The 66,437-nt window shown below is 47.8% G+C and overlaps 1 protein-coding gene and 2 long non-coding RNA genes across 15 annotated transcripts; 2 read left to right on the top strand and 1 right to left on the bottom strand.

The window, feature by feature from the left end:
- Positions 1–6,112: 6,112 nt before the first annotated feature.
- Positions 6,113–15,081, top strand: LOC123044772 (uncharacterized). 8 transcript variants are annotated; one of them, XR_006420404.1, is made up of 6 exons: positions 6,113–6,550; positions 7,223–7,522; positions 7,614–7,723; positions 8,579–9,521; positions 9,624–11,395; positions 11,578–15,081. It is a non-coding gene; the product is annotated as an uncharacterized lncRNA (long non-coding RNA). The 8 variants fall into 8 exon arrangements; XR_006420402.1 differs by having other exon boundaries at positions 7,614–9,521; positions 11,578–12,339; positions 14,093–15,081; XR_006420382.1 differs by having other exon boundaries at positions 7,614–9,521; positions 11,578–13,136; positions 14,093–15,081.
- A 4,698-nt stretch (positions 15,082–19,779) lies between these two features.
- Positions 19,780–29,828, top strand: LOC123044756 (uncharacterized). Of its 5 annotated transcripts, XM_044467624.1 has the most exons (6): positions 19,780–20,267; positions 20,347–20,474; positions 21,500–21,670; positions 21,934–22,068; positions 26,613–28,592; positions 28,686–29,828. In XM_044467624.1, exon 5 carries the CDS (start codon positions 27,434–27,436, stop codon positions 28,421–28,423), a length of 990 nt encoding a protein of 329 aa, XP_044323559.1. In that variant the 5' UTR covers positions 19,780–20,267; positions 20,347–20,474; positions 21,500–21,670; positions 21,934–22,068; positions 26,613–27,433; the 3' UTR covers positions 28,424–28,592; positions 28,686–29,828. The 5 variants fall into 5 exon arrangements, with proteins under 5 accessions (XP_044323559.1, XP_044323580.1, XP_044323570.1 ...); XM_044467645.1 differs by having other exon boundaries at positions 20,377–20,474; positions 21,500–22,068; XM_044467635.1 differs by lacking the exon at positions 21,934–22,068.
- On the bottom strand, positions 24,126–26,620 carry LOC123044763 (uncharacterized). 2 transcript variants are annotated; one of them, XR_006420334.1, is made up of 3 exons: positions 25,787–26,620; positions 24,603–24,999; positions 24,126–24,526 (listed from the first exon to the last, which is right to left on the bottom strand). It is a non-coding gene; the product is annotated as an uncharacterized lncRNA (long non-coding RNA). The 2 variants fall into 2 exon arrangements; XR_006420336.1 differs by having other exon boundaries at positions 24,603–24,702.
- Positions 29,829–66,437: the final 36,609 nt, after the last annotated feature.

The raw sequence follows: 66,437 nt of genomic DNA, 5'->3' as shown, positions 1-66,437 counted from the left end.
GGGAGGAGGCATGCAGCCCACCTCTGGCTGCCCCTCTCTCTCCACTAAGGCCCATATGGCCCATTACTTCTCCCGGGGGGGGGGGGGTTCCGGTAACCCTCCGGCTCTCCGGTTTTCTCTGAAATCACCCGGAACACTTCTGGTGTCCGAATATAGCCGTCCAATATATAAATCTTTATGTCTCGACCATTTCGAGACTCCTCGTCATGTCCGTGATCACATTCGGGACTCCGAACTAACTTCGGTACATCAAAACTCATAAACTCATAATATAACTGTCATCGAAACCTTAAGCGTGCGGACCCTACGGGTTCGAGAACAATGTAGACATGACCGAGACACGTCTCCGGTCAATAACCAATAGCGGAACCTGGATGCTCATATTGGCTCCTACATATTCTACGAAGATCTTTATCGGTCAGACCGCATAACAACATACGTTGTTCCCTTTGTCATCGGTATGTTACTTGCCCGAGATTCGATCATCGGTATCTCAATACCTAGTTCAATCTCGTTACCGGCAAGTCTCTTTACTCGTTCCGTAATACATCATCTCGCAACTAACTCATTAGTTGCAATGCTTGCAAGGCTTATGTGATGTGCATTACCGAGAGGGCCCAGAGATACCTCTCCGACAATCAGAGTGACAAATCCTAATCTCGAAATACGCCAACCCAACATGTACCTTTGGAGACACCTATAGAGCACCTTTATAATCACCCATTTACATTGTGACGTTTGGTAGCACACAAAGTGTTCCTCGGGCGAACGGGAGTTGCATAATCTCATAGTCATAGGAACATGTATAAGTCATGAAGAAAGCAATAGCAACATACTAAACGATCGGGTGCTAAGCTAATGGAATGGGTCATGTCAATCAGATCATTCACCTAATGATATGATCCCGTTAATCAAATAACAACTCCTTGTTCATGGTTAGGAAACATAACCATCTTTGATTAACGAGCTAGTCAAGTAGAGGCATACTAGTGACACTCTGTTTGTCTATGTATTCACACATGTATTATGTTTCCGGTTAATACAATTCTAGCATGAATAATAAACATTTATCATGATATAAGGAAATAAATAATAAATTTATTATTGCCTCTAGGGCATATTTCTTTCAAGGCCGAACTTGGTGGCCGCTAGGCGTGGTTGTTAGTGCATGCATGCAAGAGGTAGTTAGAGCATCTCCAGCCGTTGGCCCCCGGGGGGCGCCTAAAATCGCCGCCTGGGGGTGAGCCGGTGCAAAAAATCGACCTGGGGACGAGTTGGTCCCCAGCCGCCCGCCCCCGGGCCGCCCCAGGCGCGTTCAAAAAAGGCAAAAATATAGCAAATTTCGGCAAAGTTCGGTGAAGTTCGGCATATATTACATAATAGTCGCGGATTTTTATTACATAATATATCTAATTAAAAAAGGAAATGGATGAGCGTGGAGTAGTCACCGTCGTCACCACCATCGTCGCCGCTGTCGTCGGGCTTCTCCTCCTTGACGCGGCCGTCCCTGGTGGACCCCTGACCGGTGTCGCCAACGCGGGCTGGTGGCGGCGGCGCGTCGTCGTCGTCGCTGTCCTCGATGACGATGACGCCTCCTTCGTCACTGCGCGAATCGATGCAGAGCCGTGCACTGGCGCTCCCTCGCCATCTTCAGGGAGTCCGCGCACGCCCATTCCAGGGCCGCGTCGTCGTCGTGCTCGACGTCGCCGCCGTGCTCCGTCTTCACCGTGGGGAGGAGGCCCGGCTCCGTCTTCACCGGTGCGAGCCCCGGCTCCGTCTTGGGCTTGACGAAGCGCGGAGGAGGAGCCGACGAGGAGGCGCGCCAGCCGCCCTCGTTGATGATGATGTTGGCGCTGCGAGTGCGCCGGCCGAGCGGCGTCTCCGCCGCGGGCTCGGCCTTGACGCCGAGCAGCGCCGGAGAGCCGTAGGAGTGCGAAGAAGAGCGTGATGAGGAGGAAGAAGAGGAGGCACCGAACCTCCTGGGCAACCATTGCCCGTCGCGTCGGCGGTGAGCCGTGGCCGTGGCGGCCGCCCTCGCCGGGGGGTACGCCAACGGCGGGTTGTTGTCGCCCTCGAGGTGTGTCAGCACGCCCTCGAGTGTGCGGCCGGGGACGCCCCACCACAGGTGGCGCCCCTCGCTGTTCTTCATGCCGCCGACCACCGCCGCGCCGTTGGTGGACGCCAGCCGCTGCTGCTGACGGCGTTGGAAGTACGCCGCCCAAGCCGCGTGGTTGTTGGCGGCGTACTGGGGGAGGGAGAGCTGGGCGTCGGTGAGGGAGGCGCGCATGACCTCAACCTCGTCGGCGAAGTACGAGGGTTTAGCCACGGCGTCGGGCAACGGGGGAATGGGCACTCCCCCGTTGCTGAGCTTCCAGCCCGTCGTCCCGGCGCGCATGTCCGGCGGCGCCGGGATGTTCGCCTGGAACAGGAGCCAAGACTCATGTTCCCGGAGCGAGCGGCGGCGGAAGCCGTTGTCCGCCGCCTCATCTCCGGGGAAATGCTCAGCCATCGGGAGAGGGAGGACTCGACGGCGGCGCTCGGGAGAGGGAGGGCTCGGCAGAGGCTCTTGGGAGAGGCAGAGCTCGACGGCTAGGGCTAGGGCTGGTGTGGCCAGAGGCGAGGGAGGCCGTCGGCTTTATAGCCGCGCCCCGCCCGTGTGTACGCGTGCGAGGGAAGGGAGGCGTCGGCACACCGTCCCATGACGCGCCGCCCGTGAGGAATCAATGGTAAGGCTGACCGGCGGCAGCCTTGCCATTGATTCCCCGCAGGAAACCGAGGCGTTGGGGGAAGACGACGTACGGTGTCGCTAACGCGGCGGGCCCGCGGCTCTTTGGCGCCAAAACCACTCGCCCCGGCGTCCCCGAGCGCCCCCAAGCGCGCCGGGTTCGGCCTGGGTCCGCCGGCGCTAATATCGGCCCAGGCCGGCGAAAATCAGGCTCCTGGGGGCGCGACTGGGCTGATTTTTTAGCGTCGGTGTGAAAAAATCGCCTGGGAGGCCTTTTTGGGGGGCGCGGCTGGAGATGCTCTTAGCGGGTCTGTTGCGAGCGGCCATGTTGAGCGTGTCGTGCGCATGGCCGAGCGGATCGCTCGCGAGCAGCGAAGTCTACAGGCGTTCGTGCGTACATGCACACAGGTAACGTGGGAGTTGCGCTGCCGTGGGACTACAAAAGGCCCGGCCACGAGTGTGTTTGTATATGGGAGTTGCCGAGCATGTAGCCTGTGAATACAAAGAAAAGATTGGGACGTTCATGCGCTGGGCGGGAAAATTTCTTGTGTCTTGTGTCCATCTTCTTCTTCTACCTCCTTTCGCATCATAGAGCGAGAGAGAACGAGAGGTAGGCGAGAGCTAGGGCTAGACGGCAACAACATCTCCATCCTACACGTTTTTGGCCTGTGTACTCGTTCGTGGACGAGTTGGTGGCTCGTATGTGGTTTTACCCTGTTTTCCATGACGCGTCCAGTTTCGTCTCATGCGCACCCCGTGCATGTCCGTCGTCGTGAGCCGCTCCAGCATATGGCCGAGCTAAGTTCGGCATTCGCGGAGGGGTGACAAGTGGCAGCATCAGCACCCATCAAAGTGCCGGAAATTGTCGAGCCGGTTCATCGAGCTATAGCCCGAGCCCGCCGTGCGAGCAGAAGCACGAAGACGCCCATGGGTGCGACGTCAGGCGAGGGCCTCGATGGTCGAGGGCATTCGCCGCACGCTCAAGGGCCCAAACCCTAGGCTCTCCTCCCTCCTAGCGTCCTCTCTCTTCCTCCCTCTCCCGTGACCAAAAATCAGTTTGGTTTCATGTTGGTTTCTTCCGTGATCAAAAATCAGTTTGGTTTCATTTTGGTCTCATGCTTGGGAAGTCGACCAAGGAATCCATTTTCTTCGTACAATTCATGAAGAGATACAGGGAGCAAAAGAATGACCTGCATGTGGTGTTCATTGACTTGGAGAAGGTCTACAATAAGATACCGTGGAATGTCATATATGATAACAGGGTCGTCTCAAGAAATTTGGGGGCCCGGGGCGAACTGCAAAATGTGGCCCTAAATTTGGAAATTTTCATATAACTAAGATATATGTTCATTTTGTTAATTATATTACTTCAAATGTATGTAATTTGGTATGATATTTATAAATATTTCAAAAACTAATGCTAAAAGAGTAAAGGTGATACAAGTAACTAAACACATTTTCTACCAAAAAGCAAAACAAAAGGAATGATTGAAACAGAGAGCATATCTGCATATGTATGATATTGTTTGCAGGACTGAAGGAGGTGGACCTTTATTTACAGGATCCGTAGAAGCAGATATGTTTCCGTTTTCTATACCAAAATTCAAAATTCAGAAGTTTATTATCTGAAGCAAATCGAATCCAACCTGCAGCAAATAGGCCTCGAGCACTCACGTGGGGTTAGTTTAGGTTGGGGAACCAGCCAATTACCATGCACCATTCATCCGTAGATCGCAGGAGCACTGGACGAGAGCGACGACGGGAGGGCAAGCAGTCAGATCAGCGGATGGAATCAGGTCTGGGCGATGGGGAGAGGCGGCTACAGGTGGGATACTAGGAGACGACGATTTAGGCGATCGGGCAACCTGCTTGTTTCGCTGGGCTCCTGGTTGGGCTACCAGGCCTTTTTTCAGATTATAAAGCAGCCTACCCATCACCTACTGATTTGGAGACCCCAAAATATTGGGGGCCCTAGGCGGTCGGCCAATTTGGCCTGCCCCATCGACAGGCCTGTACGATAATATTGTGACAAGTGTTCGAAAAGGTGATGATGACATTAATGACTTCCCAATTAAAATAGGACTGCATCAGGGGTGAGCTTTGAGCCCTTAGCTTTTTTACTTTGGTGATGAATGATCTCACAAAGGATATACAAGGAGATATCCCATGGTGTATGCTCTTTACGATGATGCGGTGCTAGTCGATGATAGTCGGACAGGGGTCAATAGGAAGTTAGAGCTATGGAGACAAACCTTGAAATCGAAAGGTTCTAGACTTAGTAGAACTAAAACCGAGTACATGAGGTGCGGTTTTAGTACTACTAGGCACGAGGAGGAGGAGGTTAGCCTTGATGGGCAGATGGTGCCTCACAAGGACACATTTTGATATTTGGGGTCAATGTTGTAGAAGGATGGGGATATCGATGAAGATGTGAACCATTGAATCGAAGCCGGATGGATGAAGTGGACCAAGCTTCTGGCGTTCTATGTGACAAGAGAGTGCAACAAAAGCTAGAAGGCAAGTTCTATAGGACGGCGGTTCGACTCACAATGTTGTATGGCGCTGAGTGTTAGCTGACTAAAAGGAGACATGTTCAACAGTTAGGTGTGACGGAGATGCGCATGTTGAGATGAATGTCTAGTCACACAAGGAAGGACCAAGTCCGGAATGATGGTATAAGAAATAGAGTTGGGTAGCACCAATTAAAGAGAAGCTTGTCCAACATCGTCTGAGATGATTTGGGCATATTCAATGTAGGCCTCCAGAAGTGTCGGTGCATAGAGAAACGGCTAAAGTGTGCTGCTAATGTCAAGAGAGATCAGGGTAGATCGAACTTGACATGAGAGGAGTCCGTAAAGAAGGATCTGAAGGACTGAAGTATCACCAGAGAACTAGTCATGGGCAGGGGTGTATGAAAACTTGCTATCCATGTGCCAGAATCATGAGTTGGTTGCGAGATCTTATGAGTTTCACCTCTAGTCTACCCCAACTTGTCGCTACTCCTATAAAAGACTCAGTCGGTGATGATAGTGTGTCTGTCGTCCATCATTTCTGACCATTGGATCTGCGTCTAACGACTATGATGTAAGTTGCGACCTTTTTGCAACAATATCCCACTTACCAAAAAAGGCTTTTGCACCCCTTTATTTAAAGACATTATAACTAAGCAGTTTTCCTGCCATCTCAGGGCATTAGCAAGGTCAGCCGTTGGATTAGCGCTATGTTAGCCGTGAACTGGGCCTAATGTCGCAAGGGCAGCTACTCTCGTAGCTATTTTGGAGCCCAGGGGTTAATCGGGCCAGTTTTCTACTCGGCCCAAGGCAGCGAAGCCCGCTTCAGCGAAGACAATAAAACAGCGAACCAGCACGTCCCTTCGCTCCTCACGACACCCCCTCCTCTCCCCGCCGCCGCCCACGACGGCATCTCCTCGCCTCCCTCAACTTCGGGCGTTCTTCTTCCATCCAGTCTAAGTCGAGCCTCGCGAGGGATTCCGACGCCGGTGGGGATCAATCCGAGGCGATGCTTGCCAGTGATCCGGCGCAGGAGGGGATCAACCCGAGGCGACGCGTGCGAGGATGCGATGTTCAATAGGATCCCGCCGGTAGCAGATGTGCGGCGTCTCATCTTCCCCGTCACCGTTGCTCCTAGCTGCAGCCACTCGTGCACGTCACCGCCAGGTTTAGTTCAATCGCTTCTGTATATGAGACACTGTCTGATGCTTAGATTCAGTGCGCCACTAGTCTCAAGGGAGATTTGGAGGAGGCCGAGGCTTGGAACACCGAAGACATGTGCTTGCGTCAGCTTGATGCCACTCCGCCACTGCAGGTTATTCGCATAGATTCAGCCGCTCTCCTATCATTTTGTTCATCAAAAATGATTGTCGGATATCACTTGCAGTTCTATATAATATGACAATTCTGGTATTCATTGCTCCCAGTTGCTTGAGACAAATAATTAGATTAGTACATTTGGTGGAGTTGTACGATGTGAAAGAACAATGTTTGTTTCTATCAGTTAGAAGCTGAAGAATACATCTAAACTCAATGATTTCAAGAATACAAATTAGTGATAGAGATGTACGGATTGATGATTCCATTAGATTCCAAGAACATTTCAGTGGCTCCTTTTTTTACTATGTATATGTAGTTGGCCGTACAAACAATTCTTTGTGTCTTGCAAATGTAGTGTGAGATTCCAATATAAATATCCATTTACTGTGTCCTTTCCGGCACACAATAGTGTAGTTTAAGAAAGAGGATAAATGTTCCAAAAGAGCTGGTAACTTTCTCAATTATGTAGATTATTAGGAGATATGAAGGAAGTTTGAGTGGATGAGTTATATCCTATCCAAGATACCTGGTGTACAATTATCCTGCAATTATCCGTCGCTGGCGAGTGGCGCACACCAGTCGCCATTAAAGTCCTGTTGTGATGGTTATATACGTCCTTGATTTCCGGCAATTGTCCGATGCTCAAGGTGACCCTCTACCTCTGCAGGCGGATTACCATGGTCGGCTGGATTGACCTCCCCCAGATTCACCTGCATCACGCATCTCGGCTTGATCGACTGGATACCATAAAGCGCTGGATTCCTTCGGGTGCCTTGCCGCAGCTGAATCTCCTCGAGCACGTTGTCTCCCTCCCGCACTGGATCCCCTCGGATATTTGAATATCATTCCGGTCTTAAATTATGTTCCTGGAGAGAAATACAGGAAACTGAGCTACTGGTACGCTGCCTGATCTTCTTTGTCCCCAACGGATCTCCTCTCGCATGATCTTGCGACGGTCGACGTGCAGGTATTGACTTCTGTTTCTACATTTTAGATAGATCAGTAGGCTAAATTTTCAAAATGGAGATGACTAAGCATGCTTTCTCTGTCTTGTGCAGAATTGAGAGGACTTGAATGTGGTAAGGACCTTTGCTACATCGGCTAACACAACAGCAAGGATTCGCTTACTCATTATTATCCATTGCTCCAGCCCTATATAACCTTGCAGGTTAGGTTATATCGATGAATATTATTAAAAAAAACTTCATACATTACAACAATGTGATTTATTTCTGGTTCCATAACATCTATTTGTGGTCTGCACTCTGGAATATGCTTGCAACAATCGAGTAAAAGGAATACTTACTGAAATGGCCAGCATTTCCGTCAACTATGGTATTTGATCTTTACTACCACCAGTGTTTCTCAGGTGTATTTTTTAATATTTTTCTCTTTCCCCCATTTACAAAAAAAATATATCTCTCTATCAAAAAAAACTTCAAAATAGATGAGCGCAGCAACGCGCACCAACAATGATCTAGTATATAAAGCAAAACACCAAGCCACAAGGTCTAACAAGAGTTCACGCTGACGCGCACACACAGCCGCACTCAAGGTAGCACAATATATACTCCTATAAAAGACTCGGTTGGTGATGATGGTGTGTCTGTCATCCGTCATTTTTGACCATTAGATCTGCATCTAACGATTGTGATGTAAGTTATGGCCTTTTTACAACAATATTCCACTTATCTGCTTCAATTTACAGAAAACCCCTTAGTATCTTGAAACCAAACCACATTCCTCCTTTGTTTCATCAAAACAGTCCAAGGAATATAATTTGAGTGAAACATAAGATATTATTAGTCATATATGTATATCAAAACTAGACTTTTTTCTTTGAAATTTGTGAATATGTAGTACTACTTCAGATCCGTTGCAACGCACGGACATATTGCTAGTTTGGGACTAGACTTTGTTGTTGATGTGTTTGTGTTGCTGCACATGAATTTGTTGTATGGTTGTTTTACTTTTTTATAAAAAAGATGAAAGCCTGTTTCGACAGAGAGTAAGTGTGTACCAGGATCGCGACGCCATCACCTCCATCATTGCCGACCTTCGCTCGATGGCTCTCCGCTTGGCGCCGCCGCTCCCTCCGCCACCTCCAGAGCCGGATTAGATCCTTTGTTGCTGCTTCGGATGCTGCGGTTGACCCGCCTCCTTTGTTTATTTCCAGGACTTGTTGAGTTGTCCTCTCAGCAGAACCGTTTGTACTTTGTGTTGTGGTACTCTGTGTGTGTACCTTGTTGTACTTTGTGGCTCTGGTGGTTTGCTTTATCTATAAAGCGGGGCGAAAATCTTTTTCGATAAGTGCGTACCAATTTTAAAAAGAAAATGGAAACGCGAAGAAAACGTAAATTGCTTAAAAAGAGAGACCTATGCCGTAGGGCATGAGCATGACTTGACCTGGCGTGCTACTGCTGCAGTGGGAATCTCACACTATTCACTCACGCACGCGGCAGCGAAGGAATCCAAAGGGGTTCAGGCACAACCATGCCCATCATATTAAAGCAGATTCTGTAGTTTTACGTGTCATTCTCTTCACACGTGGCTACGAGATCAGACTGAACAAGACACCGTAGTAGAAGAATACATCAGGTTTTTTCCTTCTTCTAAAATGCTGCTGCTGCTCACAGCATTGGATCAGGCTTCTATTTTCTGCGACATGTGGTGACGAGATCAGACTGCAGAAGAATACATCAGTTACTTGTAGCATACAAGACAATGGGGGTGGGTGGTTGCACTCACAGCGTCAGGTGCTGCTGCTCCACTAGACACAAACCACTCTCTGGCTTGCGCTGCTAGACTGCCACATTCCAGCATTTACTTGTGGTGACTGCCTTTAGTGGGATCTGGGAAGGATGGATGCATCAGCTGCAGCGAGAAATCAGTTCAGAGTTTAGCTGATAGCCAAGAACGCTGGTGTTCAAGCAGTTCAACGGCTATGCTGCAGAGAAGAAGGCCAGGTAGGGCAGGTGACATGATGTTGTGCTTCCTTTCCTATCTTCTTCTATGATCCACAGCCGTGTCTCTTTCATGGACTCATATCTTGCTCTTATCTTTTTCAGCCGGACAATCTCTCATTTCCAGGGCATGCATCTTCACGAGCAGGAGAACATTAGGAACAGTTGAAGGTAGTGCCTGAAGAACACATAACTCAAATTCTCTAGACTAGATGGTTGATGCAACTGACATACGGGGGACAACGAGTAGGAGAAATGGAAGTTTGGGCTTTAGAAGGATTTGGTGTTGCTCATATTTTACAAGAGATACTTACTTATAAATCTGACCATCTTATAGCTCGCCAAGAAATACTTGATGCTACGATCTGGGGAAAAAGAATACCTAATCATGAGGATCCTCCAGAATCTTTTCGAGTGCTCGTTCGAGAACTACGATCTTTGGCTCTAGAACTGAATCATTTCCTTGTATCCTGCTAGCCAAATATTTCACTTGATCAGAGCTTTGGGTTGCTTCTTCTTCTTAGTTTCCTTTTCCCCCTTGGGTTAGAGAGTTTAGATGTGTGGCCCTTCTCTACTTTGCTATTTCGTCCGTACAGTCTTGTCTCTTCTTTGCGCTCTTGTAGATAATAAGCCTAAGGGTTATTACAGATCTTTGGTCGATGGACCTGAATAGCATGTGATTCCATGCGGCCCAGATCTTTCACAGAGAGGTTAGTAGAACCAAAGGCCACATATTGGCCTGCATGTCGTGTGGCAGTGTTGTGCCCCATAGCTCATCGACGTCCTCGGATATAGGTGAAATACCCAAGCGTTGCCAAACTCTATCAGCTAGAGGGCATGAAATGAAAGAGATGCGATGTGTCTTCACATTGCTCATGGCACCGAGGGCACACATTGTTGGTGATGATGTGCTTGTGCGCGAGGTTGGCGTGGGTGTTGAGCCTGTTTCTGAAAAGTAGCCAGGCAGAGACTTTAAGTTTTCTGGGCACCTGTGCCCTCCAAATGATTGGAGTGTTCCTGTCGAGCTCAGGTTGTCTTCTATACTTCTATACTATTATTAAAAGAGCAAACATGACTTCTCTCAAAGCCACACAACAAATTGTACATAGAATAACCTGTACCGTCAGATCAGATCAACCTAAGCACATCCTACTGCCTATATTACACGAACGGTCTGTCGCCTAGATGAACGTCTGAGATGAAATGTTCTGCCGAGCAGACGCGTGGTCTGCGATTCTTCTAGCGCTCCGCGTTCCCGATCCCGGCGGCCCCGCCCACAGCCCCGTGATTTTTGGGCACGATTCCCCTTTTATCTCTCCCTAGATCGAGAAATACGGATCCGCAGCAACGTTGCGCCGCCGGCCCTCCCTTCCCTTCCTCTTCGATGCACTTCCTAATCCACCCCGAGATAGACGCTGCGGAGGTTGGCCTGGCGCGGGGCTGGTGAGCGTCGAGGGGTCGCAGCAGTAGAGGGGGAGGTCGGACATGGCGGGGAGTAGGCGGCCAGGCGCGCGGCAATGAAGGTGTTCCGCTCGGCGATCTCTTCCGGTGGAGCGGGAGGTGGTTGGAGGAGGAGGAGGGGGCGGGCGCCCCTGCAATTCGCGAGGCCGAGGAGAGCAGCGGTTGGCCCCACAGCGAGGCCAGCGAGAGGTTGAGTCGCTCGAGCGCCGGGAACCAGAAGATCGGCGGGAGCAGCGAAGTCGGGCGTCGTCGGGTCCCTGCGCAGCGCCATCACGCCCTGCGTCACCCGCTCCGCTGCCAGTAGCCTGCCGCACTCCATCGAGGCCCGGTGCCACGACCGAGGGTCGCCCAGGAAGCCCACGAGTGGACAACCAGGAGGCGACGTGACGGCGAAGGCGGCAAGAACGGCGTCGCAGGTGAGTTCCACCACTCCTGGAACCTTCTTTCTCCATGTTCAGTTGAACATCTTATCTCTGCATGTCCTAAGTTGCTACTCCATGACTATTTGTGTGTATACAGCTGTTATATCCTACGCTACTCTCACAATTTTGATCCCAAGTTATGTGCTTTGTCTGTATAACTGTACCTTATTTTGCAGTGGCTGCCGGGGCAGCAGCTTCACACTACCACACCGCCCTAGGCTTCAAAATCTGGTAATGCAACACCCCCTCCGCCTCCTTAGTTCGGAAATTGGTTGGTGGTGTACAGTGGAGACTAAAAATTCAGTGGAGGCTTCTTTCCACAATTATGTTCATCTCAGCCATAAGATAGAGAGAGATCAATAGATAACATATCTTTCAGTAAAAAGTAAATTGCAGCCTTTGTTGAACCGTAGGTTTGCAAGTTTCTAGGATCGAGACTTACAAACGTGTAAATGCAATTAATTAGACTGGCCTACTCCTCTACAACATTGCTGAGATTCAACATTCAGGAGAGTATCACATATGGAAAATCCTCTACAACTGACCAGACTGTTCGAATTGTTTTTGATGGTCTTTATTTGAATTTTGTAAGTGAATAAGCAGGAAAGCTTCGAGAGAACTCAGTGCATCATTTCTTATGCAACTGCTACTGCAATCGATTCCTTTCCAAGCGCTGGTAATATCTTTCTACAGAGCTTTTTCCTTTGTATGCAAATGTGAAAGAAAAAATATATCCTGGCTATGGTATGTGGATTATTATTCTCCTTAAACAACTGGCACAACTACTTTCTGTCGGTGAAGGTGTTTCAGATAGTAGAGCCACAAAAACACTCTAAATCTAGGAATGCAGTGAGTATGTGATGTTTTTTTTCTTGATGTGCAGGGTGGTACCATTGGATAGTTGTTCGTCAGGACAATTTTGTTTGAAGTTCAAGCTGGTATCAAATATTTGCTCTGGTGTTCGTAAGCCATAGATGTACAAATGATGTTATTTCTTGAAGTCAATTTGAAATTTATGTCCATTATGATTAACAAATAAACTACTCATCATGATCTTATTTGTATATTTTGAAATTGTTTCCTGGTTGATGTATTAGGAAAGCATGGTTAGTCCAAATTTAAATAGTATACTGCAGTTCAGTTGAACATAGTAAGTATGGTTTATAAGAAATGATCAAAATTATCTGCTGTGAAGAACACGTTAGGCTTCTGTTTTCAATCTCCCTGTACTTCCATGGTTCCATATCTTCTCTTATAGGTTTGTTATCTTGTCTGCTTGTAGAACTGTACAACAAGTTAGTTTGTTATTCAAGCAAAATCCATTTATTATACAAAGTGTGCATGGATTGCTTGATTACTGGGATTGTAGACCACTAGGTAGTTCCAAATTCATTTATTTTGTAGAATTCCGCAGTCAAAAAATTATGGTAGCCCACTAGAATTGTATAAGGTTTGCTTATTTAGCGCAGACTTTGTAATTTGTGGCCAATGGCAATTCCATATTATTTAGGCAGTTGTGAATTCTATGAAATATGGATGAAAAGTTTCATTGCAGATCATGTATTTTTCTTTCAGCATTTCAGTGTTTTGACATATTTCAGTGCAAAATAAACTAACATCTACATGTCAAAGAGCATCTTGATGCATATAAAGAATGAGTGGCGCATCAATGACTTGAGTTTTATGGGTTTATATTGTCTCGCGGAGTCCCCTTCCCTCGAAACTGGGCAAATAGGTAGGTGTGTTTACAAGATTCTTTTGGTTTCCTGAGTTCATATACGTTGATACTCGGTAGACTACTGTGATTGCTGAGCTCCCGACGAAAGAAAACTCGCCAAACTTTGAACTTGGCATGCGAGATGATTCCAGTGGTGTCTGTTTGTGTGTAACTGACAGGAACATTCGTCGCTTCATGTAAAAAAGATCCTATATGCCGCAATAGGTGCAAGCAAGCGTTTTCCTGTATGACAGGAACATTTATCGATTCATGCCAATACATTTTTTATTCAAATAATTGTCTCTTAACTATGATGAATGAGGAATTATCAAGTGTTTTATACGTGCGTTGCACGTGCAAATGCACTACAGAAAAAACATTTATGCTGATATGTACTCGGGGTAGGGTTCGGCGAGTGTAAAACTCGGTGAAGTGCACTTGGCATACACCTGGCATGGGGTTTGTGAAAATACTACTACTTAAGTAAAGCACCAACAGAAGTGGGTGTATTGATGTGTCGTATCTATGTGCTTGTGGAATGGTCGGCACTACAAGTTTATTTTACCTGACTTGATGAAATTTACACACAATGATATCATGTGTTGGTTCTATTACTTCACCATCTGCATCATCCTAATTGCTAAGTGTAACATTTCAGAAAAGTTGGAACCGCCATTCTCTGTACAATCCAATTGTTTTAAATAATTTTATCACGTGTTGTATTCTAATTATTTTATTCAGAGGTTGTATGTGCTGAGAAGTTGTCAGTTGTGTGGTCAGTGATCTAGATTTAATTTACTCCCTCCGATCCAAATTAATTGATGCTGACTTAGTACAATTTTGGACTAAAGTGCTACTAAGTCTTTGTCAATTAATTTGGATCGGAGGGAGTAGCACACTTGACATAGTAATGAGAATATTTTAGCAATGGGATAACGTTATCTGAACTTTTGTTTTACTTGCATCTTGGTTAGGGTCACTGTCACCAGTGAGCATTTGGTAACTGGGCAAAGGATTACCCACATGTGGTTGGAAGTGAGCGCTTGGCTAAAACTGAAGTAGATGAAGAGAGATCAAAGGAGGCAAAGTTCATCAAAAAGTCACTGTCTGCACTGGGTGATGTTATTGCTTCCCTTGGCTCCAAAATGCCCACGTCCCATATAGGTTGCACATTAGCATTTTCAGAAATCAACATATGTTCAAGTAAGTGCTCTTCACAAATGGTGCATGATGTTCTACTATTTATATTTCAGGGAATTTTTTCTGGACAAAGGAAAGGACAAGCTATATATTTGTGAACTTGAAGCAAGTTCCTATTTTTATAGCTATGTGAAAGAAAAACATTTATTTTATGGGAAAGGCAGTCAACAGTCTGCTTCTTCTAAACAATGTGCATGTTTTTTCACCCTTTTTTGTTTGTTTGTAATACCACTGATTGCATGCAGCAGTTTGTTAGTACTATTCCTTTCTCCGGGTGAATTATTGTATTTTTCTTCAAATGCATGTTCCAGTATAGTATTTCTTTGTATTCCAAATGCACGGTTTTATTCAAATAATTAGTTTCAATGTGCCGCCATCACAGGTCATCAGAATCATTCGTAACCTGCAGATTTTTAGATTTGAGTTGTAATCAAGTTGGAAAGCTGTTAGCTTGCACAACCTCATTGGTTGATCATTGTAGATACAAGAGCATTATACATGACACTGTCTTGTTTGTATCTTACAGCGAATAAGAGGAGGCAGAGGCACAACCAACTAAGAATCATCCCAGGTGAAAGGTGCAAAGCTTTCATCGCATGGATGTCCAGATGGTGGTTATCCCATGGCATATGGTAGTTTTCTTTATAGAAGATTAAAAATGTAGCAATGCTAGATATATGTGACTAGACTTTCTGTGTAAGCTCGTGTCTTGTACTGAATTTTTGAAAAATGCCAATTGATCAAGACTTGAGTTGTGGTCAGATTTAAGAGGGGTTTTGTTTCTTTTGCTCAATATGTGCCTCAGGTTATAACGTGTGTTGCACATGCACGCTTACTAGTAACCAGAAATGACACGCATTTTTATGTGTGTTCAAGAAAGAAAGAAAGAAAGAAAGGAGTTTGAATCCAGGATCATAGAAAAGAACTGATTTCAAACTATATTTTACAAATAGCTTGGTGCGCCTGCACTATGCTATCCGTCCACATGCAACACCAATTACAGACTGGCTGCCTATTCTGCGCCAAAGCTTTGTGCTAAAGTGGCGAATAGGCATCCTAGTTCGTTTGCTACCCTCTTGTACGTATATTCATTTGCAGCCGATCATACCAGTTCAAGGAACCTGGAATATTGAACTGCTACTGCCGCTGTCCCATACGACACAACAGCAGACCGCTTAATTGCTCAACTCCCTACACCACACCGTAATCGATGACAGTGATCCAGACGAACGAAGTATGATATGTGGTAACCAAGGACCGAACACATCCTTCTATGCCTTATTCGCTGATCATGGCAAAATGATGGCAAACCACAGCCTGGACTTAGCTGCAACCAATACCGCATCATCACAGGATCTTCCTTTCGCTTGCCTATCGAGGAAGACTCAACACAAAAGCCAATATGAGAGCAAAATCCTGAACAAATGACAGCTGGCTGTGACAAGTGCCCGGCGCTAGAATCGATACATCACATTGCTCTTCATTTGCAAGAATTATTATCTACTTGGTTGAACAGGTGAAGGAAATAAAACTCTTCCAAAGCCTCGCCAGTATGTTTTGCTGCATGCGCCCCTGGCAAGCTCACAACAACAGGGTCTTCAACGACAGAGCAACTCTGCACCGCAACCTGCTACATACGATTGCACTTGTCATGGTGGTAGAAGACAACGACCGCAGAAGGAGACGCTGGACGCGGCGTGCCGGGAGGTGAGGCGATGGAGCAGCCCTAGCTCTGCCACATGCCGAATCGGAGTATTCAGGACATCGATGACAAGTGCGAAGAGCATCAGCAATAGGAGGTCACCCTGGCGGAGTCCACAAGCATGCGAGACAGGGTAGCCTGGGACGCCATTGACGAGCACATGGGTGGAGGCCACAGCAAATAGAATAGTGATCCACTCGCGCCGGCTTGGCCCAAAATCCAGGTGATGAAGTGTCTCAAGAAGGAACGGCTAAGAGACCGAGTCGAAGGCCCTGGCAATGGCAAGCTTGACCATACAAGGGACATTGAGGTTGCGAAGTAGCCCTGCAGTTTGCTGCGCCAACAAGTTGTCATGAATGCCGGGGATAAAAGCACCTTGGTTTACCGAAACCATGAGACCAAGGTGCGGGGCAAGCCGGAGGAAGAGGGCTTTGAAAAAAAGCTTCGCGAGCAGGTGGATGAGGCTAATGGGCCAGAAGTCGAAGAGGGACTCGGCATCGGCACGCTTGGGGAGGAGGGTGATGTACGCCTCGTTGAGGCCTCCTTTGGTTCATTGGGTAGGAAAATCGTAGGAATAGGAAAGTCATAGAAAATGAGATGACATGTATCTCAAATCCTATGAGTAGGAATAGGAAAGAAGATGCCCTTTGATTCACATCATAGGATTTTTTTTCATTGAGTCTAGGCTAGTATTTATTTTTCTATGAAATGTGGAGGATAGGAAGAATTCCTCCATAGGAATAGAATTTCATTCCTACAAACCAAAGGGCTCTAAATTTTTTTTTTCTTTAGAAATCATATCCTATGAAATTCCTACAAGATTCCTCTAAACCAAAGGAGGCCTCTGAGTTTTTGCAAGGCTCGCAAATTGAGGGAGTAGAATTTGCCAAACATGTCACTAATGTCGTCCTTACAATGTCCCAGTAGCTCCGGAGGAACTTGGAGGTGAAGCCATCAGGCCTCGGCGCCTTGCCGGTAGGAGCTTCTCCATGTCTTCGGTATCATCCCTGGGATGCGCACTAACATCGCCAAGTGCTCGGCTATCTCGACCCGCTGACAGAGGAGCACGTCGACGTCATCCGCAGCGACCTCGCCTGCCCCATCTCAGCCTTTCCAGTGCAATACCTCGGCCTCCCCCTCACAGTCTGCAAGCTCCCTTCCTCGGCGCTGCTCCCCCTAGTGGTGAAGCTGGAGAATAAGCTTTCCACGTGGCGTGCCTTGATGCTCTACCTTGAAGACCAGCTTTCTCTCATCCGCCATGTGCTCTGCGCCATGCCCACTCACTTTCTCATCGCCATTGACTTCAATAAGTCGATTTTGGCGCGAGTTAATCGGGTGATCCGAGGCTTCCTTTGGGCTGGGCGTATGGATGCTCGTGGAGGACAATGTAAGGTGAGCAAACCGCGCGGTTGCCGCCCTCTCCTGCTTGGTGTGCTCGGTGTCTGGGACCTCCACCGCTCCGGCCTTGCCCTACACGCCAGATGGATCTGGCTGCAGCGCACCGACAGCTCTCGCCCCTCGAGCCATCTTCCCCTGCCGCATGATCCCAAGATGCTGACGGTTGTGCGCACTTCTACTTGGAAGCTTGGCAATGGCATGTCCTGCCGATTCTGGACCGACCATTGGATGGATGGTCGCTGCATCGCTGAGATTGCGCCGCTCGTCTACGCATTGGCGACGCCGCAAGTAGCGGACTGTTTGCGAGGGGCTGCACCTGCACACCTGGGTCTGCGACATTCAGGGCGCTCTCGGCCCTGGGGCCTTGGTACAGTATGTTAACCTCTCGCGTCTTCTAGGGCAGACACCCCTCTCCCTAACTCCGGACCGGCTGGTTTGGCGCTGGACGGACTCCGGCAATTCCTCGGCTGCCTCCTGCTATCCTGCCTTGTTCCAAGGCTCCATTGAAGATCCCAATTGGCGCCTCACCTAAAAGACCTAGGCCCACATCCGCATTAATGTCTTCATGTGGCTCGCCCTGCAGGCGATCCTGCTGAACTACCGGCCGTATCGCCAGACGTGGCCTTCCTCACGCGTCCCTCTTTCTCCTCAGCGACCAGGAGCCTGAGAGCATGCAGCACCTCCTCGCTGGCTGCTCCTTCTCCCATCAGATGTGGCACAAGGTGCTCTCCAAGTGCCGGTCCACCTCCGTGCCGCCACTCCCAGATACCCGGTTCCAGACATGGTGGCTCAGCACCTGTTCTGCCGCGTCCCCAGCCTCTTGTAAAGGGCTCTCGTCGCTGCTACTTCTGGCCGCTTGGCTCCTCTGGAAACAACGCAACAACTGCGTCTTTGGTGGCATAGTGCCGTCCATGCATCGACTGCTCAACCTCATCCGGTAAGAGGCTCACCTATGGTCTGGGGCTGGCGCTACTGGCTTGGCCAACATCATTCCTGAGTAGTACACGTGGTAGTCTCCCTTTTTTGTTGCAACCCCCTGTTTCTCCATTCCCTTCCCCGCGCATGATTCCTTCTTGGATCCTCGCTTGGGCACCCTGTAATTCTCTACCTTCTATATCAATGAAAGATATGCACTTTTCGTATTTGTGAAGAAAAAGATTTGATTGCAGAAGAGCTCCACACCTGGGCGCCACGTACCCATCAGGATGATGCAGCTATTTTTGAATTGGGAATCAAAGTTCACGTAGCTCTAGTACTAGTTTCTTTCACAAGCCTTGAGCCTGTTTGTATTAACAATGTAAAAACAGCTGCCCTCGTGCAACAATTGAAGAACAAATGACTGAAGCAGACAAGTAAGCAAAAACATGGGTTTAATTTGAATTTTTATGGGCATCTTCAACACTAAAAAGCAGACAAGTAACCAACAATTGAAGAATAAATGATGGGCCTCTTAACCCTCTTTGATTCACAGGATTTCAAAAACATAGGAATATGCAAACACAGGAATCTACAGAATTGGATGTTTGATTCGCAGGAATTGGAAAAACAAGGAATCCTGAAATACATGGTCAAATTAAGGTTAAGCCATATGCAAAAATAAAATGGAGTTGATATTATGCTACTTATGGCTTTTTGTCTCGTTCTTTGTGCACAGGAATGTAAAAAAGAGGTTGGAGCGGATTGTAAAATTTCTTTGTTTTTCCTTATGAAACTCAATAAAAGGGCAACCTGATGCATGTAGCTCCCACTTGCGCAGGGTCTAGGGAAGGGTCCGACCACTTTGGGTCTATAGTACGCAGCCTTTCCCTACATTTCTGTAAGAGGCTGTTTCCAGGACTTGAACCCATGACCTCATGGTCACAAGGCAGCAACTTTACCACTGCGCCAAGGCTCCCCTTCCCTTATGAAACTCAATCCAAAGGAAAAATACCTCAATTTTTCCTATGGTCAATTCTTTTGAATCAAATGGATGAATATTGCCACCATAGGAAAATTTCCTATTCCTATGATTTTCCTCTCCTTTTCCTATGAATCAAAGAGTCCCTGAAGCAGACAAGTAGGCAACAACATGGATTTAATTTGAATTTTTATGGCCATCTTCAACACTAATTTAAATTGTCGCCAACTTCAGCATGATTTAACTTGGTGCACTGACTTAAAAATACTTCAGCAGGATTTAACTTGGTGCACTGACTTAAAAATATGAGCTCTTTTAGGGTGGTTGGCGAGTTACGCCTCGTAATTTCACGTAACTCCACCTCAAGATTTTTCTATCCGTTAGATCTGAAAAACTCACTTAAAAGTATTATTTTTTATAATAAGGGTATAATAGTCCTATCTGTCCCGCGTTGAAGCATCGAGCGTGCCCACGCCAAGCAAGGCCCAAGACAGTCCATCCCTCATTCCGAATCCTCTCACCCTCCTTGCGGGCGATGCTAACCCTAGAGCCGCCGGCGGCCGCCGCCACTTCGCCTGCCAGCGGCTCCGACCATGACTTCCAGCTTCTCCCGCCATCAGCGCCCCTTCCCCAGAAGGTCTCCTCCTTGGCCCTCGGATTAATCTCCCGCTCCCGCTCCCGCCGGGTCCCTCATGAATCGTGAAACGGCGCGAGCGGGTCCGCGGTGAAGGCACCGAGGCTGCATCCACTGCCGTGCATGCCGCCCGGTGCAGGATCCTCAGGGACGTGGAGGAGCATGGTGGAGTACAACGGCAAGGGTGGGGTGGAAGGAGACGCCCTGAGCATTTTTTTTTGGACGCCGTGAGCATGGAATGACCTTACTGCTCCATCTCCAACATAACTCCAGCTGCTATTGCCAGTTTGGTCTTCTCTTCTACATTGATCCGTTTAGGTATTACGCTTCTATTTGTAGTAAAGAAATTATATTGTTTGCATCTGCTGTCTCTATATCATATCAGTACTATCTGCAGATCCCAACTAATCAAGAGATATGAGGACAGGGAGGATGAAGGAGCCGCAGTTGTAAGTGCTACGGCGGGCGAGCAGGGATGCAACTGGAGATTGGTCAGAGACTGCAACATATTGTTAGCTTCATGAGGTTGGGAGCAACTGGATCTAGACCTCCCCGCAACTGACTAGAAAAGCATGCACAATTTATCTTTATCTGCCTAGTTAATCCTTTAGTTTCTTCCCCTTCGTCTAGCTCCTTAGTACTAACTTTCCAAAGCTTCCACTCTAACATAAGGAATTTTCAAGAATATTTAACTACTATATTTGATCTAGCAACTATTAATACCATAAAACTAGAAAAGGATCTCATTGTTTCTGGATAGGGCTATTGCACAAATAAGAACATTGTTAGACAAAAAAGACAAGTGCACTAAATTGTTTCCCTCGTAGTCCTAACCACCTTTTTTACCATACAGGCATTGCATAATTTAGCAAGTATATTCTGCAAGATATGTCCGGTCATCCAAATTTCCTGACATATTGATTAACCATTGACTTTTGTATGTTTAATCGAGCGGTCTCTAATGCTTTTTGTTGATGCTGAAATTCCTTATTTTGCTATTTATCTGTTAGAGCATGCAAGAGTTGGCTTCTAAGCATAGATTCTATAAGATTCGTCACTGTTATTAATAACTAGTTGTTTTTCTCTTTGTGCTCGCTGCAACTAGAATAAATTGGTTACTACCTAACTTACTATAGCTGTGTGGATCACCCAGAGTTCATGCCAATTATAGTTTATTACGATATTAAATATCATGTTGTGACAAACTTACCTGCAGCTGCATCTCATTGACCATTATTTTTGGTCTGTAGGATGAGTGAAAAGCAAGAAGTGTACTATATTTCCGACATGTAGCACCTCATTGATCATTATTTCCGACCTGTAGGATGAGTGATCATTATTTTCGACCTGTCAGGATCATTACTTCCAATCAGCATAAGAATGTGACCTGTTTCGATGAAAACTTCAATGGTTGATTGCATGCTACATAGCAGGACACTGCAATAGCTAGATTGTTATTGATTTTCTTAGTGACATAATTTTCCTTGTTAGAACAAAAATGGGTAGTGGGTTGAACAAAAATGTGATTCGTTGTCCTCTGTCCTTTGCAGGTGTTGACGATGTTCTCTGAACTCTGATCTCTCTCCCATGTTTTCAGACAACAATGATCAGTAGTCCTTGGCACAATTTTACTTCTCTATTTGCAGTCTAAAAGCTTGGGGAAAAAATGGGGGCCATGAATACCCGCATTGCTCTCATATCATGTCCATGAATGAAAAAGGGTACATAGTGCCATCATTGTTCATCCTCTACCTTTGTTGCGAGCGTTGTCTGAATCAACTTAAAATTAGCTGACAAAAAGGCTTCATGTCTAGTTTTTCACCAGCCTTCACCTCTGTGCAGTTTTCTTGGCATGGGATCTGGAGGTCTAGAATAGGATGCTTATATATATTACCAACTTTTGTTTATGTTTCTGTGAGCCATGAGTGGACGCACGCGATGGGTGGTCTAGCACAGAACTGATTTGCTACTTCATGATGAGCAGGAAATGATTTGCTGCTTCGTGATGAGAAGATTGAGTGGACAGATGATCCGCAGGATGTTCAAGGTTGAGGTTACTGTGGTTTGTGATTCGGTCATGTCCCGAGACTGAGAACGGCTAGCTGCACAAAGGAATCAGGTGTGGAGTTAATGGGTGACGATCATCAGTAGAAGTTTTACTAAAATATTGTCACACTTAAAACCTATAGTTTACTAAAGCTAACACTGTCATATCAGAAAAAAAATACAGTTTAATGTAAAAGCACTGTTGGAGACACGCATGTTCCAGTTTAGTGTAAATGATATGTTTGTGCAGGCAACACTCTTTTAAGTGGAAATTTGAAGGGAAAACCAGCATTCGCAAAGTGGTTCAGTTCAAGAGAAGGTTGGAACTCGAGATATATTGGAAATTATAATATGACGATTTGAAACATAGATAAAAAAGATTCTCACATCATTTCATCCTTTGGAGAACAAAACTTGAAGTGAATGTCACTAAGGATACCTTTCATCCTGACCCGTGCGAATATGGAAGACAAAAATTCAAAGCCTACTAACAAAAACTTAAAGCCTACTAATGAACCATTCAACATCATCCTCGTTCTTAAGTTCTCTCTGCGTGCAGAATGATCATACTCGTTCGGGCTCACTAGTACCAAACTTAGAAGGACCCATAATTATCGCTCTTAGTGGTTCGGGCCCACAAGTGTTGATCTTATTAGTCCAAGCCTACAAGCACTGATCTTACTCGTTCAGGGTCACTAGTATCGATCTTTCTCGTTCGGGCTCACTAATATCGATCTTACTCACCAGGGTCCACAAGTACCGATCTTAGTCTTCTGGATCCACAAGAACAGATCTTAGTCCTTCGGATCCAAAGTATCTCTCTTAATGGTTCGGGCCCACAAGTATCCATCTTAGCAGTCCGAGCCTACAAGTACCGATGTTACTTGTTCGGGCTCACTAGTAACGATCTTACTCGTTCGGGCTCATTAGTATCGATCATCTTCTCCAAGGTCCACAAGTACCGATTTTAGTGGTTCGGGCCCACAAGTATCGCTCTTAGTCGTTTGGACCCATAAGCATCGATCTTAATCGTCCGGGCCTACAACTACCGATCTTAGTCGTTTGGACCCACAAGTACCTGTCTTAGTTGTTCAGGTGCACAAGCATCACTCTTACTCTTTCACGTCCACAAGTACTGGTCTTACGCATACATGCCCAAAAATACCGCTCTTAGTCGTTTGGGCCCACAAATACCACTCTCAGTCATTCAGAGCCACAAGCACCGAACTTACTCGTTCAAGCTCACAAGTATTGATCTTAGTTGTTCGGGCCCACAAGTACTGATCTTACTTGTTCGGTCTCACAAGTAACGATCTTACTTGTCTGGGCCCACAAGTACAGTTGTGCTAGTGTGTCGAGACTACCTGTTAAGGTAGTTGTGGTTCCGGATGACTAAGAGCGATACTTGTGGGATCCAGAGTCCTAGTAGATCGAACGACCCATAGTGCTAGTTGTGTACCCATAAGTACCACTATGGCTCGTCTGGGCCACCAATACCTCTCTACGCTATCCAGGCCACCAATACCACTACTAGTAGTCACTCTCAATAACCCTTACCAACAAATACCACTAGAAATCACTCTGGGTCGTCAGGCCCCACATGCACCACTACGAATAACCGTGAGTCGTCCTAGGTCAAAAGTACCACTCTCTGAGTCGTCTGAGCTCACAAGTACCGATCGTAGCTGTTCAAGGTTAAAAGTACTGCTCTTAGTCGTCCGGACTGGCAAGTATAGCTCTGAGGCGTTCAGGCTCAGAAGTATGGATCTCACTCGTTCGAGCTCATAGGCTTACAAGTATCAGTCGTTCATGCCTATAAGTGTCGATAATACAACTTTGAGTTGTAGTATCTATTTTAGGTGATTTCCTTTAGTGACATTATAATGTAGATTATTTATGCCCCGCGGGTTGCCACTGCATCACAAGTGTTTTCCAAGTTTTTGAAACAAGAAGCTCAGCCTCTGTCTAAGGTAGGAACTGATGTATAGTTATAAGCAAAATATATGGACTACAGATTGAAGAACAGATGGAAGAAGCAGTTGCTGGTTCCAACTTATGACAAATCATACATACCAAGTTTCCTCGTTTAGCTGCAGAATACTGATAGGGAAATGCATATGTGCAGTAACTTCTTATAGACAAAGTATAGTAATTGCAAAGTAGATGGGTCTTTTCTTTGCCAAATCATCTCTTTCCATATCAACGTGGTGCTGTGATCCTCCACTGATCCAACATAGATGAGGACGCCATGCACCATCCCGCGCTTTTCTACCGGCGGTGAGGCTGGGCCGTCTGGCTCCGGCAGCTCCATGTGCCAATTTTTTGCACGTTGGAGGGGTCCTTCATCCACACCTCCACGAGAAGATATTATATCTCACAGCTAGGAGAGAGCACTTCCGCCAAATATCTTCCCAGGTAAGGATATGTTGACTGGAGCCTCATCGTATATTTTCCTAGGGAATATAAATTATCACATATACCTTGATCTTCTCCCTCTGGCTCTAATGATGTGCTTTCGTATATGTCCAGGTCTACAAAATAAAAAACACAGAAATTATGAGATTAATTATGGTAATCAATTGCGTGAAGAACAAAAGAAAAACTTACTAGCTAGTTGTTCTGAGGCTCGACCCTGGAGCAAGAAAAACTGCTCATGTGTAGTCACTCAGGATGCGTCCTCCGGAAATAAAAGCATACTCAAAAGACTCTGTGAACACCGAAGTAAATGCATTTAGAAAACAGTAGTAGCGGTACATATATAATGTGATACTGGGTTAAACAGAAGTATATAACAAAGAATGGAGCGGCTTCCAGATAAACACGTAATATATGAGAGATTTAATATTTTCTTATGAAGCGAGAGGCACCAGAAATTTTGAGACATAAATATAAAATCATCCTAGTAGATCAACTTCAGTACTGACTGCTACTGCTACTGCTTCTGCAATTCAAGCTATTCAGATAGTTCAAGCTAGCTTGTTGTGGAATTTAGTTGGGCATGACACTGCAATGCAAAGAGTTCAGGTTAGTTGCAATCCAAGATAGGCAAACAGAGCTTTAGAAATTCATCAGAAAGTATGCAGAGACTAGAGGACATGAAGTAATGTAAGCAGAATGAAGTGAGCAAGTTAAATGTGTCTAGCAAACTGGGCATATTTAGTTTCAGAGGATTCCAATCAGTCAGTTCTACCGCTTAATTTCTATGTATGACTTGAAATGTAAATTATGACCTACATGATTTCCTTGTCTTTTAACCACTTATTTCCTTGAAGACTCAACCATTTCCTTTTGATTTAGAATATTTTCTCTTCGGATAGTTCTAGTGATAATTTATTTTACATTTTGAGTATATGAACAGAAGAAAATATTACTTCTTATACTAACCATTTTTATGCTAGATCTACAATTATGAATTTAGTGACATAAACTCTGTAGCCTACTAGTTACTGTTAATTTTCAACACTTGTAATATTCCTCTTGTATCTCCTGTTATCTAGTACACATATGTGGAGTTTCTAGTGTTCTAGAATTATGTTTGCCACGGAAGCACATCAGTATCATGATTCATGCCATTCTGGTATAAGATGAACTAAACCTTATTCATCAACTCAGCAAATGAAAATACTACATCCTATTTGTACAGATTATGTGTTCTATTATCCTAATGAAACAAGACCTCATTGATGTGTTCGTGTTCCTACTCGAACCTGCAGACCATCCAGAGAATATGCTAATTGGAGAACAAAGGGGAGAACTTGGAGCTTTTATGCTAATTGGAAGAGGGGGTTTACCTTATTGTAGATTGTTACAAATTCTTCTCTGACGCTGCAATCATCTAGTCCTCTTGGATCTTGATCTTGGGGATTCATGTCAGCCTCTTCCAGCGGACCTTGCCGGCGATGGGAATGGTCGGATAGGGGGATGGATTGGTGATGGGAAGAACTGCTGGGGGCCATGGTCGAGGTAAACAACGGCACTGGGCTGAGCACGGTGGAGGTAGGCGGGTCGGACATGGGGGAGGTGGACAGCGGCGCCATGGCAGCCACGGAGAAGGTGGACAGAGACGCTAGGCCGGTCATGGCGCACGTGGACGGCGGCGCTAGGCCGGCCATAGCGGAGGTGGACGGCGGCGACGTGGCCATGGCGGAGCCATGCGGTGGCGATCCCTAATCCCCGCGGCAGCGTGGCCGGCTAGGTAGATACGTGGGTTCAATGTGGGCACCGCAGGCTATCGTGTGACGGATTTACCCTTGAAAAAATCAACTGGTCCCACTAAAATTTTGTAACGGTGGGTAATTTCCTGTAATTTTAGTTTTGTAACTCCGTGTAACCCCTATTTCCCCACCGTCAGATCAGGGTGGATGGACGGCTCATAAAATCGCCAATCACCATAACAGTTGTATAAAAATATATATCAAGTCAGCTGCTGGATATTTATTAAAATTTTGAAGGTGTTGCGTTAACTAACTCATTTTGCTGTTTGGCTTCATATATTTATAAAAAAACTGTGAGTTATTATATCAAGCCAAGAAGACCATTCATGCACCCTACATACTTTTGCTTATCTAGCACATTATTCAGCTCCGGTTAATCTAATGAATTCTCATTTGTGTCCAGGCGAACAATGGCCAACATGGACCAAGACAATTAGAGCCAGTCAAAAGAATTATTAGAAAGTTTGTGTGGAAGAAAAGTATGACCAGAACTCAGGAAGAGCAGAAAGAGTAAGAATGCCAGTATAATTTACAATCACTACATAATCTACCGGATGAACAATATACTCACGGGCTGCAGAAGTACAAGCAAAAATAAATTGGAAGCTATGTGTTATAAGAATGGGAGAAAACATCACGGGTGAAGAGGAAATGATACATTCATCTCAAGAGGGGAACTCAAGACGGGGACAAAGCGTACTAGAACTGGTGGAAATGAAAAAGAAAGGATGCTCTACCAGGCAGTGCCCTCAGCTATACAGAATCAACAAATTCTGGACTCGATATTGCAAAAATCATGTACCCGCCGATATTGCCAAGTGATAAGGGCAAATTCAAACTATCAACCAGCACAAGTGACAGAATCATCAGCTGTAGACAGTGCAATAATGGCTGACCAGATGATGAAACGGAGACGACGGGATGAATTAACGAGAACAGCACGAATGAAGAGGAGAGCACAAATTCAGCTCAAGAAGAGCAGAAAACGTGCTAGAACCAATAACGGTGAAATAGGCAAGGATGATAACTCCAATGCCAGTAAGATATGGAACTTTGGGGGGCCAACATGCATCTGCCAACACTGCCATGCACTTATGTGGCATGAAGAAATACAATCTTATGGATGTAGAGAGCCAATCTCTGGGATATGCTGCAAACGAGGACAGGTTATCTTGCCACCATTGAAAGAACCGCCACCATACCTTACGAGTTTGTTGAGAAGAGATGGAGGAAAAAGATCAGCAAACTACCGGAAAAAACATTAGGTCTTACAACTCCATGTTTGCATTCACATCAATGGGGGTTACTTTAGATAAGAAAATAAATAAAGGGCATGGACCTTATGTTTTCCGACTGAATGGCCAGAACCGCCACCAGATAGGTACCCTGCTACCTCAAGAAGGAAATAAGCCTCGTTTCCAGCAGTTGTATATCTATGACACGAATAATGAGATCCATAACAGGGTAGAAGCATCAAGATCTGGTGGACGTGATGGCTCACTAGATGAAACAATTGTCAGTGGCCTACTAAGCATGCTCGACGAGAATAACACACTAGCACAATCATTCCGAATGGCAAGAGATAGATTTAAAGAAGACGACTACGACAACTTCACTCTACGTTTACTTGGCAACAGGGATCAAGATGGGAGGCAAGATAACATGCCATCAACATCGGAAGTTGCTGCACTTATAGTCAAAGATCCAACCCAAAAACATTATGTGCGTGACATTGTTCTCGAGTACAAAGATATGAAACCTAAAAGAATTTCAGAAATCCATCCAAAATTCATGGCCATGCAATACCCATTGCTCTTCCCATATGGAGAAGATGGTTATAGACTTGGAATCAAATACAACAAAAAGAAAGGTGCAAGTAACAAGAAATATATCACCATGCTGGAATACTATGCATATCATCTCCAACAGCGCCCAGGTCAGTCAATGTTGCTGCTAACATGTGGAAATCTATCAATGCAGTTCATAGTAGATGTCTATACATGCATCGAACAGTGTAGGCTCGATTGGTTCAGAAAAAATCAAGGAAAATTAAGAACAGAACTTTATGATGGACTACACGACGCATTCAGAAAAGGAGACACACTGACAGAGCTAGTAGGGAGGAGAATAGTACTCCCAGCAAGTTTCACAGGAAGTCCTCGAAACATAGAGCAGAACTACCAAGATGTGATTGCAATATGCTGGAAATCCTGACTTGTTCGTAACATTCACATGCAACCCTAGTTGGCCTGAGATTCAATTGATGCTAGATGAAGCCGGGAACCAGAAACCAGCAGAACGACCTGATATTGCAGTTCGAGTGTTCATGATAAAGCTAAAAGAGCTCATGTTTGATAACAACATTTTGGAAAGACTAAAGCAAGTAAGTATTAGTAAATCATCACTTATCAGTAATACATGCTTGCACTTTTTTTATGACCGGTAATTTACTAATATAATTTTTTTTTAAATGCAGTCATCTTCACAATAGAATTCCAGAAGAGAGGACTCCCACATGCCCATATACTAATATTCCTTGACGGAAAAGAGAAAGGGAAGCGTCTCAAGCCCTCACAAACAGATGAAATTATATGCGCTGAAATCCCGGACAAGGATAGGGATCCAGTAACATTTGAAGCTGTCAAGAATTTTATGATGCACGGACCATGTGGAGAGGCAAATCCAAAGTCACCCTGCATGGAAAAACATATGTGCAGTAACTACTTTCCAAAAGAATTCTGTGATGAGACGGTCATTGATGAAGACAACTACCCAAGGTACAGGAGACGAGATAATGGCCGCCAAATAGACAAGGGAGGAGTCAAGTTGAACAATGGATTTGTTGTACCATACAACAAAGATCTCCTGGTAAAATTCCAAGCACACATAAATGTGGAGTTGTGTCATCGATATATGTCAATCAAATATCTCTTTAAGGATCCGTGAAGGAGATAACCAAGCAACAGCACTGGTCGAAGAAACAGACCAATCAAAAAACTATGATGAGATTAGAATGTACCTTAGATGCAGATACATAATAGCAACTGAAGCATGCTGGCGAATATTCAAGTTTCCTCTACAGTACCAGCAACCATCTGTTCAGAGGCTATTGTTCCACGAGGAGAACAAGCAACAAGTCATTTTTCCTGACTCAACAAACCTAGAAAAAATAATACAGCGCCCAAGATCAAGTACCACTATGTTTACTGAGTGGATGGAGACAAATAAAAAACACAAAGATGCGAGAGAATTAACATATTTGGAGTTTCCTACAAGATGGACATGGAAAAAACAGAAGTGGACAAGGCGGAGAGGAGGAAGGAACATTGGCAGGATATACAATGCTCATCCTGCAAGCGGAGAAAGGTACTATCTCAGAGTTCTTCTCAACACTGCGAAGGGTTGCATGACATTTGAAGACATCAGGACTGTCAACGGAATCGTGCACTCATCATACAAATTGTTAGAATAAATCCGAGGTATACCGTCGATCATCCGAGGATCAAGCAACCATACGAGCACGACACCGAAATTTGTTAACGAGGTTCACCGATATGGCTACATCCCCGGGGCCTGACTATGGGCGCTCATCCCCATGACACCGCTACAATACCGCACCCGGTCACCCTGGACACCGGCACATGCCGCCGGCTTCCCCTGCGTTCCGGTGCTATTATGTTGGCATAGGTTACATCGTGTGTCTAGCCCCACTATATATGAGAGGTCTAGGATACAAATGTCCTACTTGGACACGACTACATATCCTATGTAAACACAATAGAATTACAAGTCCAACTGTAACCTACCTTGTACATTATATTCGACACAACTCTAACAAACTCCACCTTGGCGAATATACTCCACCACCCTGGATCTGTCAATGCGTCAAACTTCCATGTACATTGAACTTGAGTTTATCCCATGAGCACTGCTGCTACTCCAAAGACTCCATATGACTCCACCTGCAACTTGTAGTCCCTTCTTTTCTTAACCACAGTCAACACTCGAGCAAAATAAAGTTCCTTGTCACTCTAGTTTGTGATCCCAACTTTCAGAGTATCAGTCCAACGCCATCACACACTGATCACTGACCTGCGTGAAAATGAACAACTCACATATTGGATGTCACACATAAGAGTTACCTGAACTCAACATCACCGCTCCTTTCTTGACAGTCTGTCTGAAACTTGAAGGAATTTCAGCATTGCTTGTAATCATCCCGAGTCAAATTCGCAGTTGTCTCACCACATGTATGACCACCAGAGCCTTGGCCCGTCTCCATGCCCCGTGCGTACCGCACGCCTCGCCGCTATTACTGCGTCGAACCTTCGCTGTCTCGGTCGAGTCTCAAGGGTCGCGAAACCACACCACTCAACCTCACTGCAGAGTACCATCGATCATCACCGACCGATGACGAGTTTGACGCTTCCATCAGACCACTGGGCTCCAGTCCGAACTGCGTGCCACTCGCTTTTCCCCCTTGCTGAATAGGCTTTGATTCCCTGGATCATTACATTGCAGCCCCCTCAATCCAGCTCCACCTTCAACATGACTCCATGGTAGATGATCAGTCCACCTCTTGTGCCCCGTCAACTTCAAGATCTCATGTGCACCGTCTTGAATCAACCCCGCGCCATAGTCTTGTCGAAGCCGCACAAGCCATTGGGCCTGCGCCACGTGTTTCCACGCCCCAGAAGTCGGTCACCATCAACATCACGCACCTATGTCGTCATCGTCGATCTCACCACCGTCTTCTGTACCAATCGACTCGCGTCGATCCGTCAGACTGCCTAGTCCGACCCAGCCAATCTCGTTCGACTGTATGACACACTGTCCTCCACTTCACATAATCTCCAAGCCCTCCAAGCAATCTTGACAGAAAAACTTCCATGCAAACCTGACCCGAAGAATTCTTTACACAATTATTTTTCTCGCCACTATTTGCTAGTGCATCTCCATGTACCCTTATAGCAGCAAAGAGAAACATCTTCCTGCCCAAAGGACACACACACACGCTCGTCTCATGTGAAGTATGAACACTCGTGCCCTTTTTGTCCAAAACAAATCTCTCACGTCTTGGCCTTTGCACGTGTAGCACCATCCGGCCTTGTTCAGCGCTGCCAGCCCAGCCATGGGCCAGCGAGCAGCCATCCACCCAGCCGCATCCGACTGGGCCTTGGGCCGCATGGGCTGCAGCCGCCGCTGCCATGCTGCACGCGTACGCTCGCCCGATCGATGCGCCGATGCGCTGACCGATCGCCGCACGTCCCTGCTGCCGCAATGCGCACATGCAAGCCTTCCGCTGATCCAATCTCGCCGAGTCCGCTTCCGATTGCTCTTTTTCAATCTTGACTCTGGCCACCAGGCAATGCTTCCGATCAACTAGCCAGTTGCTTCCAATTGCTTTAGATGTGACGATCTCTGATTGCTGCCGCACATACGCCGTGTCTCCACAGCCGCCGGTCTTCATCGCTTTCCTCTAAATCAACTTCCGCAACCTTTTCAAACCTTGCTCTGATACCACTTGTTAGAATAAATCCGAGGTATACCGTCGATCATCCAAGGATCAAGCAACCACACGAGTACGACACCGAGATTTGTTAACGAGGTTCACTGATATGGCTACATCCCCGGGGCCTGACTATGGGCGCTCCTCCCCATGACACCGCTACAATACCGCACCCGGTCACCCTGGACACCGGCACATGCCGCCGGCTTTCCCTGCGTTCCGGTGCTATTGTTGGCATAGGTTACATCGTGTGTCTAGCCCCACTATATATGAGAGGCCTAGGATACAAATGTCCTTCTTGGACACGACTACATATCCTATGTAAACACAATAGAATTACAAGTCCAACTGTAACCTACCTTGTACACTATATTCGACACAACTCTAACACAAATCAGCATGTCATGCGCTAGGATTTCTTGAGGATGACAAGGAGTGGACTGAGTGCATCAAGGAAGCAAACGAATGGGCACCTGGGGTGCAACTACGCCAATTGTTTGCAACTATTTTGTGCTATTGTGAGGTTACAGACCCAAGGATGTTCTGGAAATCCAACTGGGAGGCACTCTCTAAAGACATACAGCACACACCAAGCTAGGTCACAAACTTTCCGCCCCCCTGCACTCCTTCACACAATAGAAAATGCACTTTAATAGAAATTGAGAAGCAAATGGGACAAGCCGGAAGATAAGTAAAGGATTACCCTGGAATAGAGCTACCAAACATGCCCGAGTTAAATGTAATTGAGAACAGACTTATAAATGAACAAATGAACTACGACAAAGACAAGTTGAAGGCTGAACATGTGCAACTAGTTAAAAAATTAAATTTGGATCAGAAGAAGGCCTTCGATGCCATAATAGAATCAGCAGATCAATCATTGGGGAAAATGATATTTGTGGATGGCTATGGTGGGACAGGTAAGACTTACCTTTGGAAAGCAATCACTACAAGACTAAGATCGGAGGGAAAAATCGTACTTGCAGTTGCATCTTGTGGCATCGCAGCGCTTCTGCTTCAAGGAGGTAGAACAGCACACTCAACATTCAATATTCCAATCAACCTGACAGGTCAATCTACATGCTACATCAAACAAGGTTCCCAGGTGGCTGATCTATTAGTGAAGACGTCACTAATACTATGGGATGAAGCTCCAATGGCGAACAAAAAAATGCTTTGAGGCACTTGACAAGAGCCTAAGAGATGTGCTCAGGTTCACCAATGAGAATAGTTGCAACAAGCCCTTTGGCGGCATGACAGTTGTTCTAGGAGGGGACTTTCGACAAATCCTCCCTGTTGTGCCAAGGGGAAGAAGGGAGCACACTATAAGTGCATCAATCAAATGCTCATACCTCTGGCAACATTTCAAGGTATTCAACCTTACCAAAAATATGCGTCTCAATTCTCTGTCCAATGATCAAGCAGAGCAGCAGAAGACTGCGGAATTTGCGGAATGGATACTACAGATCGGTAATGGAGACACATGTTTATTAGATGAAAAGGAGTATGTAAGTATCCCCAGTGATCTGCTGCTAGAAAAAGGAGATAATCCGAAAACAAAAATCATCCAAAGTACCTATCCTGACCTCCAGGACAATATCTGCACACAGAAGTTCCTGGAAGAAAGGGCGATATTGTGTCCTTTGAACGAGAGCGTTAATGAGATCAATGAGCATATTATGGGTCAAATCCAAGGCGACAGGATGACATACCTGAGCTGTGACAGGATGAGCAGATCAATGTCTTACAGCCATGAAATGGAATTGTTGTATACTACAGAGTTTCTAAACAAGTTAAAGCACCCAGGATGTCCAGATCACCTACTTGAGCTCAAAGTCGGTCTGCCAGTGATGCTTCTTCGCAACATCAATCAAAGTGCAGGGCTATGCAACGGTACAAGAATGACAATCACAAAACTTGGAAAAAGAGTCGTCGAAGCACAGATCATAACTGGAGCACACGTCGGTACTAAGGTATGCATCCCTCGGATCATCACACTGACATTCAAGCCTAAATGGCCATTCGTACTAGAAAGAAAGCAATATCCTCTATCCGTGTGCTTCGCAATGACAATCAACAAGAGCCAGGGGCAATCTTTGAACAAGGTCGGCATCTACTTGCCCAGGCAAGTTTTCACTCATGGGCAACTCTATGTGTTGGTCTCCAGAGTAACAAACAGGAATGGCCTGAAGATCCTGATCGCCGACGACGACGAAGAACACGCAAGCAAAGGGATGGCGAAGAACATAGTGTACAAGGAGATCTTCTGAAATGCCTATCTGTAGCAGTGTCGTACTGTTCTATGTAGTAAATAAAGTTAGGTATCTTCTAAAATGCCTATCTGTAGCAGTGTACAAGGAAATCTTCTAAAATGCCTAGCATTTTAATACTGTTCTATGTAGTAAGTTATGTCAAGATTGGGCGTGATGCACTTCCGGCCATCAGTAAGCTGGTGTTCTACAGCACGGTTGCAGCGCAACTGATGCCAAGACTCTAAACCGAGGATATGTGCTTTGGTTAATCTCTTGTACTAGTGTACCATCTATTTGCTCAAATTTGTGTTTTCATCTCGTCACTGAGACTGGATTACGGGCCAACAATTCGAGATTGTACCCGAACCCGTCGAACAGTACAAAATGGTGCGCTGAAGCAAAAAGGGGGAGGTGGTTCTAGTACCGGACGGAGTTGACGGCGCAGGGGGATAGTGTGAGCGATAGCGCTGATGGCGGTGGTGAGTTCCGGTGGGCTGCGTCGACGCTGATATTGAGACGGCGGCGACGACCCCGGTGGGGGGTGGGGGGAGGAGGGGCAAATTTTGGAGAGGAGAAGGCGCAGTACTTATTATTTTACGTATTTTATTTTTGAACATAAGAAGGTGCAGTACTGTTGCGTGTTGGTAGGCCTGTTCGAATAAGCGGGAGGAGGATTCAGAAGCGCGTTGATTTATTAGAAATCATCTCTTTCTTAACGAAAATGCTAGACTTACAAAAGGTTTTTACATAAACTACGTAACTAATAATCTCTCTTAGGGTTTAGGGTTTAGATATCCTCTCTTTCTTAAAAAAATGCTAGACTTACATTAAGGTTTTTACATAAGCTATGTAATCTTCCAACTAATAATCGAGAAATGATTAAAAGCATCCAGCCGATTCTTTCGCGTCCATCGCGTCGAGAGCCAATCACATATTAGTCTAGTCCCATGCACTGCAACTCAAAATTTTACAACATCGTCCATGTTTTGGAAACATGAAGAATGTTGCAGTGACAATTTGATAGTGCAGATAATTCTTTTGCAGCATAACCTTTGTTATAAAAAATTCTGCAACATAATCTCTATTGCAAAAAAAAAAATTGTAACATAACCTCTGTTGCAAAAAAAAATCTATAACACAATTTGTTACAAAAAATTTCTACAACATCATCCCTGTTGCAATTTTTTTTGCAACACAAGATATGTTGCAAAGTGAAGAACGACTCGGACACTAGGCGCTAGACTTGTGTCAAATCTGACGACTCCCAAGGCGGCGGATCTCCCCCCTAATTTAAAGGGGATGGGCCCTCTCTCACCCTACGTCCAATCATAGTCTCCCACATTGTCTTTTACATTCTTCTATAACTAATAATCTCTCAAAGGAGGCCAAAAGGCCCCCCTACTTCAGTCAAATTTATACTAAATCAATGATTCTTATTTTATCAAACAAAATATGTATATGGCAACTGTCGGGGGTTGGGAGCGACATATGCCAACGGATGGCTTATCATGGTGGGGGCGAGTAGAACGTCGCCGGTGCCTGGAAACGGGATGAGGCATAGACACGAACGCCGGCATACTTTACCCAGGTTCGGGGCTCTCCTAGGAGATAACACCCCTAATCCTGCTCTGCGGGGTCTCCGCATGATCACTAAGGCAAAGTGAGTACAATGGTGCTCCTTGAGCTGTATCTGTGGATAGGAGAAGGCAAGCCTAGCTCTCTCCCTTCTCCAAGGTCTGGTCTAGTTCTAATGAATCAGAGCCCTTTGCATGGGTGTCCTGGGGGGTTTATATAAGCCTACCCCCAGGGGTACAATGGTAAATTGTAGTGGCGTAGGGCCCAGCCGTTAGTCTCTTCGCCTGCGGGTCCTCTTGCCGACTGCTGGGGCCCGCCGATTGGTGGGCCCAGCTGACTGGTCGGGTACGGAGCCGATAGGCCGCACCCGCCACTGGCGGGTCCTGCCGGCTGCTGATTACTGTAGCCGTGCCTCTAATGACGCAGGCTTGGTTATGGGGTCGTGGCTATAGTCCGGCCGCCTAGCAGACGATTACTGTAGCCTCTCCACGTCTCGTCTGGTTAATGGCGTGTGGGACCCATGGGAGGGGCAGGTCGACTTCCGCGGACCGGCTCCCTACGGGTCCGACTGGTGGCGCCCTTGCCGTCTTCTGGACTCTCACTGACCGGTAGGGCCGGTCCTCCATGGATCATACCGTCAGACCGTCGTGGGTACAGGACTCCGCCCACTGTTGCTGGTGTCAGGGATGGCATGGCAACAGTGATGTGCCAGTCGGAGATCTCCGCTGGTACAACGCACTGTGCCCTGGCCATCCCCTGGAAAAGGGGAGGGAGTGGGCTTTACTGCCGCCATTCCTTGTCCCACCCCCTGATGAGGGCATGGGCTTTGCTGGTGTCGGGGGCCGACTTCCTGTGGTCGGCGACTTTGGAAGCCGCAAGTCGGAGTCGGCCGGTCTCGATCTCACCCGTAGGACTCGGATGCTTATGAGCAGTCGGCTGTTCCTCCGGCCGCCCTCCTGAAATCGGCTCTTCGTCTGTGTCCTGAGGGGCGCAGTCAGCCCCGATGTCTTGAAAGGTTACGGGCCTCGGGTTAGCCTACCCGTGGCTCATTACTCCGACAGTAGTCTCCGAAGCTGATGAGGCGTCGCGGACAATCAGCCGAGGAGCCTCAGTAGCTTCATTCTCTGAAAATTTGAGATGGAGACTCTGCTTGACTCTGCTGGGCCGACTGGTAGGAGTCGAAGTCGCCTGACTTTGACTCGTCCAGAAAATACTTTCGAACCCCCTGGTGGGAACTCAGTGGCGTATGAGCTAAGCTTCCTGGCCGCCACCCACTTCGTGCCCAACACGTGGCAAACGGTGGCCGGGCCAGCCTGCCTACCCATCCGCAAGATGGGACATGCCCGCAGGCAGGGCCCGCCACTACCATGCCTCAGCGCGCGAGCGGATCCGCTGCGGCCGTGGGGGACGGTTGAGGTTCCCACAGAGTTACCACGCGCAGTAACTTTGCACGATAAACGTGGGGGGTGTGGGGTAGTGGGCGCAGTAAATCCCACAACCGCCCCCTCGGCTTCGCAGCCCACTGGGCTATAAGTAGGGGGAGGAGGGGAAACAACGGAGCACGCGCGTCCTGCCTCCCCACTACTTCCTCTCCCTTTTCTCTCTCTCTCTCTACACCTCGAGCTTCGTCGAACGTTGCGGCGGTTCGCTCACGATGAGCTCTTCCTCCACCGTCAGGCCCCCGACGACGCACTCCGGTACCTGGGATGGTTCGGAGGTCCACGAGGATCACATCGACTTCCTCCGCAAGACGCGTCGATTGCCCGGCGAGGACCTCGTGAGGGTCCGCCTCGCGCGGAGGGGAGAAATTTCGCCGGCGCCGCAGAAGGGCGAGCGGGTCGTCTTCCGCTCGCACTGCCTGCGCGGCCTGGGCCTGCCGGCGAGCAACTTCTTCCGCTCTTTCCTCGAGTTCTACGGACGCTAGCCGCACCACCTCACCCCCAACACGGTGGTGCTGCTGTCCGCCTTCGTCACCCCGTGTGAGGGCTTCATCGGCGTTCTCCCCACTATGGAGCTCTGGGGGGAGTTCTTCTTCTCTAAGCTCGGCACCCAAGCTGCGGGCGTGCCGGCTCGGTGCGGCGCGTTCATTGCCGTGCGGAGGTTGGGGGCCGACAACCCGTTTCCCTCCATCAGGCTGATCAAGTCGGTGAAGATGTGGCAGCGGTCGTACTTCTACATGAAGAACGTCTTCACAGAGGGCGATTGGATCAACCTGCCGGCCTACGTAGCCAGCCCGTCGGCTGGGAGGCAGCCCAACTGGTCGCACCGGGCCCGAACGTTGACGCTTGCGGGAGCCGGTGCCGTTGCACGGCTTTGAGTACTGGCGCAGTCGGAGGGCCTGACCGGGCCGGACTTGCTGGCCGCTTTCGTGGCGCGCCGAGTGCTGCCACTCCAAAGTCGCCCCCACATGATCTGCCAGATGAGCGGGCATCGAGACCTGAGCCGAATGTGCACCAAGGAGATGCCTCATGAGGAGGTAGCCTACATAGTGAACTATCTTGCGAGCTGCGACCTCAACGAAGAGTGGCAGTTCGGCAAGGAGCCGTATTCGCGTGCTGCCCCTCCGCCTCTGGTGAGTCGTTTTCCTTCTCTCTTTTTCTTCGATTCTCCTGACATCTTTACTGCTGAGTCCGTCTTGCTCGTTCTGACCAGTTGGCTTTGGTCCGAATCCCCTCCTCCAGCCAGTAGCTGACACCATGGGGCTGGACCGCGAGTTCCTCCCCGACCGAGCGGAGAGCGATGTGGACGACCCCGACTTGGGGGCGGCGGCCCTGGAGGACGACGCCGAGGGGGGAGGCGGCGCGTCAGGCGGCCCGAGACTTGGGGCCAGTCTTGAGGACTGGCCTGATGATGGCGAGGAGGTTGTCCCACGCCACCAGCCAGGAGCCGGCCAGCCGGGCGCGGGCTCGTCAGCCCCGCCGGACGCTCAAGGCGGCGGCAAGAAGCGCAGGGCCGGGACGAGCCTGTTCGGCAGCCGGGCGAAGAAGCCCAAGGGCTCAGCCGCGGCGACCAAGCGGGACGAAGCGGCCGCAAAGGCCAACCGCTTCCGCAAGGTGATGAAGACGCCGCAGCTTATTTCAGCGTAAGTACCACCTCCCTTCATACCTTCATATCTCTTTATCGAGTCTGTCTGAAATTTCTTTACTTTATTTTCCCAGCTTTAGGGCCCCTCTCTCTCTTGAGAAGTCGGCCGCCGGCTCCGTCGCAAAGTCGGCGGAGACCTCCTCCTCCACCCGGCGGATTGATCCCGCCGCCGACCTCTGGGAGGCGACGGAGCGGAGCACGCGTGAGGAGAGGGAAGCCGCCCGCCTAAAGAAGGCGAAGGCTGACAAGGCGGAGGCCGCCGCTCTGAAGAAGCTGGCGGAGGCCGAGGCCGCCGATGCGGAGAAGAAGCGCGCAGAGGAAGCCGCACACCGCCAGTCGGCGGTGTTTGTCGTCCCCTTGAACTCTGCACCGCCGCCATCGGAGTTCTCGGCGCAGACTGGGGAAGCCGGTGACGAGAACCCGGTCATGGAGAGGGACGCCGACATCACCACCACGCCGGAAGTCATTGTGCTGCCACCGCCACCCTCCGGAGGCACGCCAGGCGGACAACCGACGGACCCGCCAGCGCCACCAACCGGAGGTGCGGCGGCGATGGGCCTGGCCCTCGAGGTCAGCATGCCGACGCGCCGCCGTCTCGCGAAGGCGGCCTCAGCGCCGCGTCCTCTGGAGACCGGCGCTGCGAGCTCCTCGATCCCGGACACCGAGGTGTCGAGCGCCGCGCCCACCGGGTGGGTGCGGGGAGGCGGGACGGGCCCATTGAACCGAGCGCTCCTGGACGTCCAAGATAAGCTCCGGGCCGAGGGCAACGCCATCAAGGAGTGCACCAAGGCATACCTGGCGTCACGAACGGCCATCCGGGTATGCATCCTTCCTTTGCTTTGCTTCCTTGTTTTTCTTTGTGGGGGCGCGCTAGCGCACCCACTGGGTGTAGTCCCCGAGTTTCGGGCCGGCTGCTGAGCAGGCGGCTCGGAACTCTAATCGGCGAGTTCCAAGTACCAACACTTTTTCTGAAATTTTGATGCAGGATTACCACAATCTTCGCGTAACCTCCTTCAACGCCAATGTTGAGGAGCTGTCCAAGCGGACCGCCGACTTGTCGGACAGCCGGGGTGAGTCTTCTTCTTTCTCTGCAGGGGCGCGCTAGCGCATCCACGGGTTGTAGTCCCCGAGATTCGGGCTGACTACTGAGCAGTCGGGCCGGATCACCCCGGCGACCTTTCTTCTTTGTTGACGACTGACATCCCTCCCCCTTCTTCTTCAGAAGCCAACGCGCCCTTCAGCAGTAGCCGGGCGAAGTCAACACCGCGCTGCGCGTCAGGGAGGAGGAGTGTGGCCCGCTGACGGAGGAGCGCGACCGGCTGGCTACGCAGCTGGCGGAGCAGAAGGAGTTGCTGAAAGCACAAGTGCTCCCTGGGTGGTTTTGGTAATTAATGTCAACATATCTCTTGTTGGACTAACACTTTTACCTAGTATGTTTCAGATAAGTTCAACAATGGAGTGGCATGGACTAGAGGATGTGGAACCCCTTCAAGATGTTAAGGACAAAGGATTGGCTCAAGCTTCAAGATCAAGACTCTACATTTTCTATTTTAGTGATCCAAGATCACATTGAGTCTATAGGAAAAGCCAATACTATCAAGAGGGGATGAGGTGTTGCTTAATGGCTTGCTTGCTCAAAGTGCTTAGTGATATGCTCCAAAACCCTCAACTACCTTCCCACATCCGCACATGACCTAAACCAAAAGTCAAACTCGGCCCCACCGATTCTATCTATCCGGCGCCACCGAGTTTCAGATGTCATAGCCACTGCCACAAACCCTAGAAAATCGGTTTCACCGATAGGGATCTCGGTCTCACCGAGATGGGATTATAATCTCTCTGTGTATGTCCATTACCAAAATCGGTCTCACCGAGTTTGAGCAATCGGTACTACCGAGATTACAATGCAAACCCTCTGGTTAGCTTATTACCAAAATCGGTCCCACCGAGTTTGTGTAATCGGTCTCACCGAGTTTGCCTGACCAACTCTCTGGTTAGCTTATTACCAAAATCGGTCCCACCGAGTTTGTGTAATGGGTCACACCGAGATTACGTTATGCCCTAACCCTAACCATATCGGTCCTACCGAGTTGCATCTCAGTCCCACCGAAAATCCTAACGGTCACTAGGTTTTCTGAATCGGTCCGACCGAGTTTAACCATTCGGTCCCACCGAGTTTGGCAAATTGTGTGTAATGGTTAGATTTTGTGTGGAGATTATATATACCCCTCCACCCACTCTTCATTCGGGGAGAGAGCCATCAGAACATACCTACACTTCCAATACACATTTTCTGAGAGAGAACCACCTACACTTGTGTTGAGGTCAAGATATTCCATTCCAACCATATGAATCTTGATCTCTAGCCTTTCCCAAGTTACTTTCCACTCAAATCATCTTTCCACCAAATCCAAATCCTGTGAGAGAGAGTTGAGTGTTGAGGAGACTATCATTTGAAGCACAAGAGCAAGGAGTTCATCATCAACACACCATTTGTTACTTCTTGGAGAGTGGTGTCTCCTAGATTGGCTAGGTGTCACTTGGGAGCCTCCAACAAGATTGTGGAGTTGAACCACGGAGTTTGTAAGGGCAAGGAGATCGCCTACTTCGTGAAGATCTACCGCTAGTGAGGCAAGTCCTTCGTGGGCGACGGCCGTGATGGAATAGACAAGGTTGCTTCTTCATGGACCCTTTGTGGGTGGAGCCCTCCATGGACTCGCGCAACTGTTAGCCTCCGTGGGTTGAAGTCTCCATCAACGTGGATGTACGATAGCACCACCTATCAGAACCACGACAAAAACATCCGTGTCTCCAATTGCATTTGAATACTCCAAACTCTTCTCTTTACATTCTTGCAAGTTGCATGCTTTACTTTCCGCTGCTCATATACTCATTGCATGCTTGCTTGATATGTATTGTGTTTGTTAAACTTGTGCTTAAACTCCACTTAAACTTAAGAAATATTAAAAACTGCAACTTTGGCACTTAGTGTCTAATCACCCCTCCTCTAGACACCTCTTCTCGATCCTTTCAATTGGTATCAGAGCTTTGGTCTCCATTGCCTTGGTTTAAACACCATTGGAGGAAGATGGATGTGTCTACTTTGAGGAGTCTTAGACATAGAGTGCCTATTTTTGATGGAGAGTATTTTCATGAGTGGAAAAATGAAATGCTTGAGATTTTCAATGAATATCATTTGAACAAGTACATTACTAGCCCTTGTGCACCTCATGTTGATCCTTTGCACCCTACCCTAGATGAAGATATTGACATGATTCGCAATCTTAGAACTGTTGAGCTCATCATTAGAGGCTTGCCTAGAAACTTGATTAGATGTTTGCCTACTCTCAAGTGTGCCTACACCATATGGAGATTTCTTGAAGAACGATTTCCAGATTATTCCTTGAAAAATTTAGACAAAATTCTCCATAAGTCTATTGCCTTGAGTAAGATGAACTCTAGTGATCCTAGCTTTGGTGATTGTCTATTTGAGCTTACCAATCTCATGCGTGCTAAAGGAAATGTTGGAATCATTAGCGATATCATATCCGAAGCTATTAGAATTCATAAAGGTAACCATTGTGATGATCATTTATCTAATGAATTACCCTCTCTAGGAATTGATCAATCACAAGATGATGTTGAACATGGATACTATGATGAAGATGATGATAGTGACTATGATCTTGATGATGCAATGAGGCATTTTGGTCTTATGGCAAATCTTCGCGGCTACATGGCTGGAGGAAAGGAATGGGTCCTTAATAGTGGATGTACTGATCATATGACCGGAGATAAAGATATGTTCCATGAGCTTGCTGAAAACGATGGCTCTCGAAAATATGTCACTTTTGATGATAATTCAAAGGGTAAGGTGGTTGGCCTTGGTAAGGTGGCCATCTCACATGATAGCTCCATACAAAATGTCATGCTCGTTGAATCCCTTGGATACAATTTACTTTTAGTTTCTAGACTTGCGGATTTCGGTTTCAATGTCTTATTCACTGAAGTAGATTGCCAAGTGTTTCGTAGAGACAATCATAAAATGGTCTTTACCGGTATACGTAGAGGAGATCTTTACATTGTTAATTTCACTAAAAAAAGGCTCAACCTAGAACTTGCTTGATTACCAAATCTTCTAAAGGCTGGTTGTGGCATAGAAGACTAGGTCATGTTGGTATGTGAAATCTTGATAAGCTTATTAAAGGTGATCATATCCTTGGAATAAAAGATGTCATATTTGACAAGGATAGACTTTGTAGTGCTTGTCAAGCAGGGAAACAAGTTGGAGGAAGTCACCGCGCGAAGAACATCATGACCACAAGAAGACCACTTGAGCTACTTCACATGGATCTCTTTGGTCCAAATGCCTACAAGAGTCTCGGTGGTAACTCATTTGGTCTAGTCATAGTTGATGATTTTTCAAGATTTACGTGGGTGTTCTTTCTTGATGACAAATCGCAGGTCCAAAAGATCTTCAAAAACTTCGCTAGTAAGGCCCAAAATCAGTTTGACGTGAAGATCAAGAAGGTTCGGAGTGACAACGGAACGGAGTTCAAGAACGCAAATGTGGACACCTTTCTTGACGAAGAAGGGATTTCACACGAGTTATCAGCTACGTACACACCTCAACAAAATGGAGTTGTTGAAAGGAAGAACTGGACTCTTATCGAGATGGCAAGAACGATGCTTGATGAGTACAAAACGCCAAAGCACTTTTGGGCGGAAGCGGTTGAGACAGCTTGTCATGCAACAAATCGCTTGTATCTTCACAAGCTACTCGGCAAGACGGCATACGAGCTCCTCACCGGTAACAAACCCCAATTTGAATACTTTCGAGTATTCGGCTCAAAGTGCTACATTCTTGATAAGCATCATCGTTCTAAATTTGCTCCTAAATCTCATGAAGGTTTCCTACTTGGTTATGGCTCAAACTCTCACACTTACCGTGTCTACAACAATTTCACCCGAAAGGTTGAAGAGACGGTAGATGTGAAGTTTGATGAATCTAATGGCTCGCAAGTAGAGCAATTGCCAATTGATGTAGGAGATAAAGACCCTTCTGAAGCAATTCAAGACTTGTCCATTGGCAAGATTCGTCTAAAGGAAGTGAAGGAGAGTACCTCGTCCGTCCAAGTGGAAGCTTCTACCTCACGACAAGGTGAACCAAGAGTTGATACGGAAGCATCCACAAGTGGGACACGCCAAGATGAAGAAAACCAGGAAGCGCACCAAGATGAACATCAACAACCTCCTTCTCCACCACGACAAGAGAACGACAACGTCAACAATGAAGAAGGCCAAGAAGAAGCACAAGATGAAGAGGATGTTCCACCCCGACCCAAGCAAAAGCTTTCAAGAGTTCGAGCAAGAATTGCTAAGGATCATCCCGTCGAGCAAATCTACATTGATATCCAAACCGGGAGAGTCACTCTCTCGAAAACTCGTTTAGCTAACTTTTGTGAACATTACTCATTCATCTCTCGCATTGAACCTATGAAGGTTGAAGAAGCATTGGAGGATCCGGACTGGATAAACACTATGCATGAAGAGCTACACAACTTTGAGAGAAATCAAGTGTGGACATTGGTCGAGAAGCCCGACAACAACCACAACATCATTGGTACCAAATGGGTGTTTCACAACAAGCAAGATGAAGATGGACAAGTGGTTCGCAACAAAGCACGTCTCGTCTCCCAAGGCTACACACAAGTTGAAGGTATGGACTATGGTGAGACATATGCTCCCGTTGCTAGACTTGAGTCCATTCGCATCTTACTTGCTTATGATAATCACCATGGTATCACCTTGTACCAAATGGACATTAAAAGTGCTTTTCTAAATGGCAAAATTGAGGAGGAAGTTTATGTTAAGCAACCTCCCGACTTCGTCAATCCTAAGAAACCTAATCATGTTTACAAACTTCACAAAGCCCTTTATGGTCTTAAACAAGCTCCTAGAGCATGGTATAAATGCTTGACCAAGTTCCTTATTGAAAAAGGCTTTGAAATTGGTAAAATTGATTCTACTCTTTTTACTAAAAGGGTTAATGGAGAACTATTTGTGTGCCAAATTTATGTTGATGATATCATATTTGGTTCAACTAACCCTCATTTTAGTGAGAAGTTTGGAAAGCTAATGTCGGAGAAGTTTGAGATGTCTATGATGAGTGAACTCAAATTCTTTCTCGGTTTGCAAATCAAGCAAACTAAGGAAGGTACCTTTGTCTCTCAAACGAAGTACACCAAGGACTTATTCAAGAAGTTCAATATGCAAGAATGCAAAGGTATGACTACACCCATGCCTACTAGTGGACATCTTGATTTGACCAAAGATGGTGAACCGGTTGATCAAAAGGTTTATCGCTCTATGATTGGTTCATTGTTATATCTATGTGCCTCTTGTCCTGATATTATGCTAAGTGTGTGCATGTGTGCGCGATATCAAGCTGCTCCTAAAGAGTGTCATCTTAAGGCTGTGAAAAGGATAGTGAGATACCTAATCCATACACCAAATTTTGGCATTTGGTATCCTAAGAGGTCCTCTTTTGATCTTGTTGGATACTCCGATTCGGACTATGCCGGAGACAAGGTTGATAGAAAATCCACTTCGGGTACTTGTCAATTCCTTGGTAGATCTCTTGTGTCTTGGTTTTCCAACAAACAAAACTCGGTATCTTTATCCACCGCCGAAGCGAAATACATTGCCGCTGGTTCATGTTGTGCTCAATTACTTTGGATGAACCAAACTCTTAAAGATTATGGGATATATGTGAAACATGTTCCATTGCTATGTGACAATGAAAGTGATATTAAGATTGCTCACAATCCCGTGCAACATTCTCGAACTAAGCATATTGAAGTTCGTCATCATTTCATTCGAGATCATGTTGCAAAAGGTGACATTAACCTTAAGCATGTTCGCACTGATAAGCAATTGGCGGATATATTCACTAAACCACTTGATGAGAAAGTGTTTTGTAGGTTGAGAGGTGAATTGAACATCATTTATGCTTCAAACTTGGAGTAGGAACTCCATTTGATACATGCGGGGCATGAGCCTATGACTAATCCTCGATATTTCTCTTATGATGCTATTCATATGTCTTGGATATATTTGTACCTTGCATGTTATCTAACCCGTGTAGGTACTTGGTTGAATCTAAATCTATGAGATTGCAACTCACTCACATCTTGAGCAATCTCTACATCACCAAGTCTCTACACAATGGTGGTTGAAGACAAGGAAGCACGAAAACCATTCAAACATATCCTTTGGCAAATTCTATGTTGAGTCTCATGATTGTCATTTTGGATACACAAGTGCTCTTCCTTGCAAAGCTAACCCATGTAGGTAGATGAACTCAAACTCCAAGTGGTGCTCCCAACTCTTGATGAACTACATCAATCTTGAGCAACCCACACAAGTTCAACTACATGTGCAAGATCAACACCACCACCCAAGGTATGTTATTCCATCTTAGAGAAGCTTTACTCCAAGTCATGAGTCAAAGCAACTCGACAAGATGTGAATACATCAAGATGCTTAAACGAAAAATGGTAACCCCATTTTGAGCTTAAACGGTGAGTATGACCTATGATCAAGTGCTCTCACTTGACTCCTAAGTCAACATACTCTAACATAGGTGACTTTGTCACCGACCATTTCTAGATGAAGTTATCTAGTGTTTCTCCGTGCTTTTGCATTTGCATATTTGCTTCCCCTTTCAAAAACAAACTTCATTTAGAACTTTTAGTTTCTTTTCTTTCCTTTTTGTTCTGCATTTTCTGCATCCAATTCATTGCAAATCTTTCAGTAAATTCCTTGCATATCCTTGTGAGATCTTACTTGTCTAGTGAGCTAAGGTGAAAAGTGGTTTCACTCTAATGAACTCAGTCACACCGGTTTGTTCTCTTCGGCCCAACCGAAATCTTTCGGTGCAACCGAAGCACACAACTCGGAGTCACCGATTCCACCATAGGAAAACCAACTTGCCACTTATTCCTGATTTCTGTTTGCTCCAGCTCCATTCAATGATTCTTGTCCTCTACCAGCATCATATTAGACATGCTGCTTTGCTCTGTGACTCGAGGACCAACCCATTTGTATCACATGTCCAGAAGAGCCCTTCTTGGAAATTGATGTCAAAGGGGGAGAGAGAGATCACATCAAAGCTTAATCCTTCCTATAGGGGGAGAAAGAGATAATACTCAGGGGGAGAGAGTTTCTCAACTAGGAGAAACTAATATCATCAAAGACCCCAAATGCTTGGTGTTCAAGAGGAGAGATGTCACACGTCTTTAAGAGGGGAAAGACATGTTTGGTTGCTTGCTTTAGCTCAAACTCTCTTGTTTCCTTTTTTTGTTGCTCTGATTTTCTGTTCCCTATCTTCTCCCAATATCCCATGCAGATTCAGGGGGAGCAAGACATCAAAGGGAAGGAAATCTCTGATTTTATTGCATATCATTACCTTTGGGGACATGTCTATATCCAATGTGGTACTTAGTACTCACTCTACATGCCATCCCAGTCTTGGTTCTCTTGTGGTTTCTCTTGCTTGCTCTGGTCAGTAGGTGTATCTGTGTTATTTAACCTTGTTTGCGCAGGTTCATCCCATCCTAAGCCAACTCAAGACCACAAGGTAAGTATATGCATCACAGTCATGTGAATGAGAAGTTCTTGTTGATGTACATACTGTTTGCAAGAAGGACTCATGAGCATGAAGGTACATTTCTCACATTCACATCATTTGCTCTGATGCATATAGCCAAGATACATGTAACACATTTCTTACTTTGTCATGTTTACGCATTCACATGCTCCTATATTCAATATTCACATGATTGCATACATGTAGGGGGAGCCTATGCATGTTACATGTCTTTCCAAAGCTTTACTTGCTATTCTCTATATCTTTATCTAAAGCTTTGATGTATGTTGTCATCAATTACCAAAAAGGGGGAGATTGAAAGCACAAGTGCTCCCTGGGTGGTTTTGGTAATTAATGTCAACATATCTCTTGTTGGACTAACACTTTTACCTAGTATGTTTCAGATAAGTTCAACAATGGAGTGGCATGGACTAGAGGATGTGGAACCCCTTCAAGATGCTAAGGACAAAGGATTGACTCAAGCTTCAAGATCAAGACTCTACATTTTCTATTTTAGTGATCCAAGATCACATTGAGTCTATAGGAAAAGCCAATACTATCAAGAGGGGATGAGGTGTTGCTTAATGGCTTGCTTGCTCAAAGTGCTTAGTGATATGCTCCAAAACCCTCAGCTACCTTCCCACATCCACACATGACCTAAACCAAAAGTCAAACTCGGCCCCACCGATTCTATCTATCCGGCGCCACCGAGTTTCAGATGCCATAGCCACTGCCACAAACCCTAGCAAATCGGTTTCACCGATAGGGATCTCGGTCTCACCGAGATGGGATTATAATCTCTCTGTGTATGTCCATTACCAAAATCGGTCTCACCGAGTTTGAGCAATCGGTACTACCGAGATTACAATGCAAACCCTCTGGTTAGCTTATTACCAAAATCGGTCCCACCGAGTTTGTGTAATCGGTCTCACCGAGTTTGCCTGACCAACTCTCTGGTTAGCTTATTACCAAAATCGGTCCCACCGAGTTTGTGTAATGGGTCACACCGAGATTACGTTATGCTCTAACCCTAACCATATCGGTCCTACCGAGTTGCATCTCAGTCCCACCGAAAATCCTAACGGTCACTAGGTTTGCTGAATCGGTCCGACCGAGTTTAACCATTCGGTCCCACCGAGTTTGGCAAATTGTGTGTAACGGTTAGATTTTGTGTGGAGGTTATATATACCCCTCCACCCACTCTTCATTCGGGAAGAGAGCCATCAGAACATACCTACACTTCCAATACACATTTTCTGAGAGAGAACCACCTACACTTGTGTTGAGGTCAAGATATTCCATTCCAACCATATGAATCTTGATCTCTAGCCTTTCCCAAGTTGCTTTCCACTCAAATCATCTTTCCACCAAATCCAAATCCTGTGAGAGAGAGTTGAGTGTTGAGGAGACTATCATTTGAAGCACAAGAGCAAGGAGTTCATCATCAACACACCATTTGTTACTTCTTGGAGAGTGGTGTCTCCTAGATTGGCTAGGTGTCACTTGGGAGCCTCCAACAAGATTGTGGAGTTGAACCATGGAGTTTGTAAGGGCAAGGAGATCGCCTACTTCGTGAAGATCTACCGCTAGTGAGGCAAGTCCTTCGTGGGCGACGGCCGTGATGGAATAGACAAGGTTGCTTCTTCGTGGACCCTTCGTGGGTGGAGCCCTCCGTGGACTCGCGCAACTGTTACCCTCCGTGGGTTAAAGTCTCCATCAACGTGGATGTACGATAGCACCACCTATCGGAACCACGACAAAAACATCCGTGTCTCCAATTGCGTTTGAATACTCCAAACCCTTCTCTTTACATTCTTGCAAGTTGCATGCTTTACTTTCCGCTGCTCATATACTCATTGCATGCTTGCTTGATATGTATTGTGTTTGTTAAACTTGTGCTTAAACTCCACTTAAACTTGAGAATATTAGAAACTGCAACTTTTGGCACTTAGTGTCTAATCACCCCCCCTCTAGACACCTCTTCTCGATCCTTTTAGTTGCTCTAGAGGGCCCAGAAGGAGGCGGAGGACAAGGAGACCGCCCTTCTCGCCGAATTTGCGTCCGAGCGCTCCTCTTGGACCGACAAGGAGGCGACACTGGTCTCCAGCTTCCAAGCAATCGAAGATTTTGTCGATGGTGAGCTTCCACTTGTTTCCTTTTCTAGGCTGCCGACTGCTAGTCGAGTCGGCCTTAAATTTTTAACCTTGTTTGTTCGCTCTTCTTCCTTAGCAGACTTCTTCCCCGGCCATTCTGATGCCGCCAATTAAGCCATCGAGGCTGACCATGAAGCACGGAGGGAGGACGGCGCACAGGTCGCCGCCGACGCCCCCCGAACTCTTGGCGAGCAGATTCTTAGCATCGAGGCCCGTCTTCCGCCAGCCCACCGGATGCTGCGCCGGCTTCAACGTGTCAGTGCCCAGGCGATTGCCGCCCTGTGGCCGACATGCAGGCACCACGCACGCCCAGTCAGACTGCCGACTAGCTGGAGGTGGCAGCCGGCCGTCTTGAGGCCTGGAAGGGTTCTTCAGCCCGGGCTGGAGCCCGCCGGGCTTTAGAATTCGCCAAGGCATGGTATCCCGGGCTAAGTTTAGCCCAGTTGGCCATGTTCCGGCTGGAAGATCAGGCGGAGCTGGCAACGGTGGAGGACGATCTTGTCAAGCGCGTCGCGTCGATCGCCGAGTACACCGACACCAGCGTCTTCGTCCCAGAGTGGGCTGAGAACGGCGAGGAGGCGCTACCGGAGTGGTCCGGGCTGAACCCGAACGACGACGAGGACTCGGCGGAGGTGATCGACTCCAGTGGCGAGGAGGAAGGCGAGGAGGAGGAAGGAGACGAGGAGGAGGCGCCATAGGTCGAGGCAGACGGCCAGCCCCAGCCCGACCGCGCCTCTAGCAACGACCCGCGCCCAACTGAACCAACTGTCGCTAGAGGTGATTTGGCGGAGACCAACCAGCCGGCCGCCCCGGCGACTGGCACCGCCGACCCCTCTCCTCCGAATCCGTCTGCGGCTTCCTAAGCTGCCACTTTATCTTTGTTTTACCTGCTTAATAGTCTCGATGAACTTGTTATTTTGCACAATTCCACCCACTGGGTGTATCTTGAACTTCTATTTGATGATTCGGCCAAGGGCCTTTCTATATAAATATTTATCCGTATTCTGTCTCTTCTTGCTTATTGCTCTTTGACTTTTTTCCTTTGCCGCCTTCCCTTGGTTGCCATTTTGTCCGTCGGACAGCCGCTCTGCGGACTGCCGCTAGATCAAATACTTGGCTTCTTTGGGAAGGCAAGTACTTAGCCTTTCAGAGTTTTTAGCAAGTTATTTTTAAGTAACGGCAAGCCGGCTACTAAAGAGTTGGTTGTAAAAGGTTGAAAACCCGGCCTTGAACTATGAGCGAGCTTTGAGTCCTTAGCCATTTTTCATATGGACACCCATTCTACCTTACTCCTGTTCGCCAGGCAGTCGCTCTGTGATCTGCAGCTTCTAACAGGAGACGGCTTAAGTGCCACACATTACTTGTCCGGTTGCAGGAAGTCGTTTCATAGCTCAAGTCGGCAAGTCCCCGGGCCGACTGGTCAAACCCGGTGCCAAGTGGCATAACGAAGAATAACATATTCATAGGCATAACTCTTTATCATATAGAAAAAAGAAGGCAGTCCCCGAGATCTTCTCGAGGGGCCTGAAGTCTTCGTACTTTAATACAAAAGGTAGCGTGATACATACTGCATTAATTGTAAAATCTTCGGAGAATATTTGCATTCCATGGCCGCTCTGTCTCTTTGCCGGAGTCGTCCCTTTTGCGTGCTCGGGGCTTCTGAGCGTCGATTAGGTAGTAGGAGTCGTTGCCCAACACCTTGCTGATGATGAAGGGGCCTTTCTAGGGTGCTGAGAGCTTGTGCTGGCCAGCTATTCACTGAATCAGCCGGAGCACAAGGTCTCCTTCCTGGAAAGATCGGGCTTGACCTTCCGATTGTAGTATCGGCGTAGGCTCTGCTGGTAGATGCTGGACCGGCTGAGTGCCAACAGCCGGCCCTCTTCCAGCAGATTGACGCCGTCTTGACGTGCTTCCTCTGCTTCCTCCTCGGTGTACATGGTGACTCGAGGGGAGTCGAACTCTATGTCCGTTGGGATGATGGCTTCGGCACCGTAGACGAGGAAGAAGGGCGTGAAGCCGGTTGACTTGTTTGGAGTCGTGCGCAGGCTCCAGAGGACGGCTGGCAACTCATCAAGCTAGCAGCCTGCTGAGCGCTCCAGAGGCTTGATGCCAGACAGGATTAGGACGTTTGCTCGCTCTACCTGGCCGTTGGACTGCGGATGGGCAACAGACGCTAAGTCCAGTCGGATGCCCTGCGTCGCGCAGAAACGGGCCAAGGCACCTTTGGCAAAATTTGTGTCGTTGTCGGTGATGATGCTATGCGGTATGCCGTACCGGGTTGTGATGTCGGAGATGAAGGTCACAACGGTCGGGCCATTTAAACTCTTGATTGGTTTTGCTTCTATCCACTTTGTGAACTTGTCCACTGCGACAAGTAAATGAGTCAAACCGCCTCGTGCCGTCTTGAATGGTCCGACCATGTCCAGGCCCCAAACAGCAAAGGGCCAAGCAATAGGAATAGTTTTGAGTGCCGAAGCTGGTTGATGAGGCTTAGGGCGGAACTTCTGGCACCCCTTGCATTTTTGGACCAAAGACTTGGCGTCTTCAAGAGCAGTCGGCCAGAAGAAGCCATGGCAGAAAGGTTTGGCGACGAGTGCTCTCGAAGCCGCATGGTGGCCACATTCGCCTTGATGGATGTCTTTGAGGATTGCCTGGCCTTGCTCTGGCTCCACACATCGCTGGTGAACACCAGTGACACTGCGCCTTACGAGCTCTCTATTGACGATGGCGTACGCTGCCGCTCGGCGTTGTACTTGCCGAGCCGAGATCTCATCGGCTAGCAGCTCTTTGTTCACCATGAATTTGAGGATGGGCTGGGCCCATGAAGGTGCTGCGATTTCTGCAATAGCCAAGACTGTGACTTGGACGAGGGCGGCCGGGCCGGGAGGTGGCGGGTTGGAGTCGGCAGCCGCTTGTTGTGTCGATGAAGTCCCCGGGCGGGTTGGCGGAGTCCCCGGGCCGGGCTCTGAAGTCTCCGGGCCGAGCTCTGAAGTCTCCGGGCCAACCGCCGCAGTCCCCGAGCTGGGTGTGACTGCCACGATTCCCGTGCCGTCTGCCGGAATACTCGTGCCATCTGTGGGGGCTCTTGAGTCGGATCCGGCTACTTTAGGAGGAGCCGGCACGAAGATGGAGTCTGACTCCGATGATGGCTTGACGGACGGCTTGAGGAGGCGCTGGAGGGTGACGCCGGACGGTATCGCCTGACGGGTGGAGCCGATTCGTGCCAGGGCATCTGCTTGGTCATTGTCGTTTCTTGGTATATGGAGAAACTCGCACCCCTCAAAATATCCGCTGAGTTGTTGTACGAGGAAGCGATAGCTCGCCATGTTTGCATCCTTGGTGTCCCAATCGCCTGACGACTGCTAGACCACCAAGTTGGAGTCACCATAGCACAGGATCCGGCGAATGCCGAGCTCTTTGGCTAGCCAAAGCCCGTGAATGAGTGCCTCGTACTCAGCGACGTTGTTGGAGGCAGCAAAATGGATTTGCAGCACATACTTGAGCTTGTCGCCCTTGGGAGAGGTGAGGACGATGCCGGCTCCCAAGCCGGTGCGCATCTTGGAACCGTCGAAATGCATTCGCCAATGGGTGGAGTCGGGCGCTGGTGGTAGATACTGGGTTTCGGCCCAGTCGACGAGGAAGTCGGCCAGCGCTTGTGACTTGATGGCAGTGCGAGATTGGTAGTAGATGATGTAGGGGGCCAAATCTATGGCCCACTTGGCCACTCGACCCGAAGCGTCTCGGCTGCCGATGATCTCGGCTAGAGGAGCCGTGCAGACCACAGTGATTGGATGTTCTCGGAAGTAAGGCTTCAATTTCTTGGCGGCAAAGTGCACACCGTAGCACATCTTCTGGTAGTGGGGGTAGTTTTGCTTGGAGGTCGACAGTACTTCACTCAAATAATATACTGGTCTCTGGACTTGTAGTGCTTTGCCTTCCTCCTTGTGTTCTACCATAATGACTGTGCTGACCACTTGGCTGGTGGCAGCGATGTAGAGGAGCATGGGCTCCTTAGGAGTCGGAGCCGCCAGGACAGGTGGAGTAGTCGACATCTTCTTTAGTTGGAAAAATGCTTCGTCCGCCTTGTGGTTCCACTCGAAAAAAGTGGTCTTCTTCATGAGTTGGTACAGGGGAAGAGCCTTCTCGCCCAGCCGACTGATGAATCGGCTGATGGACGCCAAACAGCCGGTGAACTTTTGTACGTCCAGCAGTCGGCTGGGTACCTCCATCCTTTAAATTGCCTTGATCTTCATAGGGTTGCATTCTATGCCACATTCAATGACTAGGAAACCAAGGAGCTGGCCGGCTGGTACTCCGAAGATGCATTTTTCCGGGTTGAGCTTGATATGAAACCGGCGCAAGTTCTCGAAGGTCTCTTTGAGGTCTTCCAGCAGTGTTCCACGCTTCTCCATTTTTACCACCACATCGTCCATGTAGACATGAGCATTTCTGCAGAGCTGCTTGAGGAGGCACTTCTGCATGCATCGTTGGAAGGTGGCGCCGGTGTTCCTCAAGCCGAACGTCATGGTCAGGTAGCAGAAAGCTCCAAATGGTGTGATGAAGGCAGTCTTCAGCATGTCGGCCGGATTCAACTTGACTTGGTGATACCCTGAATATGCGTCCAAGAAACACAACAGCTCGCATCCGGCTGTGGAGTCTATTACTTGGTCGATCCTTGGCAAAGCGAACGGGTCTTTGGGGCATGCTTTGTTGAGGCTAGTGTAGTCAATACACATTCTTCATTGCTTGTTTTTCTTCAGCACCAAGACCGGGTTGGCCAGCCATTCTGGAAAGAATACCTCCATGATGAAGCCGGCTGCAAGCAGCCGGGCTATCTCTTCTCCAACAACTCTCCTCTTCTCTTCTGACAAGCGGCGCAAAGGCTATCTGACTGGCTTGGCATCAGATCAGACATGTAATTTGTGCTCACGAATTCCGTCGGGGCACCTGGCATGTCTTTTGGGGACCATGCGAAGATGTCCCGATTCTCACGGAGGAAATCGATGAGCTCGCCTTCCTATTTGCTATCGAGGTTGGCACCTACGACAGCGTACCTCTCTGGGTGCTCTGGGTCCAAAGGTATCTTCTTTGTTTCCTTGGCCGGCTTGAACGAGCCCTCAACTTTCGACTCTCTAGGATCAGGCGACATTTCTGGCTGTTTGCTTGCCATCGCCACAACTCGATCTAGCAGTCGCTTCTCAGCTGCGATTACGAGGGACTCGGCCAGCCGACTGCTCTCTGATGCGCAGGCGGATGACTTCTTGTAGTCTCCATTTATGGTCAGGATTCCCTTGGAACTCGGCATATTCATCTTGAGGTAGGCATAATGGGGGACGACCATAAACTTGGCCAGGGCTGGCCGGCCAAGCAGTGCATGGTATGGGCTCTCTAGGTCCACCACCTCGAACCATATTGACTCTCGGAGGAAATGATCTTTGTCTTGGAAGAGGACGTCGATCAAGATCTTGCCGATTGGCGAGCAGGAAAGGCCAGGAACTATGCCATGGAACACAGTCCGGCTAGACTGCAGTTGCCTCCGCCTGATTCCTAACTTCTCCATGGTGTCTTTGTACAAGATGTTGATGCTGCTGCCGCCGTCTATCAGGACTCTGGAGAAGCGAGCAGCTCGCTTGTCCGTGGCAAAGGTGGCGTCCAAAACCAAAGCGTAAGAACCGGGTTTGGGCATTACTTCTGGGTGGTCAGCTCGGCTCCAGCTGATGGGCTTCTCAGACCAATGCATGAACTCTGGGGTGTCTGTTGCTACTGCATTCACCTCCTGCTGCTGCAGTCGCCTGCTGCGTCGATCGTCGGCCACACTGGTGAACACGACATAAGATCCCTGCTCTTCTGGGTACTCGTCTTGTACTGCGCCGACTGGTCTGACCGCCGGCTGCTGGGGCGGAGGAGGCGGCTGCCCCGCAGGTGGGGGAGGCAAAAGCCCGTCTCCCTTGGCTATCCTAGTGATCCAGTGGCATTTCCGAGTGATGTGGTTGGACGGCTTTGCGCCACTTTGGAACTTGCAGGGTCCATCCAGAGTCTGCTCATATGAGAAAGCCGGCTACCAGTTGGACTTGTCGTCCTTCTGGCGCTTGGGCGGGGGCTGCCCTTCTGGCTGCTGATTTTCGACTGTCGCCACCTGCCTGCTGGTGGAAGTCGGCGGTGGGGCTTTGCGCTTGTGGTCGTTCTGTGGTTGACGCCGGCTGGTGTCTCCGGCCGGGGTTCGGGGATCCTGAGGAGCCACTTTGCCGGTTGCGCTGACTTGAATCTCCGTCTTCATGGAGGAGTCGGCCGTGGCGTACTTGTCCGCTATGATCAGCAGCTCGTCGAGGGTTTTCGGCGCGTCACAGAGAAGCTTGTGCTTGAGGCGGGTGCCCTCTCGGCATCCTGCGGTGAAGTACTCGATGGCCTGCACCTCGTGCACGCCTTTGCAGGAGTTGCGAAGCTTGGCCCATCGTGTGAGGTAGTCGCGGGTTGACTCGCTGGGGCCCTGCACACATAAGGAGAGCTGGCGAGGCTTGGGAGGCCGCTTGTACGTGCTGGTGAAGTTGCGGATGAAGGCATTGGTGAAGTTGACCCAACTATTAATGCCGCGGGGCCTTAAGCTATTTAGCCAAGTCCGGGCCGTGCCTTGGAGCATGAGCGGAACGTACTTCACAGCAACACGCTTGTTGCCGTTTGCTATGCTGACGGCCGTGGAGTACTCGACCAGCCAGTCTTCCAGCTTCACGGAGCCGGTGTATTTGGGTGTGTCTCTGGGGAGCGTGAACCCTTTGGGGAAGGGCTCGTCTTGGATGCGGGGGCTGAAGCACGGTGGACCCAACTCATCTTCTTCTTCAAGCGCCAGGGATCGATGGAGACGGTCGATCCGGTGGCGGGCGTCGTTCTCTCCGACTCCCTCTTGGCGGATAAGGCGGTCGCCGAGCGTCGGGTGATCAACAGGCGGCGGGGAGACTCGTTTTTCCCTTCGAGGGGGAGGAGGCGGATAGTCGTCCCGTCGTTCCACTGTTCTTGGGCGACCGTCTCGGTCGCGCTCTATGGTGATGCGAGTCTGACTGCGGCTGGCAGCCGGCTCCTTGTCTTTTCTTCCGTGGACGCCGGCAGTTGGCATCCGAGACTCTGCGCCTTGGTCTCGGCGTGGAAGCAGGTTGTCATTCCGTCGGTGCGGCGCATCAGTGTGGCAGCCGGCCTCGTTCTGCTCAGCAGCCGCGTCAAGGAGTCGTTGGACGCGCTCCATCATCAAGCGGCGCTCTTCGCCCTCGAACTTGTCCAGCTCATCCGCCGCCGCCTGGGCGGCTCGAATGTTCTCCGCAGGCGTGGCGTAAACGGGGCGATTCGCCCCGAACAGATCGGCGATAGCCACGCCGCGCTGCTGGACCGTGCCAAGGCGGCTAGGCCCAGCCGCAGCCGGCGTGCCGCCCACAGCGCGGTCCATCTCGCGCTGGTAGGCTTCTGGCAGACGTCTCATGCTGGCCAGCTTTTTGGCACCTTCGACTAGCTGAAGGCGACGTGCCTCCAGCGTCTCGGCGTCGGCGTCTTCAGGAATGGGTGCCGCCAGGTCTTGTAGCGCCGCGTTGAGCGGGTCATAATCACCCCGGCCCCGAGTGCTCGTCATGATCAATGACGAGCACTTCTATGACGGTGCTTCCGCCGCTCTCCGCGCGAGGAAGCGCTTCGTCGTAGACCACCACGTTGGAGGGGAATGTGTCAAGTGACGCGGTGTCGGAGTCGACCAGCATCGGATCGGTGGAGCCTACGGACTCCAAGTCCCCAGCTGGCTCGCTGGCGACGTGGAGTTGATCGAGAAGGCCCGCAAGGAGGCTCTCGGGGCCGCCCGTGCCCGCGTCGGATGCGGGCTTGTCGGAGAGGCGGACCTCGCCGACAAGATAGGCGAGGCAACTGGCTGCGACGGCGAGCCCAGCGCCATGTAGGGCGTCGGCGCAAACTCTGTCTGGCGTGCCAGGCTGGCTGCGCTCGCCAGGGAGAAAAAGGGTTCCCGTCCAGAACAGGTCTCCGGACGATGGTGCACCAGGCCCCACGGTGGGCGCCAAATGTCGGGGCTTGGGAGCGACATATGCCAACGGATGGCTTATCATGGTGGGGGCGAGTAGAACGTCGCCGGTGCCTGGAAACGGGATGAGGCGTAGACACGAACGCCGGCGTACTTTACCCAGGTCCGGGGCTCTCCTAGGAGATAACACCCCTAATCCTGCTCTGCAGGGTCTCCGCATGATCACTAAGGCAAAGTGAGTACAATGGTGCTCCTCGAGCTGTATCTGTGGATAGGAGAAGGCAAGGCTAGCTCTCTCCCTTCTCCAAGGTCTGGTCTGGTTCTAATGAATCGGAGCCCTTTGCATGGGTGTCCTGGGGGGGGTTTATATAAGCCTACCCCCTAGGAGTACAATGGTAAACTGTAGGGGCGTAGGGCCCAGCTGTTAGTCTCTTCCCCGGCGGGCCCTCTTGCCGACTACTGGGACCCGCCGATTAGTGGGCCCAGCCAACTGGTTGGGTACAGAGCCGACAGGGCGCACCCGCCGCTGGCGGGTCCTGCCGGCTGCTGATTACTGTAGCTGTGCCTCTAATGACGCAGGCTTGATTATGGGGTCGTGGCTATAGTCTGGCCGCCTGGCAAACGATTACTGTAGCCTCTCCCCATCTCGTCTGGCTAATGGCGCGTGGGACCCATGGGAGGGGCAGGCCGACTTCCGCGGGCCAGCTCCCTACGTGTCCGACTGGTAGCGCCCTTGCCGTCTTCTGGACTCTCACTGACCGGTAGGGCCGGTCCTCCGTGGATCGTACCGTCAGACCATCATGGGTACAGGACTCCGCCCACTATTGCTGGCATCAGGGATGGCATGGCAACAGTGCTGTGCCAGTCGGAGATCTCCACTAGTACAGTACACTGTGCCCTGGCCATCCCCCGGAAAAGGGGATGGAGTGGGCTTTACTGCCGCCATTCCTTGTCCTATCCCCCCTGATGAGGGCATGTTCTTTGCTGGTGTCGGGGGCCGACTTCTTGTGGTTGGCAACTTCAGAAGCCGCTAGTCGGAGTCGGCCGGTCTCGATCTCATCCGTAGGACTCGGACGCTTATGAGCAGCCGGCTGTTCCTCCGGCCGCCCTCCTGAAATCGGCTCTCCGTCCATGTCCTGAGGGGCGCAGTCAGCCCCGATGTCTTGAAAGGTTACGGGCCTCGGGTTAGCCTACCCGTGGCCCATTACTCTGACAGCAACCGTGTGGCAGATTGCGAAACTGCCACACGCATCCAGCGCCGTCACTTCCTTCCCGATCGCCTTCCTTTCCCCAACCAACCTCCTGATTTCTTTCCTTTCCCGCACGCCCTCCCCGATTTTATCGGGTACACCCGCTCGTGTCTTTCTAATTCTCGTAATCGTCAATTATGGCCCCACACGCCTTCCCGAATTTTTGGCAAAAATAATGCTTGGACTAGGATTTGATCTCTGGTCTGCAGGTAATCAACAAAGGGAGCTAACCACCTCATCTATGACACTCATTGTTGAACAAGCTAAGGAAAATATTGTTTTTGACATGCTTTTGCCTTTAATATGTTAACATTGAAAAACTTTTTGTTTCAAGCATCGTGGTAACTTTGATCATTGGGAATAAATTTGTTGAACCCGCCCCCCGGTAATTTCTGTAAATAGCACAATAACATTCACGCCATAGACTTAATAATTTAGATACAAAAATCGTGGTAACTTTAACCATTGGGGAAGACAAATGTGAAAAGATACCCGATAATTTATGTGTAAATAGATGGTAATATACGCAGCGCACATCTGATAACTGAGGTAGAAACACCATGGTAACTTTGACCGTAGGGATTTTTTTTGAAAAGATACTCCGATATCTTCTGTGTAAATAGCACGGTAGTATACCTCCCTCCCCTGGCATTTTTATGTGCAAATAGCATAAAAACATATGCACTGAGATAACTAAACACCATTATAAGTTTTTGACACGTGGGGGGGGGGGGATTTGTTGCTGAAACATATCCCTGATAAATTTTATGTAAATAGCATGTTATTTTAAGCACTATGGGCTTGATACGTTACCTAGAATCACCATGATAACTTTTTGTCCCGGGAAAAAGTTGTTCAAAACATCCGTAATAATTTTTGTTTAAATAACATGATAATATAAGCACCGCATAACGATAACTTGCAATATAAACATGATGATAACTTTTTTACCAAGGGAAAATAAGTTGTTAAAAACATACACTCACCTCGCGCGTGAGCCTCTTGGATGAACACAACACATGATGTGCCATGGGAAAGTCACATAATGTTTAGTGTCATGAGGGGCACACGTGCTATAGGCGTGATAAGTTACGCAAAAACATCATGGTAATTTTTGACCTATGGAAAAAGCTACCGAAACACACCCAGGTTTTTAGGTGCAAGTACCATGATAATATACGAACTGTAGACCCGGTAACTCATGTACAATCCACCATGGTAACTTTGACCGGGGGAGGTTGATGTACATATGCCCTGATAACTTATATGTAAGTACCACGGTATTTTACACGTCGAAGGCCTTATAACTTGTGTACAAAACACAGTGATAACTTTGAAGGGGTGTAATTTTTGAAGCATAGTACCTGGTATGTTCTATGTAAATAGCACGGTAAGTTATGCAACACAGGCCTGATAACTTGCATACGAATACCATGGTAACTTTGTTCTGAGGAGAAATCATGTGGTAGACGTGAAGAAGTGGCAGTTTTCTCATGGGTGAGCGCCCGAGATGTGCAGGAGAAGTAGGTTTCTCGGGCGAGCCTACGAGGTCATTTAGGAGGAGGCGAGGTCAAAAGACGAGGGATCGTGTGGTACTTTAAAATGAAAAAAGTAGAGGTGTGGCAGTTTTGCTTATATGGCACACTGCGCCAAATATCATAATCCTTTATAAAAAAAGATTCTCTGCTTTATCTATACTATTATATAGTGTACGAGTTTTGAATTGTAGCAGCAACATCAATCCTAGCCGCTGGTCTCATAAATGTAATGGTTGAAACTTAAAGGATTCGCAATGAACAATAGCCTGCAGCTGCATCTGCTGGTTTCTAGAAAAATCGCGTCACGTCTTCTCTCTTCTCGCCATGTTGCATGTGCCAGTGCGTCAGGCAAAGAGCGAGACAGGTGTGGAAACGAGTGAACTTTTTTTAGCGGGTTTTATACTGCACATCGGCTAATGGCCGCAGCTAATTACATCATTAGTCTGTGTAAATATATATCTATTGAACTAACTACACCGAATAGGAAAACCAAAGCTCAGTAGCCCATACATGTAGGTGTGGTTAACTACTGTTTTCCCTCGCAAAAAAAAACTACTGTTTTGCCCTTGGACAGTTGATCGATCCGATGGATTGATTGATCTACGTTCGTGTACGGCTGGACTACGACATTTTTCACTGCAGCCCAATGAAATGTAAAAGACTATCACAATACATATTTCATTAGCAGAAAATCATCACTTTATAATTCATGTAATGCTTATTTTTGAGATCTTTTATAGTGCATCTAAATAATGTAAGCCGTTCACTTTCGTCCATTCAATGGTCTAGATCGACCAATACTACCGGACAAAATCAGACGTATTTTTGGTTCATGGGGAAAAATTGGAAGACACACAAAACAAATACAAAACTCTACTTGCTGAAACCCGTGTGTTTTCTTCTCATGTTCACGACTGTACGTAGTGGATCGACCCTTGCTCGGACAGTATTTTAGGCCCGGAGGAAATCACCAACAAGCGACGCGCATCCCAGTGGTGATGCTAATTTCGCCGGAGTATATGCCTAGGCGGAAGGCTCGATGTACAGCATACCTCAGTGGTGATGATGATGCTACCAGAGCAGGGCTTCGCCTAAGCACCGTTACGATATGACCGAGATGGATTATGGCGGAGGGGGCACCGCACACGGCTGGAAACAATCAACTTGTGTGTTCTAGGATGCCCCTTGCCCCCGTATATAAAGGAGCAAGGAGGGAGGCCGGCCGGCCCTTGGGCGCGCCAGGAGAGGAGGAGTCCTCCTCCTAGTAGGAGTAGGACTCCCCTTTCCTACTCCTACTAGGAGGGGGAAAGGAAGGAATAGATGGAGAAGGAAAGGGCCCCCCCTTCCCTAGTCCAATTCGGACCAGAGGGGGAGGGGGCGCGCGGCCTGCCCTGGCCGGCCCTCTCTCTCTCCACTAAGGCCCATGTGGCCCATTAGTTCTCCCGGGGGATTCCGGTAACCCTCCGGTATTCCGGTTTTCTCCGAAATCACCTGGAGCACTTCCGGTGTCCAAATATAGCCGTCCAATATATCAATCTTTATGTCTCGACCATTTCGAGACCCCTCTTCATGTCCGTGATCATATCCGGGACTCCGAACTACCTTCGGTACATCAAAACACATAAACTCATAATACCGATCGTCATCGAACGTTAAGCGTGCGGACCCTACGAGTTCGAGAACTATGTAGACATGACCGAGACACGTCTCCGGTCAATAACCAACATCGGAACCTAGATGTTCATATTGGCTCCCACATATTCTACGAAAATCTTTATCGGTCAAACCGCATAATGATATACATTGTTCCCTTTGCCATCGGTATGTTACTTGCCCGAGATTCGATCGTCGGTATCTCAATACCTAGTTCAATCTCGTTACCGGTAAGTCTCTTTATTCGTTTCGTAATGTATCATCCCGTAACTAACTCATTAGTCACATTGCTTGCAAGGCTTATAGTAATGTGCATTATCGAGAGGGCCCAAAGATACCTCTCCGACAATCGGAGTGAAAAATCCTGATCTCGATCTATGCCCTCAACAAACACCATCGGAGACACCTGTAGAGCACCTTTATAATCACCCAGTTACGTTGTGACGTTTGGTAGCACACAAAGTGTTCCTCCGGTATTCGGAGTTGCATGATCTCATAGTCATAGGAACATGTGTATGTTATGGAGAAAGCAATAGCAACCAACTAAACGATCATCGTGCTAAGCTAACGGATGTGTCAAGTCAATCGCATCATTCTCTAATGATGTGAACTCGTTAATCAAATGACAACTCATGTCTATGGTCTGGAAACATAACCATCATTGATTCAACGAGCTACTCAAGTAGAGGCATACTAGTGACACTCTGTTTGTCTATGTATTTACACATGTACTAAGTTTTCGGTTAATACAATTCTAGCATGAATAATAAACATTTATCATGATATAAGGAAATATAAATAACAACTTTATTATTGCCTCTAGGGCATATTTCCTTCAGTCTCCCACTTGCACTAGAGTCAACAATCTAGAGTACATTATAATGATTCTAACACCCATGGAGTCTTGGTGCTGATCATGTTTTGCTCGTGAGAGAGGCTTAGTCAATGGGTCTGCAACATTCAGATCCATATGTATCTTGCAAATCTCTATGTCTCCCTCCTTGACTTGATCGTGGATGGAATTGAAGCATCTCTTGATGTTCTTGGTTCTCTTGTGAAATTTGGATTTCCCGTATATAAAGGAGCAAGGGGGGAGGCCGACCGACCCTTGGGCGCGCCAGGAGAGGAGGAGTCCTCCTCCTAGTAGGAGTAGGACTCCCCTTTCCTACTCCTACTAGGAGGGGGAAAGGAAGGAGGAGAGGGAGAAGGAAAGGGGCCCCCCTTCCCTAGCCCAATTCGGACTAGAGGGGGAGGGGGCGCGCAGCCTGCCCTGGCCGGCCCTCTCTCTCTTCACTAAGGCCCATGTGGCCCATTAGTTCTCCCGGGGGTTCCGGTAACCCTCTGGTACTCCGATTTTCTTCAAAATCACCCGGAACACTTCCGGTGTCTGAATATAGCCGTCCAATATATCAATCTTTATGTCTTGAGCATTTCGAGACTCCTCTTCATGTCCGTGATCATATCCGGGATCCGAACTACCTTCGGTACATCAAAACACATAAACTCATAATATCGATCGTCACCGAACGTTAAGCGTGCGGACCCTACGGGTTCGAGAACTATGTAGACATGACCGAGACACGTCTCCGGTCAATAACCAACAACAGAACCTGGATGTTCATATTGGCTCGCACATATTCTACGAAGATCTTTATCGGTCAAACCGCATAACGATATACGTTGTTCCCTTTGCCATCGGTATGTTACTTGCCCGAGATTCGATCATCGGTATCTCAATACCTAGTTCAATCTCGTTACCGGTAAGTCTCTTTACTCGTTTCATAATGCATCATCCCGTAACTAACTCATTAGTCACATTGCTTGCAAGGCTTATAGTAATGTGCATTACCGAGAGGGCCCAGAGATACCTCTTAGACAATCAGAGTGACAAATCCTAATCTCGATCTATGCCCTCAACAAACACCATCGGAGACACCTGTAGAGCACCTTTATAATCACCCAGTTACGTTGTGACGTTTGGTAGCACACAAAGTGTTCCTCCGGTATTCGGGACTTGCATGATCTCATAGTCATAGGAACATGTATATGTTATGGAGAAAGCAATAGCAACCAACTAAACAATCATCGTGCTAAGCTAACGGATGGGTCAAGTCAATCGCATCATTCTCTAATGATTTGATCCCGTTAATCAAATGACAACTCATGTCTATGGTCTGGAAACATAACCATCATTGATTCAACGAGCTAGTCAAGTAGAGGCATACTAGTGACACTCTGTTTGTCTATGTATTTACACATGTACTAAGTTTTCGGTTAATACAATTCTAGCCTGAATAATAAACATTTATCATGATATAAGGAAATATAAATACCAACTTTATTATTGCCTCTAGGGCATATTTCCTTCAGTCTGCCACTTGCACTAGAGTCAATAATCTAGATTACATTGTAATGATTCTAACACCCATGTAGTCTTGGTGCTGATCATGTTTTGCTCGTGAGAGAGGCTTAGTTAACGGGTCCGCAACATTCAGATCCGTATGTATCTTGCAAATCTCTATGTCTCCCTCCTTGACTTGATCATGGATGGAATTGAAGCATCTCTTGATGTGCTTGGTTCTCTTGTAAAATCTGGATTCCTTTGCCAAGGCAATTGCACCAGTATTATCACAAAAGATTTTCATTGGACCCGATGCACTAGGTATGACACCTAGATCAGATATGAACTCCTTCATACAGACTCCTTCATTTGCTGATTCGGAAGCAGCTATGTACTCCGCTTCACACGTAGATCCCGCCACGACGCTTTGCTTGGAACTGCACCAACTGACAGCTCCACCATTTAATAAAAACATGTGTCCGGTTTGTGACTTAGAGTCATCCGGATTAGTGTCAAATCTTGCATCGACGTAACCATTTACGACGAGCTCTTTGTCACCTCCATATACGAGAAACATATCCTTAGTCCTTTTCAGGTATTTCAGGATGTTCTTAACCGTTGTCCAGTGAAACACTCCTGGATTACTTTGGTACCTCCTTGCTAAACTGATAGTGATACATCTCCAATGTATCTATAATTTTTTATTGTTCCATGCTATTATATTATCTGTTTTGGATGTTAATGGGCTTTATTTTACACTTTTATATTATTTTTGGGACTAACCTATTAACCCAAGGCCTAGTGCAAATTGTTGTCTCTTTTTGCCTATTTCAGTGTTTCGCAAAAAAGGAATATCAAACGGAGTCCAAATGGAATGAAACCTTCGGCAGCGTGATTTTTGGAACAAACGTGATCTATAGGACTTGGAGTGGACGTCAAGAAATGAACGAGGAGTCCACAAGGCAGGGGGCGCGCCTACCCCCTAGGTGTGCCCTCCCCCTCCGTGGGCCCCTCGTGGCTCAACCGACCTACTTCTTCCTCCTATATATGTTCACATACCCCGAAAACATCCAGGGGCACCACAAAACCCTATTTCCACCACCGCAACCTTCTGTACCCAAGAGATCCCATCTTGGGGCCTTTTTCGGAGCTCCATTGGAGGGGGCATTGATCACAAAGGGCCTCTACATCAACTCTATGGCCCTTTCGGTGATGTGTGAGTAGTTTACTTCAGATCTTTGGGTCCATAGTTAGTAGCTAGATGGCTTCTTCTATCTCTTTGAATCTCAATACAAAGTTTTCCTCGATCTTCTTGGAGATCTATTCGATGTAACTCTTTTTGCTGTGTGTTTGTCGAGATCCGATGAATTGTGGGTTTATGATCAAGTCTATCTACAAACAATATTTGATTCTTCTCTGAAATCTTTTATGCATGATTGGTTATCTTTGCAAGTCTCTTCGCATTATCAGTTTGGTTTGGCCTACTAGATTGATCTTTCTTGCAATGGGAGAAGTGCTTAGCTTTGGGTTCAATCTTGCGGTGCTCGATCCCAGTGACAGAAAGGGAAACAACACGTATTGTATTGTTGCCATCGAGGATAAAAGGATGGGGTTTATATCATATTGCTTGAGTTTATCCCTCTACATCATATCATCTTACCTAAGGCGTTACTCTGTTCTTATGAACTTAATACTCTAGATGCAGCCTGGATAGCGGTCGATGTGTGGAGTAATAGTAGTAGATGCAGGCAGGAGTCGGTCTACTTGTCGCGGACGTGATGCCTATATACATGATCATGCCTAGATATTCTCATAATTATTCGCTTTTCTATCAATTGCTCGACAGTAATTCGTTCACCCACCGTAATACTTATGCTATCTTGAGAGAAGCCACTAGTGAAACCTATGCCCCCCGGGTCTGTTCTCCATCATATAAGTTTCCAATCTATTTTATTTTGCAATCTTTACTTTCAATCTATATCATAAAAATACTAAAAATATTTATCTTATCATTATTATCTCTATCAGATCTCACTCTCGTAAGTGACCGTGAAGGGATTGACAACCCCTTTATCGCGTTGGTTGCGATGTTCTTATTTGTTTGTGTAGAGTTAATTGCAGGGAACTACCACACTTCGGCGCGTCGTAACGAATCAGTACCATTAGTCATTTTTTTGGCATACAGTACCAGCTCAGAGCCTAAGTGTTGCAAAAC

Source organism: Triticum aestivum, chromosome 1A (genome assembly GCF_018294505.1).
Source record: "Triticum aestivum cultivar Chinese Spring chromosome 1A, IWGSC CS RefSeq v2.1, whole genome shotgun sequence".
NCBI classification, from domain to species: domain Eukaryota; kingdom Viridiplantae; phylum Streptophyta; class Magnoliopsida; order Poales; family Poaceae; genus Triticum; species Triticum aestivum.
The sequence above is the reverse complement of the archived record's forward strand: the minus strand, read 5'-3'. Positions and strand labels throughout refer to the sequence as shown.

Bases quoted from the DNA above. Each gene is read 5' to 3' on its own strand.
- LOC123044756 (XM_044467645.1), top strand. From the start codon at position 27,434: ATGGAGGAAAAAGATCAGCAAACTACCGGAAAAAACATTAGGTCTTAC.